At 40.8% G+C, this 62217-nt stretch overlaps 4 protein-coding genes across 15 annotated transcripts in view; 3 read left to right on the plus strand and 1 right to left on the minus strand.

The window, feature by feature from the left end:
• The window catches only part of LOC131239339 (DUF724 domain-containing protein 3-like), an 18326-nt gene extending 17769 nt beyond the window's left edge, over positions 1 to 557 (plus strand). For all 8 annotated transcript variants that reach the window (XM_058236996.1, XM_058236994.1, XM_058236999.1 and 5 more), the window contains one exon: positions 1 to 557. This exon is cut by the window's left edge and continues 574 nt beyond it. In XM_058236996.1, the coding sequence (XP_058092979.1) occupies positions 1 to 302 (302 nt within the window). In that variant the 3' untranslated portion in view covers positions 303 to 557.
• A 3340-nt stretch (positions 558 to 3897) lies between these two features.
• LOC131239341 (novel plant SNARE 11-like) lies at positions 3898 to 30258 on the plus strand. The gene is made up of 11 exons (XM_058237003.1): positions 3898 to 4270; positions 4357 to 4479; positions 15144 to 15236; positions 15456 to 15549; positions 15688 to 15725; positions 17091 to 17185; positions 28201 to 28280; positions 28815 to 28871; positions 28973 to 29065; positions 29179 to 29253; positions 29788 to 30258. The coding sequence occupies exons 2-11, from the start codon at positions 4403 to 4405 to the stop codon at positions 29875 to 29877; spliced, it is 792 nt and encodes a 263-aa protein (XP_058092986.1). The 5' UTR covers positions 3898 to 4270; positions 4357 to 4402; the 3' UTR covers positions 29878 to 30258.
• A 7478-nt stretch (positions 30259 to 37736) lies between these two features.
• LOC131239342 (chaperone protein ClpC1, chloroplastic-like) lies at positions 37737 to 46173 on the plus strand. 5 transcript variants are annotated; one of them, XM_058237008.1, is made up of 10 exons: positions 37737 to 37850; positions 40333 to 40938; positions 41462 to 41577; positions 41668 to 41790; positions 41873 to 42058; positions 42353 to 42568; positions 42813 to 43030; positions 43262 to 43337; positions 43593 to 43682; positions 44726 to 46173. In XM_058237008.1, exons 2-10 carry the CDS (start codon positions 40374 to 40376, stop codon positions 45908 to 45910), a joined length of 2775 nt encoding a protein of 924 aa, XP_058092991.1. In that variant the 5' UTR covers positions 37737 to 37850; positions 40333 to 40373; the 3' UTR covers positions 45911 to 46173. The 5 variants fall into 5 exon arrangements, with proteins under 5 accessions (XP_058092991.1, XP_058092988.1, XP_058092987.1 ...); XM_058237005.1 differs by having other exon boundaries at positions 37793 to 37998; positions 40330 to 40938; XM_058237004.1 differs by having other exon boundaries at positions 37794 to 37998.
• Positions 46174 to 48196: 2023 nt separating this feature from the next.
• Positions 48197 to 54647, minus strand: LOC131239343 (serine carboxypeptidase-like 45). The gene is made up of 10 exons (XM_058237009.1): positions 54367 to 54647; positions 53289 to 53390; positions 53113 to 53208; positions 52425 to 52517; positions 52248 to 52327; positions 51391 to 51669; positions 50543 to 50667; positions 49821 to 49913; positions 49581 to 49698; positions 48197 to 48601 (listed from the first exon to the last, which is right to left on the minus strand). Exons 1-10 carry the CDS (start codon positions 54611 to 54613, stop codon positions 48452 to 48454), a joined length of 1383 nt encoding a protein of 460 aa, XP_058092992.1. The 5' UTR covers positions 54614 to 54647; the 3' UTR covers positions 48197 to 48451.
• Positions 54648 to 62217: the final 7570 nt, after the last annotated feature.

Below are 62217 nucleotides of genomic sequence, written 5' to 3' on the forward strand. Positions count from 1 at the left end.
TTCGAGGAATTGCCGAACGCAATCGAGCCTCTCGAGATGCAGTTGCAAGGTTGGAAGCTGACGCTAGAGATCGAGAGGCCAAACTGCACTCCGCTGAAGGTAATGTTTCCATGTTGGCTTCGTGTGTTGCCGTGCTAGAAGCAGAAATCAAGAGGTCCAAGGCGGAGATTGAATCTGAACGGGCCATCATAACCAATCGGCAATCTGAAATCATCAACCTTCGATCAGAGGCTGAAACACTGAGGAAACATCTTTGCAATGTAGAATCCGAGTTTGCGTCTGCCGCCCAATCACTTTTGTAATGAAGCTTATGCCAAGGTGGGTCCTTCAGATTTATCTACATGTTTTCTTTTAGAACTGAACAAATGAGCTTTACTTTTTTGGAAGGATAATCTGGTGCAAAATGCCTATAGCGACATTTCACTGTTGATGAACCTTGTACCGTTTGATCAAGACTGAGCAGTAATGAGAAGTAAGCCAGTTTGATTGATCATGGTCAGACAAGTGATAAGATTCACTCATGGTTGATCATGGTCAGATCTGTTTGCATGTATAAATACTGCTCTCAGTTTTTATCTTCTTACGGCTTATCTGATTACTATGATTTCAAGAGAAAAAGAAAACATTCTCTCTTGATTTGATTGTTCTCCAATATGATTTGCAAGGAAACTTGCAGATTCTACAAAGTTACCTACATTTGCTTTTCTCTGGCACAAGATGCAAGGAGAGTGGTGTCTAATAAATATTGGATTTCATACTGAGTTTTCCTTGCAAATCAAACACGACCTGATTTTTGGAATCTGCTCTTTTACCATGGCGGTAGAAATTATCTTTGAGAGTTCAACAATAGGTGCTTCTGCCATCACATCTCCGTTGGTTTCTTGGGTTTTGCCTCTCAATCCATTTGTGAATTGTTCTTTCAAGTCTTTCGACCCTCCTTAGACGAGCTCTGTATAAATTTTTTTTGGCTTTGATCTCTCATCTTTGCCTTGTTCTCTTCTCTTAACAGAACTTTTGTGGTTTCTCAAGAAACATTGATGAGCTTTCTATGGAAGAGATTTCTGTATTAGACAGTTCGTGCAAGTGAACTATTGCATCCAAACATGGGTACTTTGATTTCCACCAAACCAAGTTCCAATTCCTCGCATCCAAACAATTGCTAAGATCTGATTAGAGCTGTGATTAGTGTTGAAATCCATGTTGATTGTTGCTTGGAGCTTAACCCATTATTCTTAAAGGTGTATCTTAATGCTCTGGGTTTTCAGTTTATATGTAGTTTTAAAACTCGGTGTCTGGACTGAAACTCGCCAAATCAAGTCGGGTCAGCCGAGTCTCTTGGAAACTTGCTGATCTGAATGACTCAGTCAGGACTCAGCAATACTCGTCGAGTTGACTAAAAACTTGGCCAACCCGCCATGATGGGTCCATGACTAGAGCTGGGCACGGGATGACTTGACTTGGCAAACTCGACTCGTCCGACTCGATTCAAACCGAGTGGGTGAGTCGATCCGAATTGAGTTGACTTTGTACAATCCGAACTCAAACCGAGTCGAGTTCGAGTCACCCACTTAACTCGACTAGACTCGACCCAAAATCCAACTCGGTATTGACTTGACTCGATTCGAAACTTGACTTGTACATATATATTAAAAAAGCTCATATATGACGTTTCGGATTTGAGACACTGAGTAGCTGATGGAGAAGCTGCAATTCAGGCAAGTGAATTTAGGTTTTGAGTTGTGATTTCAGCCTGTGGATACCCGTTGTACTTGACCCGACTCGGTGCTGACTTGACATGACTCAGTGCTGACTCGACTCGACTCGGTATTTGTGACTGGGTCAGACTCGGACTCAGATCGGATTAGGCATGCTGGACTTGGCACCAGGTTGGGTCGATTTCAGGTCAAGGCTATTTCAAAACCAGATCGAGTTGGGTCAACCCTAACTCGGACCGGCTCAACTCGATGCCCAGCTCTAAACATGACACGCATATAAGCTCAGTGAGGGATATTTTATTTACTTTTAAATTTAAATATTTTAAATTTAACTAGCAAGACATCGAGTTGAATCATCGTTCGAGTCTCTGAGTTGACCCAGCTTGGCTAGATATCGACTTGAGTCGAATTTTTTAACTGTGATTGTCTTGCAACCTCATTTTTGAGCCCATACCTTAACATGATCTTAGAAAAGAGATGGACGGCATGGATAAACAGATACATTAAGGTGAGGCCCACACAGGTCCGACCAGGGGTGGACGCAATCGGCGTCCATATAAACTTCGTTTTCCCGCTCATTTTAGCGCATGAGCCCGGACAGGAGCGACCACACCGCCAGTTGTGTGTTGGTGTGTCGGGGGCTGTGGGGCCTAACGTAATGTATGTGCTTTATATCCACGCCGTCCATCCCCTTTCCCCCCTCATTTTCGTGCATAAATCCAGAAAATGAAGTAGATCCGAAGCATAAGTGGACCACACCACAGGAAACAGTGGTGATTAACGCCTACCATTAAAAACTTATTGGGGGCCACAAAAGTTTTGGTTCAGGCCTATATTTGTGTTTTCCCTTCGTCCAGGTCTGAGTGACCTTATCAACAGTTTGGATGAGAAATAAAAATTACGGTGGGCCCTAGAAAGGTTTCAGCGTGGGTGTCATTATCCCTACTCTTTTACATGGTGTGGTCCCCTTGAGCTTCGAATCTGTTTCATTTTTTAGTTCATGCCCTAAAATAAGCTGAAAAAGCAGATGGACGGCATGGATATAAAACATATACATCACGTTGGGCCCCACATCACCCAACACATTAACACACCACTGCTTGGGTGGTGTTGGCAACACCACCCAATCCCCCTCCAGGAGGGAGATTCAAAACTTAAGTGGGCGGAAACAGTAGGATGGAGACGATTGAAACCTTCCTGGGCCCACCGTGATGTTTACATGCCATCCGTTCATAAGGTGGTCCCACCTGGATGAAGGGTAAAAAAAAAATAATATAATCCTGATACAAAGATTCAGTGATCCCAATAAGGTAACGGTGGGGGTTCTATCCTCACTCGTGTGGCTCACTTGAGTTTTGTATCTCTCTCATGCTTGGGCTCATGTCTTAAAATGAGCTGACGTACGGAATAGACGGAGTAGATATAATATGCAAACATCATAGTGGGCCCCACAGGCAAGTCGCGTCCCAAGGTCGTACCCATCCCCATTTTGGCATCACTTCAGTAGCGTTTTGGCTACTGAAGCGTTCAGTATCCAATCCGCTCCCCCCTCTCGGGAGGAAACGGATTGGCTACTGACCCCGCCACTAGCTAATGGCTAGTATTTGGTGTTCTGTGGGCCCCACCATGATGTATGTGTTTCATCCATGCCGTCCACGCATTCTTCCATATCGTTTTAACGTATGATCTCAAAAATGAGGTTGATCCAGATATCAAGTGGACGACACAGTTTCGACTGAACACTCACCGTTAAAAACTTCTTGGGGCCACAAAAGTTTTGGATCAAGCTGATATATATATATATATTTCCTTTCATCCAGTTATGTATAACCTAATCAACAGGTTAGATGTCAAATAACCATTACAGTGGACCCTACGAGGTTTTTAATGGTGGACATTCAATCACTACTGTTTTCCAATGATGTGGTCCGCCTGATATTTAGATCTACCTCATTTTTGGGATTAGGCCTAAAATTATCTTTCAAAATGGATGGACGGCGTGGATAAAACACATACAACGCGGTGGGGTCTACATAGCACCGACCACTAGCCACCTGGCTGATGGCAGCGTCAGTAGCCAAACCGCGTCCGAGAAAATGACGGACGGATCACGGTGGGCCCCACAGTCGTTGCTCGGGCGACATACATCAACGGTTGCAGGAATTCGCGTCCGGGAAGGGGGGGTGAGAGAGAGAGAGAGGCATCTTGTCCTGAAGTTCACCACGCCAGAGGGCCGAGAGAAAGAAGCAGAGACGGCGGAGAAAGTGCTCGTCCTCCTCGGCGGACAAAGTGCTCTGTACATCTCTCGAGAATGTCCCTTTCTCTCTCAATCGATCGACCGCCATCTCCATATCTAAGAAATCCGATAAAAATCTTAACATTCAGGTTTCCCAATCCCGACCATTTTCTCTGATCCGATTCGGCTCAGCTCCGAAACAGCATTTCCAAGTCGGAGCGATTTCAGAAACAAGATTTTCGAGTCTTTCCGAATCGCTATTTTAATAACATTTGCGTTTCTGCTTAAGATGCAGCCGTATCGTTCATAACCGAAATCGGTTCGTGTCGGACCAAATGCGTTTCGATGATCTCAGCATTGTTTTTTGGGCTGGTTTGGAGGATCTGACCCTTGATTTCGTTGCAGATAGAAGAAGAAGAAAATCGTGATTGGAGAGATTTCATTCGTGGCAATGGATTCGTTGTCTGCGATCAGTGAGGAGCTGGCCAACATTGATGGAGAGATCAATGACATCTTTCGAGCGTTATCGTAAGGATTTATTTTATTTTTAAAATTCTTCTCTGTATATATATATATTACGTCCGTGTTTCGTTGTGGTAGAAGTTCATTTTGTATGTGAATTTGGCATTTTATTGTCTAAACATGTCTTCTGAAATTTTTTAGAAGTATCATATTTTATAATTACCTGTATATAGGTTGTAATCTCGGTGCATGAGTATGGAATGTCATGTTATTTGGATTCATGTTAGAAGGTATGGCATAGGTTTGATGCAGGCTGCCAACCTGGTGCAACCGTCCTTCATTGTCCGGGTTCGGAACTGACAATGAGAGCATAAAACTCCCACAGGCATAATGTGATATACTATTACATGGGTTGATTACAATCAAGCGCTGTCTAATAGTCTATTACATATCCGTATAACTAAAGTTATTTCACTTTTTAAATTTGAGTTAAATGATTTGATATATATATATATATATATATATATTGAAAGATGAGAAATATTATTAAAAGAAAAAGGAACTACAGGAGAAAAGCAAAAACAAAACGAAGAGAAAACACTAACAAAACCTAAAAACAGAGAGAAGGAAGGGAGAGAACACAAGCTACAAAACCTCGGCAACCGACCCAATTACGACGCCCAATCCCTAAAAAGGAGCAAGACTTTGGAGAAAACCGTTTGAGAGGAGAGACTTTGATTCCTGAAAACCCTGTTGTTCCTCTTCGCCCAAATCAGCCAACACACGACAAGTAACATGCACCGCCACTTTCTCTTGCCTATCGCACCCCCATCCTCCGCATGCCAATAACAAAACAGATTATCTAGAGTAAGGGGCATGATCCACAACACTCCACCCAAATGCAAGTGCACCACCAAATCTCGGATGTGAAGGGATAGTGGATGAGGAGATGATTCACAGACCACAGTCTCCTCATTACTGAGGCAGAGAAGGCAGACATTAGGAAGAATAACCCCTCTCTGCGCAGGTTATCGATGGGAAGAATTATGTTTCTCCCTGCAAGCCAACCAAACGCCGCCACCTTGGAGGGATACCATAGGACCAGATTGCTCTTGCATGACAATGGGTAGAGGAATTGACGGAGGACATCGGATGGCTGTAGAAGGAGTTGACCAAGAAGACACCAGAGCTGGACCTCTTCCAAACGACCAAATCTTCCTTTTGGAGATTTGGACGATAATCTTGCAATATGGAGAGCAAAGAGATTAGGTCCTCTATCTCATCGTCATTGAAATTCCTTCCAAAGGAGGGGATCCAAACTCCTCCCATCCCATTATGAAAGAAGCAATCTTTCATAGGGATATTTTGATTTCGGCATAGAGAGAAAAGAGAAGGAAAATCTTTCATCAACATGTTGGATTGTAATGCCCCGGATTTTATAACTCAAGTTTCGTACTCGTTTTCTAAAATTCCGAGTGTTAACCTTTAAAGATAGCCCACTTTTCACATATAATTCCATTAAAAAAAATTTGTGAGCAACACAACGAAAGAAAAACAAACCACATATAAAGGCAATGTCTAAAATATACATCTCAAAATATACAAATAGCTGCCCATAGGGCTTATACCAACCAATGTCTCAAGACTAAATAAATTATAGAAATAAAACAGCTTAACACAAAAAGGAAAATAAAATGCAGGTAGACTTGAGCTGCAAGATTATCTAAGTCCTCATGCTCCATGTGTGCACTAACTTGCACATCATCTATGTCTCCTGTATCAATTGAATATTGAATATGTTTTGATAGTGTCAATGGCTATCCCAGTGAGGTATACCCCCAAGATTACCAAGGCATCACAATAGTTAAAGAGTAATATTCAAATAACACTCAGGAAAATGCAATATTCAATCTACAATATACAAATAAAATACAAAAAAGAGAGTACAATATCTAAACTACAATCCACGCATAACACACAAGAAGATACAAACCACACTCCACAAGTATAACATGAACAACTACACATCCAAACTACAATTCAAAATATATCACAAGGAGATACAATCCACTCAGAACAAGTATAATAAAAACAACCACAATATTCAATCACCAATTTAATCTTGATTAATGCATGGATGTATGAATGCAATCAACCTGGGGATGCACATCCAGCTGAACAAATGAATAAGTATTTCAAGCAGTCGGCCTATTCATGTAAAAGAATGAGTCTTTCAAACAGTCGACCCATTCCAAATGAAATAAGGATCATTCGAACAATACATCGGTCTTTCAAACAGTCAACCGGGCATCTGATAACACCCATGCCCCGTGTATGTATGATTAACCTATTCTTATTAGTTCAATTTACAAATAGCACATCGGAGAAGCTCAATGGTCACTATGGGGGGTCGTCACCCAGCATAGGCCGACAGCTCGAGTACAGTGGCCCATATCACCATGCTTGAGTCATGATACTTTAACAATTAAGATTCTAACACACTTAAATGATTATAGGTAGTGATTGTAAAACAAAGAATCCAAGGAGCTCGCAGCTCAGAATCCTCCCCCCCCCCCTCGTCTTTTCTCAAGAGGATTTAGCTGACAAAGGACCTTGCAGCAAAGCTCAAAGAGGAAGAAGTTTCTTGGCGTCAAAAATCCAGATGTAAGTGGATCCGTGAGGGTGATAAAAACACTAAGTTTTTTCATCGCATGGCCAGCGAAAGAGGTCGGACGAATGCTATAAGTAGCCTAACAATTGAGGGCACTTACACTGACGACCAGGATCTCATATCGGAAGAAATTGTCCGGTTTTACAAGGATCTATTGAAGAAAGAAGAATGGATAAGACCTTCCCTCGATGATCTTCCTTTTGCCAAGCTATCTGAAGATCAAGCCGCCTCTCTAGAAGCCCCCTTCTCTCCCACAGAAGTAAAGCAGGCCATCAATGATATGGAAGGGGACAGGGCCCTTGGCTCGGATGGGTTTCCGATAGCGTTTTTTCAATTTTTCTAGGAGGTACTCAAAGATGATATTATGGGAATTTTTTTTTTCTGAATTTCATTCGAGAGGCATTCTGTCCAGAGGAATCAGGGCCTCATTCATTGCCCTCATCCCAAAATGTCAGGGTGCCCATACGCTATCTGAGTATAGGCCAATTAGCCTCATCGGGGGCCCCTACAAGCTCTTAGCGAAAGTCCTCGCTTCTCGCTTGATCGGAGTCATTGGATCGGTTATTTCCCATCATCAAAGCACCTTTATTCCCGGTCGCCAGATAATGGACCGTGCCCTTATTGCGAATGAAGCTATTCACTCCAGATTCATATCCAAACGCAAGGGCCTTCTATGCAACCTCGATATTCAGAAGGCTTATGACCACGTCGATTGGGATTTCCTCCCTTATTTGCTTCAAAGGATGGGTTTCGGTAGGAGGTGGTGGAATTGGATTAGAGAGTGTGTCGGATCGCCATCCTTCTCCGTCCTCATCAATGGCTTTCCCAAAGGCTTCTTCCAAAGCTCCAGGGGCTTGTGGCAAGGCGATCCGCTCTCCCCTTTTCTCTTCTTGGTGGTGGGCGAGGCCTTGTCTCGCATGCTTATCAGAGGCCAGGAAGCAGGCCTTACCAGCGGGTTTATCGTGCAGGGGATGTCCGCTCCAATCTCCCACATTCAATTCGCCGATGATATTCTCCTCTTCAGTGACGTCAACCAAACCAAAGTCAGCAACTTACGTACGATCATTCGCTGTTTTGAAGCAGTTTCAGGTCTACGTGTCAGTCTGTCCAAGTCTACAATGCTGGGGGTGAACATGGAGGAGACTTAACTCAAGGATTACGCTGATTTCTTCTATTGTGCTTCCGATTCCCTTCCCACCACCTTCGTCGGTCTTCCTTTATGCATTGGGAAGCCCCCAAAGAAGTCTTGGGAAAAGATCATAGTCAGGGTGCGGTCCTATCTGACCAATTGGAAGAGTAGATATCTATCCTTAGGAGGCCGGCTAACTCTGATTAACTCAGCTCTGTCCAATCTTCTGATCTACCAGATGTCGTTGTTCAAGTGCCCAGTCTATATCGTGAAGATATTGGATAAGCTCAAAAGAGACTTTCTCTGGAACGGAAAATCTGATAAGGATAAATTTAACCTTATCAACTGGAAGGCTGTTTGTTGCCCGAAGCAAGAGGGAGGTGCTGGCATCAAGGATCTAAAGCTTATGAACCACGCTCTCCTGGGGAAATGGTTGTGGAGACTCGGAAATGAAGATGGGGCCTTATGGAATGATTTGATAAAGGGCAAATACGGCAGATCAGATGGGGGATGGTGGACAAACAACAGATGCAACCGTAAGATGTCTGCCATATGGAGGGACATTCTCTCCACCAAGCCGGATTTTCTCAAAGGCATTTCCATGATTACAGGCAATGGCACCCGGACTCGATTTTGGCTGGATCCCTGGGCAGGAGTAGCTACGCTTAGCTCCTCTTTCCCTAAGATTTTCTGCATTGCAAAGTTCCCCCAATGCAGGGTTGCAGATTGTCTATCTTCTGAAGGCGGGAAACCCGTATGGAACATTGATTGCAGAAGGAACCTCACGAAAAGGGAGATCGACGAATACGCTGCCCTTCTTAAATGCATCTACAGCTTCACCCTAAATCACAACACGCCTGACAGATTGTCTTGGCATCTGGACAAACAGGGTAGATTCTCAGTTAAGTCTTTTTATGGTTTCCTGTCTGTTAATCTCTCCCCTCCTGCTCTCCAGCGGTACTATGGATGGTCCTACTCGGTCCCTCCCAAAATTGCGGTTTTCGGTTGGTTAGTTGCTAACCAAAGGATCCTTATTGTTGATAATTTGCGGAAACGGGGCATGCTTATTACTAATATATGCGTCTGCTGCATGGCTAACGAAGAAACGGTTAATTACCTTTTCATTCACTGTCCCTTTATTCTCAAGATATGGTCGGTCTTCCTTCTCCGGTTCAACATGTTTTGCTGCTTTCCAAGTTCGACTGATAGCCTCCTCTCTCTCTGGCACGAGATCAAATGTGGGAAACACCGGACCCCTCTCTGGCGTATGCCCCTCTTTGCGGTTTGGTGGGCTGTGTGGACCGAAAGGAATGATCGGTGTTTTAACAACAAAGCCAATCCTGCGGACCTCGACGCTCTTAGGGCCATCCATCTCCTGGTGGAATGGGCTACCTACTCGCCTAAGCCTAATGACTGTAATTTTGATTTCTTAGCTGCTTAGCAGTTCTGCTATCTCAGCAGATCTGTGCTCCTCCTCTCTTTTTTGTTTTCTTTTTCTTTCCCGTTTAATATAATTTTTTGCGTTATCTCTAAAAAAAAAACAAAGAATCCAAGGCATTCCATATATATAAACTTCTAAAGCTAGTGGCCACTCATGACTCAAACACAAAATTACCATCACAAGTCCAGATATAGTTCCAACAAAAAGGATCCTCCCAACAAGCCACATTGGCACCAAGTCCATTCAAGGACACCACCAAAAAATACAATTCACAAGCCGTAAGGGTACAAATAATCCACGCGATGGTAAGTCCACACCCAAGCAACATTTAATCTACTCATAAACAGCCACTAGTTTGAGGAATCTCCAATAATACCATCCAATCTCCAAGCGGCAAAACAAATCGTAATTCTCCAAACACATAAATCACTGCAACTAGATTAAAGTAAATAATTCCACATCTAATTAGATCATAACATTGTAGACTCTAAACATTAATATCTATAAATCCAGAAACATACTCATGTGACTTTTAAACATAAGGGCTTGTTTGGATTCGCGTATAGTATTGTATTGTGATGTAATACTGTACAACGCGTATACTCTGGTCATTGTACACTATATTCATGAGTATTATCATTGATCAGTAGAATGTTTGGTATGGAGTGACCTTCGATATGTAATCAGCGGATATACCGAATTCAATGTTTGTTCAAGGAACGGACTCCCTAGTGCGAAAAGTCCATAACACAGACCACATCTATAGTTGCTATGGATCATCAGATCTTGCTGAAGCCAGCTTTTTTTGACTGTCAGATCCCTTATACAATGGCTCAGATCTGAGAGGAAAACCACTTTAACGGTTGAGATCTAATATTCCGAAGATCCCTGCCTTAGATCGCTTGATTCTATTGCATTTCTACCCATAAATCGTGGTCGTCGAACTTATGCGCATCGCTGGATTGAATCGCTGCTTCCTGAACCCTACTGAGGAGAAAACCCTAGCTCGAATGGCAAAAGACGGACCTGCCCCCCTCGACATTGAAGAGGGAGAGATCTCCGAAGGCTCGGTCGAGGAGATCTCCGCTGAGGATTTTAAGCAAGAATCTACGATCGTCCAAGAAATCTCCAAAGAGGATTTTAAACAAGAATCTAGGGTTTTGAAACTGAGGGCAGATTCTAGGGCTTGGTATAATTATCTAAGTAATTATCCTCAATCGGGCCTTTACAATCTTGCTTGCATGAGCGCTGTGCAGAACAAGGCTTTGAATGAGATCCTGTCGAGGGGCTTTGGACCTGGTGACGTGAGATCGATGAGATCGGCACCGTCAAATTTGGTACCAAATTCAGAGGAGCCCTTTAGCGTGGTGATTGATGTCACTGGCGATGATGAGGACATGGGAGAGAAGGAGGAAGGGGAACTGGAGGAGGGAGAGATTGATTTGAATTGGATGTTGAGGTTAAGAAATTGGAAGAAGGAAATCCACCTCATAATTCTAATATAAGTAATAATTCTGAGAAGGAATTGATAGAGATGGAATTCTTGAAGCGTATTAGAGACGTAAGAATAGAGACGCCTGCCCATCTATTTCTGGTTCGGAGACGTACATGGGCGGCGAGTGTATATCGGATTTCAAATCCGATTCAAACATAAGTTAATGTATTATTTTAAAATAAAACAATACAGTACGTTCTGGGCCTGCGATCCAAACACGCCCTAAGAGAAAGCGTATATATAAGTATGAATCAACTTAAAGCTAAGATTAACAATTTATAACTCAACTAACTATTTAATCATACACATAAACTAGTCATAAACATTGAATAAAAGAAAACTAAACTAATTATTATAATGAAGGAAAGCTTGAAGTGTAATCTTCACCTTCTAAGGGTTGAATTGCCTTCAAGATTAATTAGATTCGTGTTCTTGCACCATAGGTTGAAAACCCTCTTGATAATGCTGATTGGATTTGGCTTCAATTGGATTGGGTTCAACGAACTTACGAGTCGACTCAACGGCACGTTGGAAAATCCGATTCAACTCCACAAACTCTAATACTTGAGTCGATTTGACTTGAGTTTCATCTCGGCCTTGGCCTCTCGACATAATGAAGATACACCACGCAATAGCTACCTCGAAGTGGTTGGCTGCACTCGACTCAACCCCACGGTCAGACTCAACTCAGACTTGGTGGATCCTAGAGAGTTAAATCGACAATGACTCGATGTAAGGCGACGACGAATCGGATTGACACAACACAAACCAGGTTTCTTGGAAGTTGATTGAGATTGCAACAATTTCTGGACCAGGATCAATCTAAAACATAGCTGACTGGATCAGGATCTCACTAAAACCAGCCTAGTTCGAATTTGAAGTGGCGAGGGCTCAGTTGACTCAGTTGAAAACTCGGTAAACCTCTAACTGCACTTCTCTTCTTCCCTTTTCTTTCTTCTCTTTCCCTCCTCTTCTATCTTCTCCAGACTCAAGACACATCCAACAATAGATCTGGACTCACACCAGGCCCAAGAACCAACCTAGTTCTCTTACTGAGTCAAATAGCGAGTCACAGACTCGTCTTCTAAATCCACCTCTCTTCTCTCGATTCCCTCATCTTATTTCTTTCTCTTGCACTATGTGGAAGTTATCTGGATAGAATAAGACTCCATATTTGATTTGAACAACCTGCTTCAACAACTCAGTGTGGCACTGTTAGTATAGCTAACTCCTGCACCTCTTCATTGAGCTTATGGATACAACGACTGGCGTGCTTCTATGTATGATTTATAGTGATTGGATGATGTTTTCATGGCCTACCCAATGAATGAAACATATATGAAATTGGTTCTATAACAAGAACGAACAACTGCCACTAGAACAAGGAAGACAATCTGGCCATTAATGGCAAATCACAATCTATCGCTTCTTTCTCCAAAGCGACACTTGGGGATGGTCCTGATGGCTACATAGGAGCTTGTAGAAGTTTCAAATCGAAGCTCCATGTCTATTTAGATGGTGGTTTCAAACCTTGAAGGAAACGTCGCATTTTTAGGGTTTTCGAAAAAGACAGAAGGAAACCCTTTGCTGCTCGATTTTATTTCTCTCTTATAGCATAACCTAATTTCTCACAACCGTCAGAAGAGAGATAAATGGTCTAGTGCACTCAACCTCACTCGTCTAACAATCTTAACGGAAGAAGCTTCCGCATGTGGAGGAAGTTGCAAGCCACCACAACGATCCGCGAGAGGTTAAAATGGAGGGCTGACATGTGAGGAGATAGAGGGATTAGGATTGGGAGAGGAGATCATGTGCGGATTGCCAGCTTGGTAACGAAACAATTTCCATTTTCGTGAATGTGCCGCATGCACACCTGTTTGTGTCAGAAATCGTGTGCATGTATATGTGTTTCAACATGCAAATTGAGTAAGGTCTTGGTTGAAATCAATTGTTCTACTAGATGGACGGTTTGGATTATCTAAATGAAAGCAAATGGTGGGCCACGACCAACACAACAAACGTGATCCGTTTAAACGCCCGCCGGGTGGGAAAAAAACGAAAGAGAGATAGGAAACCCCTCTCTTTCGGAAACTATCGGGTCAACGCCCATTTGATCGACTCATGGGTCTTGTGCGCTGCAGGAGTGCACACACACTGTGAGTGTGGAGTACACAGTGATGCTTAATGAAATCCACACCGACCATTAGGTTTCTCGCCTTAATTTGGATCCCTAGACTAGAGGTGAGGCAGGCCCATAGCTCAAGTGGGCCATTCTCAATAAATTTTAAGTTCTATTGTTGATTCATATCAATCTAACGGCCATATCAATTCTAAATCTTATCATTAGTGACTCTTAGGCTCCTTAGCCTAGTTTAGAGGAATCTAAATAATTTCTTTCATAATCAAGTGGTCAATTTGCTTGATTAAGGGACGGATTGCTAATTTGGAAGCGATGTGGCCCAATGAATGATGGATTTGGTGATCCAGGTCTCAAATTTTATTTCACACGGCTCATTCCATCCGTCAATGCGTCATGTGAGACTTTACTACAAATTGAATTCTAAAATTAGATTTCCACATGTACATTCGAATTATTAAGTGTAAGTTAAACGTAATCCACACACACCTAAACTACATTAGATTTTCATGGTAACACTCAAGTATGGAAAAGTATGGGGTGGTACATGGATCCACACCATTAATCCAACCAAAAGCTTATCCTGTTACCATCACTTAGAGGGAAGCTAACATTTCCATGAATGGACCTAGCCGGCTTGGCTATATTTTTCCACAAGAAAGACAATCTATACATGGAAGACTCCCTCATTCACCAACCAGAAGAGGAGATTCCATATTTCGCAGCTATAAGTTGCCTCCACAAACTATTGGGCTCGGGACACAAAACATCATATCCATTTGCTGAGGAGAACTGTATTGACAACTTCCAGATTTTTAATATTAGCTCCCCCTTCAGCGTACGGGGTACACACATCTTTCCACCTGAGCAGATGGAACTTGAAGGAATCACTGCTTCGTTGCCAGAGAAACCTCCTGCGAATTCTATCAATTTTAAGAATCACTGATTTGGGGCAATGAAATAGCGATAAAAAAGTAAATGGGCATACTAGAGAGAGAGAGGCTTTGATTAAGTTGATTCTTCCCCCAAGAGACAACTCATTCAACATCCAGCAGGATAGTTTTCTTTCCATTCTTTCAAAGAATCCTATTAAGAAGTATCAGGTGATATGATTACTTGAATTTAGGTATTTAAATAGATGGATTCGGCCAGGAGAAGAATCCTGGTATCTCACATATCCGTGTCACTGTCGGATGCTTTTGAAATGTGATTCTTCTCCTACTTATGAAAAACCATGTAAAGGCAACTACTGAGTGCAGGACAACCATAGCAAAAGTTTAGTTTTGGGTGAATCTTACCACCACTAGATCATTCTTGGACAGTGGGCCCTACTTGATCCCACAGCTTCCTCCTAAAATGTCAAAGCAATTGGGGGCCACTCTTTTCCACTGCTTGAAAATGTCAAACAAGTGAAGCCTCCCATGGCCTCCTAAAAATTGAAGCATGCAGGGCCCCTTCCAAAAAAAAAAAAAAAAAAGAAAGAAAGAAAGAAAAGAAAAGAAAGTTGTACAGTGCGGCGACTTCTGGTCAGACAGGGTTCAGATTCTCCCAAATTTAAAGCTCATTATGGGTGTTACACAATGGATCATTTCCCTTGTTCATGTTAGGTTACGAGTCTTGTTTTGAGGGAAGCTCTATCTGTTTAGCCGTTGATGTGCATTTGGTGCCTGGAAGTGTTTACTTCTTAAGACATGAGGTTGCTCTGTCGAGCTGTTGATGTGCATTTGGTGCCTGGAAGTGTTTACTTCTTAAGACACGGGGTTGCTTTGCATCGGCATGGGCTGGGGCATTCAAGGTTAATGGGGTTTCATCATGTTGTATAAGGGTATCTGAAATTTGCAATATGTTTTCTTGCAGAAATGGATTCCAGAAACTGGAGAAGATTAAAGACTCAAATAGGCAGAGCCGGCAGTTGGAAGAACTTACAGGGAAGATGCGGGATTGCAAGAGGTTGGTGCTCTCTCTCTCTCTCTCTCTCACACACACACACACACACACACACACACACATACAGACATCATTTTCATGCATGATACTAGTTTATTAGATGAACTAGATGTGGAAAATTCCATCCCCTAGATGAAAGAACCTTTCCATATGTATCTTCCAACAAAAAAAAAAAAAAAAAAAACACCTTTCCATACTTGTCATTGGGTTATTGTTTCTCAGGCTTATCAAAGATTTTGACCGAGAAGTTAAGGAAGAGGAAAGTAGAAATACTCCAGACACCAACAAAATGCTCAGTGAGAAAAAACAATCAATGGTGCTGTTCACTCCTTGAACATCTATACTCTTTATAAGCAATTACTACTTCTCAGTGTTTGTTTGAAACTCTAATAAGCTTTTTGTCCATATTCACTGTTATGTATTGAACTTGAGAATTCTTTCTCATTTTTTGCAGATTAAAGAATTGAATTCTTATGTCGCTCTCAAAAAGCAGTGAGTTATCAACATTTCTTACAAATTACCAAAGTTGGCTTTATGTGGAACCCTTTCATTTACAAAAGCATCTATTTGTTTATTTCGAAACATCAAATTTTTTAGACCATCTACTTTGCCTTTTGCTATATTTTCTTTAGATTTGTTTATTTAGAAAATGGAAAATGCCCTTTTCCATCTTCCTATTCTAAAACCAGTCTGTGTTGTTAGATATCCAAGCCTCTATTGCTAAATAATTGCAAAGGGCTCTGGGACCCATGTGATTGTGGACGAATTTTAGAATAGGGAAGATGGCAGCGTCCAGGTCCTATTGCTGGAAGTATACAGAAATATGAATCAACTTAAATTTCAGCTCACATAGTGGAAGTCAAGGTGTTAAAGGCAATTCCAGACATAGACATTGAATGATGAACCAATCATAGATTGGTTAAGAGAAAAAGGTTAGATGACTACAACTTTAGATAGCACAAGGAATCAAATTAGCTTAGGAAAGGAGCTATTTCTAGGAAGATTATCATTGAATCACAATTTTCAGTGAAAAGGGTCCATTGCATGCATTAGTGTCACCTTCCATTGCACTTTATCCCCCCACAAAAAAAATAAAAAATAAAAATAAATAATAAAAAAAAAAAAAAAAGAAACCAGAGAAAGATGGTAACAGCCAACAGCAATGAGATCATGAGGAATCATCCCAAATATATTTTAACAGAAAGGATGTTAATGACTACATTGAGCCAACATAATGATTGGACCTGAACTCTTGGCAGCAAAGGAATCTTCAACGCCTTAGTCGAAGGAGCTGGGTACCCACCATTATCTGAGATTCCCAAAAGACGATTTGGAGGTTATTTGCCACGCCCTGCCCATTTCCAGACTTTTTTTTCCCCCAACAATGGATCAAGACAGACCTCCTGTGGTATGGTGAACTAGATTCAAAGGTTGATTGTGTGGATTCCACTGAGGCGGAGAGTGTATTGTAGTCTGGATTCCATAGTGCTCATACACCCTCGAGGGCACTTAATCTTTTTTTCTTTTTATAACTTTCTTTATTGTAGAAAAGATACAAAAATGATATATTGAAATTCCATTTTATAATATAATGCTCTAATAACCAGTTGCTTTCCTTTTGTCATTTGACGAATTGCTTTGTAGTTTGAAAATAATTGATTATTAGATACTTCACTCTAAATACTATTCGGTAAATATTTCTATCCACATTTATTTAAGTAAATCTAATTTCTCATCTTTACCATTTTGTGAAGTTATCTGTTCATGCCATAGGTTTGTTTGCTGAGTGTCTTTGTTTATTTATTTATATATGGTTTATTTTTTATTTTTTTTAAAACCTTGTGCACGGGAACACAGGTATGCAAGCAGTCTTGACAACAAGCGAGCTGATCTCTTTGATGGGCCTGGTGGTGGAGGGGGTTTTGGTGAAGAGAATGTTCTGCTAGCTTCGTGTATGCACATAACCTACTTCTTTATGGTTGGAGTGTTTACATAATTTCTGTTTTGGACGATTTCTTTTCCACCATTATTTCCAGCTATTGCGATTTCCTTTCTTTTGGTAGGTTACATAAATTGTGTTAAAGGCCAACCTGTTGCAAATACATGCATACAGACATTGCTTCCGTCAGAAGTTTGATTGAACAATAGAAGAGAGAGAAATAGCACAACCAAGAGTGGATTCAACTTCCGAACAGGAAAGTGTGAATTGACAGTGGATGTACTAACAAGCTAACAAAAAAAAAAAAAAAAAACTTCCGAACAGGAGCATTGGAAGCAACAGTGTGGTGAAGATCCAGGTGTAGAAGAAACAAAACAGGATCTGTCATGACAATAATGCTCCACCTATGTAGGCTCAAACAATCAACAAGTTGCATTCGTCATAAAAGAAGAAATCGACACTGTTGATTAAAAGAACACAAGGGGCTTTCACTCCCATTTTGGAAGATGATCAACAAAAGCAACATCTGCAATTGATCAGTGCATCTTTGGCATTGGTGACGAGGGAGATGGGCCCAAAGGTCATCAAGGATGAAATCACCAAACATGACTTTTTTAAGAGGGTGATTGAAGCAACCTTGAGGACAAACTTGTTTCCTGGGTGGTGGAATGTTATGATCCCCAAATTATTTATATTTTTTTAGATTATTTTTAAATTTACTTCTTTAGGAAGATAAGGCATGAGATATATCATATGTAGGGAGATCTTGTTGATTTGGAAGGGATGAATTAATTAGGTTAAAGATAGATATTAAGATTATTTATTAGATCTATCTAATATTTTTAGCATTTCAAATTCTTATAACTAAGAGATTGGGGAAAAGACAAGAGAAAGGGTGTGTTTGGTAAATTAAATAAAAAAAAAGTTTGAAATTAATTTAAGTATTGGATTTATTGTGTATTGAATTTTAAGTATTGATAAGTGTTGGAATGCTTGTTTGGTAAATTGTCTGAAAAAATTCCTGAACACAAAAATTTAGTATTGAATCCAAAAATTTCTGTTTGGTAAAAATGGTCTTAACCTAATTTGGGCCCATACCCTAACATGATCTGAAAAAACGGATGGACGGGGTGGATTTCTCACAAACATCACGGTGGGCCCAACCTAGTTGGCTTCCTTCCAAAGTTGGAGTGGATTAGGTGTCACCGGGGTAATGCTGGACTGTGGGGCCCACCTTGATGTATGTGTTGTATATCCACATGGTCCATCCATTTTTTTGGATCATTTTAGGATATGGTCACAAAAATGAAGAAGATCCTGATCTCAAGTATACCACACCACAGGGAATTGAATTCCCACCATTAAAAACTTTTTGGGGCAACAAAAGTTTTGGATCAAGCTAATATGTGTCTGTTCCCTTCATCCAGGTCTATGTGACCTTATAAACAGGTTGGATGGCAAATAAGTATTATGGTGGCCCCTAGGACGTTTTTAATGGTGGTTGTTCAATGACTACTATTTCCTATTGTGTGGTGCACTTGAGATTTGGATCTACTCCATTTTTGGGCCCATGGCCTAAAACGAGCTAAAAAAACTGATGGACGACGTGGATATAAAATTTATTTATTAAAGTTGGCCCCACGGACACAACAACACTCACTATCGTGCAACCCAGGTAACACCTAATCCGTTCCCGCTTAAAGCGGAAGGACATAGATATCCTAGGAAAGCCTCTCATAGGAAGTTCATGTGACGGGAGAGTGGGGCCCAATATGATGTTTGTGACAAATCCACCTGATGTAGGATACATGTATGGATGTCATGTTTCACAGGAGATTATTCAAAGGACAATTCAAAGCATATAGATCCCAGGACCTGTGGGTTACGGGCCAAGCCCACTAAACAATAATTTCAGCAGGATAGTTCACCAAACAGTAATTTTAGCAAGCAAAAATTCATGTTATTTCATTAGAAATCATCTCCACATGCACACAATCATATAAAGATTAAATCGCAGGATGTCAAGGTTGTTAGAACAACCCCTTAGCACAGAATATCAACAAAATACTCATGGGCAGATTCATACACACATATAATTTACCATACTCATTCACCACATAAACTATGTTTAGAGGAGATGAAGATCACGTGGGATATGAGGTGGGATAAATATGTAATTTGGGAATTGAGGGTTGTGGGAGGAAATTGGGAGAGGGTTTAGGGTAGGTTTTATGTCGGAGGCAGGGACATAAGGGGTCGAGATTTTGGGCACAATGGCTTGAAGGATTTAGGCTAGATAGGATCAAAGAGTTTATTTATTTATTTATTTATTTATTTATTTTTTTTTATTTTTTTAAAGGAGTAGAAGGAGATGGAAAGAGCATACCTTGCAGAAGATACACACATGAGCGAGTCGCACGCCCATAAAAAGATGGAATGTCACCACCTTGCTCAAAGTCTCATGGAGGGTTCTTCCAAGTCACATGGAAGAAAGAAAGGCTTCTCTTTAGAAAACAAACGTGTACTCTTCATCCACTAGGGTTGGACATTTCCCCCCCTTAAATAGAGTTTTTACATTAAAAGTAAAATGACCAACATGCCCCTTTTAAAATCTAGCAAATTAGGGGCCCACTAAGAAATCCAAACCAACCAAAATGTGTAGAAAAATAACAAAACATAAATGGACACTAAAAACTAAAAAAAGGACTTGATCACATGGTGGGCCACCATATGATCAGATGCGATCCAACGGTTGGATCTCAACCAAAACTCTAAAAAACTATCTTGGCACTCCAAATAATGCAGCCCATGTGCATCCTCCCAGTTTGAGGCCTTCATGATGCACATCTTCTGCACATGGGGTCTTCAAAGTGGCCCACGGGCTAGGCCCAAGTAGTGATCACCCAAATAAAGTGTGGGCTGGGTTGGGCCAAGGCCTGGGGCTCTCCTACAGCGACGCTGGTACACTTTGATGTCCGCATCAACTCTCCCCGGCTAAGAAAGTCTCGCCGCTGGTGAGACAAAACTCCTGTAACGCTTTATAGCTTTGCCTCTATAATCCACGTGCAGTTTGATGTAGGTCGATCCTTCCACTTGACGAGAAACTTCTGGAATCCACCGTGGCCGGTAGACACTATCTGCTTATCCAGAATGTCCTCGATCTGCTCTCTCATGTGTACAGATGGTATGCGGGGTGCAGGCTGAGAGGAAGGCTCAGGTATAGGCCATGGGTCAGGGGACTGATCAGTGGGAGGCTCAAGGTGTGGATCATCAGGTGGGCCTCTAAATGGCACGAGATCTTCCACGTTGAATGTAGAGCTGATATTCAATGTAGGTGGAAGCTCGAGAACATACGCATTGGGACCCATACGGTTTAAAATTTTATATGGTCCTGCGCTGCGGGCATGCAATTTCTTAGTGGCACTAGGTGGTATCCGCTTTGGCCTAATACGGACCATGACCTCATCACCCACTTGAAATTCCTTGAATCGACGGTGCATGTCTGCTTGAAATTTATAATTTATATTACTTGAATTAATCCTTTGTCTAATCTCCCTGTGTAAATCATGCATGTAATGTGCAAAGGACTCAGTAGACTCAGAAGGACGACGTGACACAGACATGAGAATCAAATCTATAGGTCTCCTAAGCTTATAACCAAGAATAATCTCAAACGGACTCTTACCCGTACACCTATTTACTAAACTATTATATGCGAACTCTGCAGTTGGCAAGACTGCGTCCCAAGTCCTAACATGATCACCAATCAGACATCTCAACAAGTCGCCTAGGCTCCTATTCACCACCTTAGTCTGGCCATCAGTCTGAGGATGGTATGCTGAAGAAAATTGCAGACGAGTTCCCATAATATGCCACAATGTCTTCCAAAAATAGCTTACAAACTTGACATCCCGGTCAGACACTATGGTTTTTAGCAAACCATGCAATCGAACAACCTCATTAAAGAAGATCCGAGCAATGTGTGAGGCGTCCGACATCTTGGAGCATGCAATGAAGTGGGTCATTTTGGAAAAACGGTCCACCACGACAAATATGAAATCGTGCTTCTTGATAGTCTTGGGAAGCCCCAACACGAAATCCATACTAAGATCGTCCCAAGGGGCATATGGCATAGGCAAAGGAGTATGCAATTCTGTGTTCTTTTTCTTTTGCTTTGCCAGCTGACATGTACGACATTGCCCTACAATTCTAGCCACATTGTGGCCAGTAAAATCTGTCCTCAACAAGGGTTATCGTTTTATTCCTTCCAAAATGGCCAGCTACACCACCTACATGTAGCTCCCATATCAGGAAATCCCGTAGGGACGTGCGAGGAATGTAGAGTCGATCTCCACGAAACAGGTAATAATCATGAATGACAAACTCACTGTCTGTCCACGTGGGATCCTCTAGAAGTGACATATATTTCTCTCCAAAGTCCGGACACTCAGGATATTCGTCTTTTAACCGCTCAAAACCCGTAACCTCTACTCTCAGAGAATGGAGAGTCACAACCCTACGACAATGGCATCTGCGGGTTTGTTCTTGACTCCGGCCTTGTGCTTGAGAACAAACGAGTACTCTTGAAGAAATTCGACCCATTTGGCATGCCTAGGGTTCAACTTCTTCTGAGAGCCTAAATATCGCAAGGCCTCGTGGTCAGAGAACAAGACGAACTCATGCGGGAGTAAATAGTGGCGCCAATGCCTCAATGACTGCACCACCCCATAAAATTCCTTGTCATAGGTGGAGTATTTCTGTTTTGCTTTATTCAGTTTCTAATTGAAATAGGCAACTGGGTGTCCCTCTTGACTTGGTACTCTCCCTATTTCCACACCTGAGGCGTCACATGCCACTTCAAAGACTTTAGAAAAATCTAAAAGTCGCATGATAGGGGCCTCAACCATCTTGCCCTTTATGTCTTTAAAGGCCTTAGAGGCTGCACTGGTCCACTGGAACTCCCCTTTTTTGATACAATCGGTTATGGGAGCCATAATGGAACTAAACCCTCTAATGAACCGACGATAAAAGGTAGCTAAGCCGTGGAAGCTACGCACCTCATGAATGTTCCGTGGTTCTGGCCAACTCACTATGGCCTGGACCTTTTCAGGATTTGCACGCATACCCTCGGACGACACTATGAACCTTAAGAAGATAACTCGATCTGACATAAAAGCGCACTTCTTCATGTTCGCATATAATTGCTCTGTCCTAAGGATCTCAGAGACCTGCCTCAAATGGTGGAGATGTTGTTCCTTAATGGTACTATAAATGAGAATATCGTCAAAATAAACCACCAGGAACTTGCCCATGAAGGGCCTCAACACCTGGGTCATCACTCGCATAAAAGTACTTGAGGCATTAGTCAACCCAAAGGGCATGACCAACCATTCGTACAACTCATCCTTCATCTTGAAGGCTGTCTTCCATTCATCGCCTAGGCGAATGCGAATTTGGTGATACCCACTCTTGAGGTCAATCTTCGAGAAAATCGTGGCACCGGCCATCATGTGGAGCATATCATCAAGCCTCGGTATAGGAAATCGATACTTGACTGTGATCTTGTTAATTGCTTGGCTATCCACGCACATGCGCCACGTGCCATCCTTCTTGGGCATGAGGAGTGCAGGCACAACACATGGACTCAAACTCTCTTGAATGAACCCTTTTCTTAATAACTCATCGACTTGTCTCTTCAACTCGGCATGCTCGGTAGTGAGGAAGGTTCGGGAGAGTAGACCCAGGGACTAAGTCAATGACATGCTGGATGTTCCTCATGGGTAGAAGTTCATCTAGTAAGTCCTCAGGAAATACATCACTAAACTCCTCTAAAACTGGACTCACCCTAGACGGGATCTCTGCCCTAACCTCTGGTGTAACCTCTCTTGCCACTAGGGCATACACCTTTAAACTTTCTGTAGCCTTTCTCAAATTCTTTCGCATTAATAATGTGAAGAGACTTAGTTTGGGATTTCCTCACTTCTTTTCATCACCCTTCTTGATGTTTCCCCTTTTAGCCTAGGTGTTCTTGGGAGGCAGAGGCTTCAGAATAATCTTTCTGCCTTCATGTAAGAATGTACACGCATTTGAACGACCATATATTGTGACATCCTTATCAAAGAGCAAAGGTTGACCCAAGATGATGTGTCCCACATCCATGGGTAAAACATCACAACACAGTGTGTCTTTATAGGATCCAAACTCCAAAGGCACCAGACAACACTGGGACACTGGCATGGAAGAGTCGTTAACCCAAGAGACTTTATAGGGTTGAGGGTGGGGAGTGGGCTTTAGGCCCAAACGATCTAAGGTGCTAGCGGAGACCACATTTGCACAACTTCGACTGTCGACAATGACTTTGCAATTATTTTCCCCGCTTTTGGCGTAAGTATGGAAAATAGTAGAACGACGTCAGTCATCCTGGTCCTTAGCCTGAGTTAGGATACGTCCGACTATAGCAAGTGGGATAGTCTCCTCATCGTCTTCATCACTAGCACCAACATCAGGGCGATACTCTTCTTCTTCATAGTCGCCCTGGTCATTATGATCTTCCCTTTGATCTTCAATTAGGAGGGCCTTTCCTCGCACCTTTTGGGGACACTCACGTGCGAAATGACCCGTTTTGCCGCACTGGTAGCATTCTGTAGGCTCACCTCCTCTTGAGCTAGATCCTTCAGTGGCCTTACCCTTGAAATCTCTAGGGTTGGATCGCCTAGAGGAGGATGGTTTGGACTGAGTCCCATAATTAGGTCTCATACCCTGAGATGGAGCCCTAGAACTGGGATCTCGATAGTCCATACGTTGAGAAAGCTAGAGTGCTACATACCCCTCTAACTCAGGCACCAATTGGTAGGCATGATCCAAGGTGCCAACATTGCGAGTGAGCAGCTCGTGCTGAAGATCAGGTTGGAGCCCCATCCTAAATCTGGAGAGTGTTGCAATGGGGTCCTCCTGGATGTCACACTGCAACATATGCTCATCAAATTTAGCAATATAATCTATGATTGACATGTTCCCCTGGCGAAGGGACTGCCCCTAATCCATGAGCTTCTATTGGTATGACAAGGGAAGATACTTCTCCCTCAGGGCCTCTTTCATCTCGACCTATAGTGTGATGGGAGGTTGCCTAGACCTCTCAAGTCGGTGCTCATAGTTCAGCCAAAAAGACTTAGCCTGACTAACAAGCTTCATCTTGACGAACCGCACTCGACGGTCGTCAGGTATGTCATGCCACTCAAAAAAGTGGTCCATGTCTGCCAACCAGTCGACAAAGACTTTGGGGTCCAGCTGACCATCAAAGCTCAGCGCATCGACTTTCACACCTCTCATGACACGGTCTTCAACATCATGTCGGTCATGGTACTCAAACAGGGGTGGTTGAGGACGCACCCCTGTACGACCAACTACTGGGCCATGCCCCCTCGCATAATCCCTAACAGGCTCTCTTTGAGGGGTAAGATGTGCTATTGGAGCTCTAGCTGGCTCTACTGGGGGTGTGGGATCCTTCCTAGTACCACGCTCCAATACCTCAGCCTGAGGCTCATGCTCGTCACCAGGATCCTTAAGGTCAGCAAGGCGCCGCTTATTAGATTCTGTCATTGTGCATTGCTCCTTAATAACTGTTTCAAGATGATCTAGCCTAAACGTGATGGCTTGTAGTTGTGTTGGGATCTGTTGAGATAACGGGTCGGGATCACGACTATTACTTGCGGTTGCCATACCGTGACACACCTAAGACAACTTTAATGTAAGGAAGAAACTAATTCTAGTTTTGACACGAAAACTGATTCGATGGGGCACGGGTTGTAACCCTAGACTCTAGTTCAGATTTACTATCCTAATGGTGTGGCCTAAACGCTATATGAGATGCAATCTCAACCTATATGCATGCACGCAAAAGACCCTAACTTTATATGAGACTCACAAATACTCTATGCTAAACTTGGCTTTGATACCAAAAATGATGTACAATACATGTATGGATGTCATGTTTCACAGGAGATTATTCAAAGGACAATTCAAAGCATACAGATCCTAGGACTTGTGGGTTATGGGCCAAGCCCACTAAACAATAATTTCAGCAGAACAGTTCACCAAACAGTAATTTCAGTAAACAAAAATTCATGTCATTTCATTAGAAATCATCCCCACATGCACAGAATCATATAAAGATTAAATCGCAGGATGTCAAGGTTGTTAGAACAACCCCGTAGCATAGAATATCAACAAAATACTCATGGGCAGATTCATACACACATAAAATTTACCATACTCATTCACCACAAAAACTATGTTTAGAGGAGATGAAGATCACGTGGGATATGGAGTGGGATAAATCTGTAATTTGGGAATTGAAGGTTGTGGGAGGAAATTGGGAGAGGGTCTAGGGTAGGTTTTATGTGGGAGGCAGGGATGCAGGGTGTCGAGGTTTTGGGCGCAATGGATTGAAGGATTTAGGCTAAATAGGATTAAAGATGTTTTTATTTTTATTTTATTTTTATTTTAAGGAGTAGAAGGAGTAGAAGGAGATGGAAAGACCATACCTTGCAGAAGATAAACGCGTGAGCGAGTCGCATGCCCACAAAAAGATGGAATCTCACCACCTTGCTCAAAGTCTCATGGAGGGTTCTTCCAACTCACATGAAAGAAAGAAAGGCTTCTCTTTAGAAAACAAACGTGTACCCTTCATCCCCTAGGGTTGGACGTTCCCCCTGCCTTAAATAGAGTTTTTACATAAGTAAAATGACCAACATGCCCCTTTTAAAATCTAGCAAATTAGGGGCCCACTAAGAAATCCAAACCAACCAAAATGTGTAGAAAAATAACAAAACATAAATGGACACTAAAAACTGAAAAAGGACTTGATCACATGGTGGGCCACTATGTGATCGGATGCGATCCAACGGTCGGATCTCAACCAAAACTCTAAAAAACTATCTTGACACTCCAAATAATGCAGTCCATGTGCATCCTCCCAGTTTGGGGCCTTCGTGATGCACATCCTATGCACACGGGGTCTTCAAAGTGGCTCACAGGCCAGGCCCAAGTAGTGATCACCCAAATAAAGTGTGGGCTGGGTTGGGCCAGGGCCTGGGACTCTCCTACGGTGACGCTGGTACACTCTGATGTCCGCATCACCACCCTATCCATATGCTTTTCCAGATCATTTTAGGACATGAGACCAAAAATGAGGCATATCCAAAACTCAAGTGGGTTTCACGATAGGAAACAACGAGGATTGAACGTACACTGTTGAAACATTTGTAGGGCCACAGGTTTTGGATTAGGCTAATATTTTTATGTTTCTACTAGTTCATCCTGGTAGGAATGACCTTATGAACGGTATGGATGGCATATAAACATTGTGGTAGACCCCAGGGAGGTTTCAACTGTAGGCATTTCCCGACCCACTATTTCCTGTCGTGCGGCCCATTTGAGTTTTGGATATGCCTCATTTTTTGTCTCATGTCCTAAAATGATTTGGCAAAATGGCTGGACGGGGTGGATTTCTCACAAGCATCACGATAGGCCCCACCTAGCTTCCCATCTCAGGAACTTATTACAAAAGCTTTTGAAAGAAATCCATGTGCAAAGCAGAATCAGACTGCCTAACCATAACACTACACCTATGTGCGTACCATGTTGATGTAACAAAGTTTTGTGGGCCCCACCATGATGTATGTGTTAGATCCATACCGTTTATATATTTTGTCATATTATTTTAGGTCATTCCCAAAAATGTGGTAGACCCAAAGCTAAAGTGGACCACACCATAGAAACCAGTGGAGATTGAACACCTACAATTGAAAACTTCTTGGGGGCCACAAAAGTTTTGGATCAAGCTGATATTTGTGTTTTCCCTTCATCCAAATCTGTGTGACCTTATGAACAGGCTGGATGACAAGAAAACATCATGGTGGGCTGTAGGAAGGTTTCAATGGTGGGCGGCATTGTTCCCACAACTTTCTGTGGTGTGGTCCACTTGAGCTTTGGGTCTGCCTCATTTTTTTGGCTCATGCCCTAAAATGATGTGGCAAAATGGATAGACATGGTGGATATAACACATACATCATGACGGGCCAAAATAACATTGTTCCCATGTCCACACGACAACAACTACGCAATTAGCCCTAAAGGGTTTCACCAGAAGTCACTTCAAAAGGGACTGAGTTATTATTATTTTTTTAAAATGTTTTAACTTAAAATCACTTACCGCTTTTGGCGCATACACCACCCTTGAATTAATTCCGTGATTAATTTCCATTAATGACTTTTTTAAGTGTGTTAAACAAACACCCAAAATAGCATATTAAGTGGCTGAATTCTGATATTAAGATTTCGGTGACATATTTAGTGGTAAACAAATAGCCCCAAAGAGAAGAAACTTATTTCAGTCTTATATGGAGTTTTTTTTTTTTATTCTTCTTTTCCCAAATAATTGGGAGAAGGCTTAGATGATGATAGGATGATCTGGAGGTTTTTTTCCGCTTGAAGTGGCAAGTTATCAATAAATATTTCATTTTTATGTCAATTATTTTAGCTCAATATCACAATTGAGGTTCAAAATCATGGAGAATTTAATCAATTAGGAAAGGCGAAATTACAGGATATTTCCTTATACTCATTTGTTGCTGATAAATACTAATCAGTAGATTTCTTATACTCATCAGGCTAATACTCAACTTGTATTTTAAAATTACTTAAAGAAGTGTCAATTCTTATATACATGACTTTAGATATTAATACATTGCTACTGTAGTATGTGTGTGTGTCAGTGCTATGTCCACATTGGATTTCTGAACTGTCCTTTTGTCATATATGTGCCACTAAATTTTGGGCATTCCTGATATTAATTTTCCAAATTTTCTTTAAACTGTTATGTATCAAAACACCATTAAAAAAGAAGTAGAAGAAGCCCAGGACAAACTCCTGCCAATTAACCGAATAATACATGAAACTTCTAAGATTTTAACACCATGTTGGCTTGTTCATTTCCGAATTACTGAAGCAGAATCTGTACTTTTGCAGCTATGACAAATCAGCAGTTAATTGATGGTGGAAATAGAATGATGGATGAGACAGATCAAGCAATTGAGCGGTCGAAAAAGGTTAACTTCCCTCCCAAAGATTAGTATGGCACTGAACAAAAGGGTGTGTTAATTATCATTATTTGGGGCTTGATGATTATTCAATTTCCAGATCTTTTTGAACTCATTCATTTCAAAATTTGCATGGTCTTGAATCCTTATTGATGGAATTGTTGATGGGGTTTCTTCCAGCACTCTTTGTTTGTTCCAACTGCCATTAGTGTATCTAAATATTTGAACTGACTTTTCTTAGAGCTGATTATGGTTTAGAAGCTCCAAATCGGTGTTCATTGTCACGGAAATATAGTCGGTTTTAAAAGCCCTTTAGGTCATTATTGATCTCAACAGATCTGAATTGTCCAAAATTACCCTTAAGAAAACTTGAAAGAAGGATTAAAAGTCAAAATTATCCACAATGATTAAAACCTACTTGAGTTTAAATTTTGAAAAGTTTCTGAACTGTTTGGTTTCCCCTTCTTTGTTGCCAATAAATCTTCAAGGTTCAAATTCTTGAGTTTACATGCCAATCTGTTTCTGCAATCACTGTGGTTACAGGTTGTTGAGGAAACCATCAATGTTGGGGCTGAGACGGCAGCTGCTCTAAAAGCACAGGTCTCTGATAGAACAAGATATGAGAACCCTGATTTCTGGGTTTGTCTCTTTTTATTATATGCCACCAGTATTAAAACTACCTGTCAATTTGTTCTCTTCAGACTGAACAAATGAGTAGGATCGTTAATGAGCTGGACTCGATCCATTTCTCAATAAAAAAGGCCTCCAAACTGGTTAAGGAACTTGGTAGGCAGGTGAGTCTTCTCAAACATCACTCAATTGTTTTCTGACTGTTCTTTACTCTGTTTATCTCTCTGTTACCTGGAATTTATTTATTTATTTTTTAATTCATTCACTTTTTCTTTAGGTTGCAACTGACCGATGTATTATGACCATGCTCTTCTTAATTGTCATCGGAGTGATAGCAATCATCATTGTAAAGGTTGGATTTCTTTTTCTTGCATTTATGTTACATTTTCATTGTTGGTTCTCCCTTTTATTTATTATGTGGGGAATTATATAATCCTCGACTCTAGGATTTTATATCAGATCTTCTTTTTTTTGTTGATCCAGACCATTTTTATATGGTGTAGCCCCACTGTGGATCAATATTGCCACACCTGGTTAAGAAGCTTTTCTATCTTTGACCCATTTTTATTTTTTTTAATTGAATAGGGACCATTGTTTGCACCTTCTGCCATCAGCAGACCACCGATTGAAGGGTTATGATTGTTCCATTAGGGAAGTTTTCCTGGCAGTGGTCTCAGTGGGGCTCATCAGTGTGATTTTCTGGATCACCGAACCATAGTCCCACTTGTGCAAAACCAAGTGGCAGTGATACAGTAAATATCCTCTGGATGAGGATCATATAATTCCCTTTCATTTTAACTATTTTTCATGCTCATGGTGGTGTTCGGTAGCATTTTACATGTTATATGAGTTTAACTTACTTCTATGATGGATTTTGTGTGTTCAGCTTGTAAACCCAAATAACAAGGATATACGGGATATTCCTGGATTAGCCCCACCGGCGCTTACCCGGAAGCTTCTGTGGGATACAAACTAGAGGCTGAGAATAAGAGTTCATTCTTTCATGCCAAAGAGAAATGCCGGGATTGGGTCTTATCGGTTAAGCTGCCGAGTTTTGTTTGGTTGATGTTTTAAGCATCTCAAGACCAATGAGGTGATTCAGATTCAACTACATGCCGATTGTCAAGTGGTATTCTATGATGATTCTATAAGCTGTTTTTTCTATCTTATATTTCTGGTCTCTTAATTTTCTTTCTTTCTTTTTTAGTCTAAAATTCAATAGCAGTTTTTCCCCCCATTATGTCAATGTTATTCTAGACACTGACCATTAATGAATTGGTGAGATGTATAATAAATTAATAATCCCTCTCTTTCTTCATTATGAAGTCCTTTATTCATGGAGGAATGAAATGGTCAACCCACCTTTCTGAAAACTAAATATTCCATGTTGGCACTATATGATGGGGCCCATCCATACCCAACCCATCAGCTAAAATCACATCCATGGGCACCACTGCGTCGGTTCAGTCAACATGACATCATACATTCATACATAGATATTATAGCAGTTTGATCTCACTGACATGTATGCATATATGCATGCATATACATACATATGCTATTTGCATGTGTTGTAACTGTGTTTGGGCATAGAGGTGTACATTGGAACTGGCCTGCCAGAAAATATATGCTGAGATTACTGGTATTTGGAGGCTAGAAAGTGGTTAGCCTTGTTGTAATTTGCAGAGAAGTTGTTTGAGAAAAACACAATGACTTCTTTCTTTCCTCTATTTGGGAGCTTGGAAAGTATTTGGGTGGAAAATATTTTCCAAGAAAATGTCATTTTCCCCTGATTGTGAGTCTTTTTGGTGGAAAACATTTTTCACGAATATGTTTTCTCCCTTCTTCTTTTTTCCTCCATTCTCTCCATTGTTTTGTAAAATAGCTTTGAAACAAAATATCCACTCCTTTTTTCCAAGTTCCTGAGCAGGTCATAGTGGATCTTAGGGGTTCTTTGGCAGCGTGAATTATGTTCTATTTGTGGGGATTTCAAATTTTTGAGACTTTTTTTTAGCAAGGATTTTAGTACGGTGTGGATTTTGATTCCTTCAAAATCCATCTGAAGAGCCCTTTTTTGCATTCCCAGCTCAAAGCTGATTTGCAAAATCTTCTCGATTCTGCAGGTTCAAAATCCACAGGGGTCCCCAAGGATTTTAAATCCATGTTGCCAAAGTGCCCTAGTGAGGTAAGTGCATGAAAGCCTTCCTATGCACGGTTGATGTCTGAAAATCACTTGCCCAAATTATGTTCCAAGCACTAATGACACGGGAGGATGATTTTGGTCCTGTTCTTGGTGGCAAAATGATTTCCAAATAAGGTGATATCAGTTCCATTGAAAGGCTTGGCAAGTGATCTCTCCAACGAGCTTGAGATTGTTTCGATCCGATCGGTAACAAAGAAATTATGGTTTTTTTTTCATATCCAAAAACTCTTAATTGAGATCACATAACCTGCCTAGCTGTTCAGTGTAGGCTTGGGTATATTTAGCTATTCAGCACAGGCACATGAGCATTTCGATTTGCCACGTTTGTTCGGTTCAAGCTTTTAGAGTAAATGGTTAGTTGTCCTGCATTAAAATGGTATCGGAGTAGGTGGTCTTGTGTTTGAGACTCCTCACATGCATGAGCATTTTCACACCACGGGATGTAGGGCCTGGGCTATGAGATAAAGGGATTGATTTGCCACGTTCTATCAGTTCGAGCTTTTAGAGCAAATGGTTAGTTGTCCTGTATCACATTTATAGCTGTTTGGCATAGGTGTGGGTGTATTTAGTCAGGTGCTGCTACTTTAAACGTAAGTGCAGATGTTCTTGGCAACAACATGAATCACATGAAGATTGAAGAACCTACACTGTTGGTCCAGGCACCCAGTCTTTTGACTTAAAGCATCAGTCGTGCCTGTGATGTGTAAGAGAATTCAATTTGACGATTGTACATAAGCTTAGCCGCAGCCCACACCGACCACTTAATTGCAAGATGGCTCCACATTGGTTATCCTGCCTTAGGCATGGCATGTACTTAGCCTTGTATTTCCCTTGTATTTCCTAGAAGCTTGCACCTACATCGAATCAAGCTTTAAAGCTCATGTCTGCAGTTAGATATATTCAAGGGCTATTCATGTGGTCTATGTTCTCCATTCAACATGAGCATAAACAATGGTTGCACTCTCACGTCCAGATGGGATTATTTTCGGGAGGCACAGAGGCTTAGTCAACTGCATTATTCTTTCTTGATACTTCCCTACATTATACAATTGATGATCCACTTGTTTGGAGATGATGTTAATCATATGATTTGGATTCTATATTCATTCATTTGAAAATCAGAGTGACTGATACAAACAACTTAATGCTCAATTGATTTGGATTCTATATTCATTCATTTGAAAGTCAGAGTGACTGATTCAAACAACGTAATGCTCAATTGATTTGGATTCTATATTCATTCCTATAATGTAGCAATGTGCATTCTATCATAAACACAACTAAATGCTCAATTGTTTTGGAAATGCATAATGTTTTGATATATCTTGCATCAGTAATATTATGGATTTTATATTGGAGAAACCCTTGTAAAGACAATGTATTTACATTCATAGTCGTTTCACTACGTGAGGGGGCATGCGGATGCGGTCCAGATCAATTGATCATGGATGTCTTAAGAATCGCTTTAAGCCTCACTTTGAATGTTATGCTCAACATGCATCATTTACATCTTTCATGTCGTTCACATATACTTGTGATTTCTTTATTTTATTTTATATTATATTTCTCTTGTATTTTACCTTAAAATCAAGGGTTATTATACCTAAATGAAATTAAGATTTCATGTCAGATTATTCCTTTGAATGCAATAAGAATTCATACTAATAAAATTGGTAATGGAAGCTTTTCAAATATGTCTACTATCCTTTCCTTCTATGTATATCTTGGCAATGTTGATTGATATATATATATATATATGAAAATTAATATTAATGACAAATCCACACAGACACTAACATGGGTGCATTTGGACCTTTTTCGAATTCACACCACCAATCTTAACTGTCTATCAGGTCTGGGTCTCTCTTCTTCTGCCATGAGGCAAAGATCACATCAATCATATGGCTCTAAACATATGTGATTGGGCCTATCTTCTAGGAACAATCTTATACATTGATTTTGCAGGCTACCAGCTGGCACATGATCAGTATGATTTTTCAAGGCAGCCTGAGGAGTGCACTGGACCTAATTGGGAAGTATACTTAAGTAAACTCTGTGGGGCTCACCATGGATTTATGTCTTATCCATGCGGTACATCTGTTTTTCCAGATCATTTCATGGCATGTTTAGAAAATTGAATCATATCCAGAGCTCAAGTAGACCACACCACAGGAAAAATGGGAATAATGATGTCCACCGTTGAAACCTTCCTAGGGTCCACACCAATATTTATTTCTCATCTAGCCTGTTTATAAGGTCACTGAGACATGAATGAAGGGAAAACACAAATATCGTCTTGATCCAAAACTTCTGTGGCCCCCATGAAGTTTTCAAAACCGTAGACATTCAATTCACACTGTTTCCTGTGTAACATGTGCTTCAATTTTGGGATCATGCACTGAAATGAGCTGACAAAACGGATAGACGGTGTGGATAAAAGATATAAATCGCAGTAGGCCCCAACGAATTTACTCAGTACGCAATCTGCTTCCACCTAATGGACGGTAGTGATACGGATGTGCATGCCACCAATTCCAACTGAAACGGAAAGGTTTCCATGCAAATAGCTGACTAGATTAACGGTCAAAGATCAAGCCTGTCTTTTGTTTTCAATCATCATTGATTTAAACACGTTTTCCCTTTTTAAAAGCGAGCAAAATCCCGATTTGATCTAGGGAATTTTATAATCATCTGCACCCAAACGCTACCTGATCAGTTTGGTGGGTCAATCAGTTTGGCGGCTGGGATCGCCCGAACACTAATGGAGAAAATCTCCTCAATGAGATGATCATAACCTCTTGATCCGTGGCCCACAAATGGACGGTTAAAATTTGAAATACAACACTATTCCGCATTTAACTGAAAAGGTCCTGAGATTGGTGATCTTCTTATCTGGGAAATTTTCAAGGCACTGATCTATTGTCTATGTTGTGGAACTGTGGGCCCCACTTGTTAGAATTTTAAAAGCGTGTATAGCCGTCCAAAGATGCTGACCAAGTATCAAATACCCTATCTACCGACAGGGTATTGGTCTTGGCCTTTTATTTATTTGTACGGATGTGGCCCACCTGATGATTATATCCAGCTTGGTATTTTAAACATGGTTTCTTGGGCACACGTACGCCTTGTTTCCACATGTGAAGCGAGTGCATTTTTTCCTCGTGTTTCACGCTTTCGGGCAGAAGCGGATTGGCTGGTGTACCACGCACCACTTACCCAGCTGGTGTAGCACGTGTCGTGCGAATTCTAGCGCTGAAGGAGATCAAAGTTACATGGCCCTCACAATGATGTATTTATCATATCCATACCGTTCATCCATTTTGTGAGATCATTTTTGAGCATTATCCCAAAAATGATTCATGTCAAAAACTCAAGTGGACCACATCAAAACTAACCGTGGGAAAATGATTCTCACCATTAAAACATTCTTAAAGCCCACCATAGCGTTTATTTTCCATAAAATCTGTTTATAAGGTCACACAGACCTGAGATGGATAGGTAAAACAAATATCGTACCGATTCAAAACTTCCGTGGCCGTAAAAAGATTTTAATGGTAGATGTTCAATCCCCGCTGCTTTTTGAAGTATGGTCCACTTGTTTATTGGATCTGTCTTATTTTTCGTGTAAAGGCTTAGGATGAGCCCACCAAATGCATGAATGATTAGGATATAACAAGTATCTCGTGATGGAACTCACAGAGCTTGGCTACTTGAACACACCATGGAAGTCAGTGGTGTGTGGTACACCAGCCAATCCGCTTCCGGGGACAACAGAAAACCAAACTCCGGTGTGCGTGGCCACATGACCATGGTTAACCCGGTGACTCGACAGGCATGTCCGGCCGCGAGTGGAATCGCGAGACACATGAGTCGGGGGTGAATCGGCCTGACTCGACCGAGTCAGTGGTGATCCGTAGCATTGAACTTGACTCGACGAATCCGAGTTGACTCGGACGAGTGTTAAAACCATGCATCGTACGAAACTGTCACAACTCTAATAAAGATAACGATTGTCATAAACAGACCAATCGAAACCAGCAAAAACACAGCCGTTAGAAATCACACTAATCAGGTAATCCTACCTGTCCAAATGGTGGCCACCCATTGTTGCAAAGAAAAATGTCAATGGTTTAAATTCAATTGCAGAAATAAATGGTCAAGATTGCCTGATATCTTTGATTTTTGGCCTATGCTCCATCTATAATGGGCCCCGCAGTTTCAATGGTACGGATCTGTGTGCATGTATCCGACGGTGCACCATGGATGGGATTCTACACTTCAGCACGCTGTGCCATATATGCACACGGCGGAGAAGTCGAGCCAAACAACACTGAGCGGATTAGGTGAGACCCCGAGTCACCCAAGACGGCACGTCCCTGACCGTTGAACCCACCTTGATGTATATATTCTGTATCCACACCGTTCATCCGTATTTTCAGACTATATTAGGATATTAATACAAAAATGAAGCAGATCCAATTATCAGGTGGACCCTACTGTAGGAAACAGTAGTGATTGAACCCTAATGTAAAAATCTTGTTAGGGCGCACCTTAATGTTCTTGTACTGTTTATTTTCCATCCAATCTGTTGATAAAGTAACATGAGCCTGAATTAAGGTATAAAACAAATATGAGCTTGATCCATTACTTTTGTGGCTCAATAATAGTCAATCTCTACTGTTTCCCTATGGTATGGTCTACCTGATAACTAGATCTGTTTCATTTTTGGATAATTGTATTATGGGATGATGGCCTAAAATGATATGGATAAAATGGATGGACGGCATGAATAGATAATACATACATCAAGGCAGGATCCATGGAATGTGCGCAACGTCTTGGGTGAGCCCGGCTCTCACGGAGCCTCCGGATCGACCACTTACAGTGGGGCTCACAGTGATTTATGTGTCTTAAATCCACACTGTCCAAACATTTTGAAATCTCATTTTAGGGCATGATCCAAAAATTGAAGCTGGTTCAAACCGTTTGTGGACCACACCATCGGAAACAATCGTGATTGAATCCCTACTATTGACTACTTCATGGATTCTGCCGAATGTTCACTAGTCATCTAACCTATTGATAAGGTCACAAACAAGTAGATGAAGAGACCACACAAATATCATCTTGATTTAAATTTTTTATGGTCCATCTAGAATTTGGAATTCCTTCATGTTTTGGATCATGCCATAAAATAAATTTCCAATAGGGATGGATAGCGTGGATGTAGTCACATACATCACAGTGGGCCCCACAGCTAGGGGTCCCACCCACCTCGATGGATTTGAGGTCTCACCTAATCCGCTCCTAGCTAAGCCTACTCGTAGCACACTTTCTATCATGTTACACGTGTAACCGAATTCCTTGTTGGTTAGATGGGACCAACTCATGTTTGTTGTCTGGAGACAATTCGATACACTCATCAAGAAAGCTTCATGTGTGCAACAAATGGACGGTTGGTGAAATTGACCAACGATTGACAATCAATCTATTATCGTGGCCCAAGATACTATGGAAGACCAGATATATATCAAACATAAATATCATTATTTGAGACTAAGCATGATGAACGGTTCGAATCTACCATAAGAGTGATATTCTGGTAGGTGTCCATGTGAGTAGAAGCGTGCACAAATTGAACCGAGTCTAGCTTGGCATAGCTTGACTCGGCTTGGCTTGGTCCTCGAGCCTAATTGGCCAGCCCAGCTTGGTTTGGTCAACAGCTTGGGCCAGTTCAAGTTGAGTTTGAGCCAAAATCGAGCATGTGCAGCATTTTCACAAACACATGCAGTGCACTTCTAATTATTTTTTACTATATGTAAAACAACAACTATTCACATGTATTTCATCAAACACTTTGCAGGCAACATAAAAAAATAAAAAAAAAGTATTTGTTTCATATACATGCCTTCCATGTCACCACCTGACACTCGTTGAGTCATTTCATCAAATACTTGGTGAGTAACATTAATAACAAAGTAACCAAGTCACCGAATTGGTTTGATCTGAGTCAAGTTGAACTGGGCCGGTTTGAACTCATTTGTGAGCTAAAAAAAATCAACTCAACTCGGCTCAAACTCAGCTTCAAATCGAGTCGAATTGAGCGAGCTAACCGAGCTAACTCGGTTCGTGTACAGCCCTACACGCGAGTAGGACTCCAGCCCCGCCCGCGAGCATCTTTATCAACCTGTACGGACGAGAAAACCTTTGATACTCTGGGTGTATATGATGGATGATACTCAGGCACTTAAGAATAACTTACAAATTGCTTACTTGGAGTACTATTAATTCTAACGAAACCATCCAAATTATTATTCTCTGTTTAGCTGTATCATGAAACAGAAATTAAGATTATTTGAATATTGACTACTGTATTTGTGGACGTTTATTGGACGGCTAATAACCAAAAAATCCAATGGTCCTTTTCAAACAAACAACTGTCGACGAATCAGAAGTTAGGATTATTCAATCAATCTGATTTTGTAATTCTGAGTTACAAATAATGATTTGCACAGTTTAGTCGGTTCAATTTGAGATGTTTCTTACCACGTGCACTATTACTAAGTGCCTGCGTATCAATTATCAGAAGCTGCCAGAGTATAAAAGAACTCTCCGGACCAGATATCTTGGTGTAAGAGACAAACACGGGCCGATCGTCGTCCACACCCTTCTTACACGAGCCGCCCGTACACACTATATAAGGTGTCCCACACCCTCAGCGGCTCATCTTTCTCTGTGAAGAAAGGGTGCGCATTACACACCCCCAACCTTCCTTCTTCTCTATATTCCCCTTTTCTCCATTTCTTCTCCTTTTCTCCTTTTTCCTTTCTTTATCACATTTATAGCCTGAGAGTTGGGCTTTTCGTAATATCAGCTCCAAAGTCGTTTATTTTGGTAAAGATTTCCCCTCTCTGCCTATATATATTTACATACAGATATCTATTTCTAGGGATTTTTGTATTATTTTATTTATATGCTTGGATTGGAGATTAGAGTTTTGCTTTTCTTTTATATACTCAAGGGATTGGAATTAGGGTTTTCTTTTCTGGAAGGTGATCTTCTTGCCAAGAATCGATCAGATCAGGTTTTGTTTGTTTGATTTCACATCTGCAATTATGTGATTTTAGCTGTTGTGGGTTGGATTTTATTTTATTTTACTCTGCTTGAAATGCTATCCATGGCTAGGCAATGATTGATTGAACTCTTCTGAATTTATTTAGAGAGATTTTCTTGTGTAATCGGTTTGTTGGAGTGGAAAAACCGCAGATAGAAATCCTGCCTGTTGTTGATTCTTCTGAAAGTGTCCACTAAGGCCTTGAAGGACACGTGGAATGCCTGATCATCAATCGGGACAGTTCGTTCAATGATACATTGGGGGCTAACCATGGTGCAAGAATCACCCGAATTTCTTATGGCTGTCCATTTTTATGACCCATAGATCACATGGTTAGAATTATCCGACCAAAATGCTACCTTGTAATCATTAGTGATATAGAGTGGGATCCATGAAATAGACGTTTCAAGGTGATGATTGGACTTATTTTGCTTTTCCATGCAATCTTGATTCTCTGTTTTCTGTGCTATTGATCGGATGTTTTTGGATCATCCTATTGGCATGATTTTTGCACCATGGCTTGCCTCTTATCGTGTCAACGAATGCATGGTTCAAGTTGTTGTCCCATGTGCAATGTAAGAGCTTCACAGATATTAATAACCTCTCCTTGAAGGTGGGTGTAGATACATATGAAATATTAGAATTGTTCTTGAAGATATTTATAGAAATGCTATGGTTTTTCAAGCCTTCCATCTCGTTCATTTCTGTTTGGGTTTTTCATGTATTATTATGAGGCTATGACATGATTCAGTATCCTCGTGGATGCTTCTAATTGGGACAGATTTTTTATGATTATTTTCCAGTTCTTTATGATACGGCCTCTCTCTCTCTCTCTCTCTCTCTCTCTCAACAGAAACTATTTCTTTTTACCTAATTATTGTGGTGTGTTTACATTTTCCAATTGATGCTAATTTCATCTTTTAATTTGCTTTGATATTTCATTACTTAATATTCTGCCTAAGTTCAATGATAAGATGTATGGTGTACGTTTTCCCCCCCATTGTTTGACACAAATGTGGAGACTACTTGCGAGCTCACATACCAATGCAGCACATTTTTGTAAGATCCATGCCATTGATGAGGTCCGCTCCACCTTGTATGTTTTATGGTTGGAGGATATGGCTAGTACAATCAGCAGGTGGGCATTCATCTGCAGGAAAAAAAATGGTTTTCAAGGAAGATTTGGCCAAAGGACTGTATATGGCATGCTTTTTGTGGCTCCTCTGATAAGAGAATGGCCTGATTCTTGTGCTGTGGCACATACTAGGTGGACCCATTTGATGAATGGCCCAATCTTGCCTGCATCCCATGTTGGCATGCATGGGAAGCATAGCATTTTAAATCTTGTGATCGCCTTAGAAGGTTCCCGTGAAATGTATCTAGGTGTGAGATTTTGATTTTGTTCTTGCTGAACTCTTGCGTTTGTATTTATCACAAAAGAGAAATGGTGGTAGAAAAGCCTTGATGACCTATGGTCTAACTGAAGTTATGGCCCTTGATAGAGTGGAATGGCGATAGAAGGATTCATGTAGCCAACCCCAATTTGTTGGGATAAGTCCTAGTGATGATGATGCTGATATCTTTCCTTCTTTTTACTAAAACTGATAGCTAAATTATAATTCTTGTTTACACTTTATATTTCCCCACGAGGTTGGTTTGGTGTTATAAATTCTTGGAGTACCCTACAAGCAGTACATTAGCTCCTCCATGGCTGTTCGTGGACACTATTGACTGCTATTTTTGATTTTGGGCTGATTTCCAGTGAGCATTGATTGATAGTCAATTGGGTTGTTCGTAGTTTAGATACTGATGCTGTTGGTTAATTACATGTTGTTTCTCCAAATGTCATGTCCTTTTTTATTTTTTATTTTTATTTTAATTATTTCTTTTACAATCTCTAGTAAACATGAATAAGCATCCAAGTAACAAACCCCCCTATAGTTTTTGGTTCTGAAGGTATTAATTCTTTCAGTTTAATCTAATGTTGCTATGTGAACGAAGTCTTGATTTTTCTGACTTTGAAGGTATTACTTTGACAAATTCATGTATGCCTATTTCATACACTTTCAGGTATAAGCTTCATCACTAATCCTGTATATATGCACTGTCAGCAGGCTGTTTAGTCACTTAGAGTTGCTTCTTGTTGGTGGGAATCATGACTGGGGCTCTAATTCAGGCAGCAATCCCCCCTGTTGTTGTCGTGAGTGAGAATCATGGACGACTTCGAGGCTCTGGAAGAACCGGAAAGACTGCCAGAATGATGTGCAATGTGAGAGTACGCACCCCAAGTGTGAGAGGTTTCAGTGGACTGAGGGGATCAAATGCTTTGGATATGATGCAAAGATCAGGCCGAGATTTTAATACTGCAGTTGCAGCTGCTATCTCTGTCCCACGGGGAAAGGCTAGCCGAGGAGTAGCTGTGGCTATGTTTGAGCGCTTCACAGAGAAGGCCATAAAAGTTATTATGCTTGCACAAGAAGAGGCCAGACGGCTAGGGCACAATTTTGTTGGCACAGAACAGATCCTGTTAGGCCTTATAGGTGAAGGGACTGGTATTGCTGCTAAAGTTCTGAAATCCATGGGAATTAATCTCAAGGATGCCCGGGTGGAAGTGGAGAAGATTATTGGTAGGGGCAGTGGATTTGTTGCTGTGGAGATACCATTTACACCTCGTGCAAAGCGTGTTTTGGAACTTTCTCTAGAAGAAGCCCGTCAACTTGGTAATTTCTTTCACAAGTTCTTTTAGAAGCAAGCTATTGATAAATGTGTCATCAATTCATTGCTCAATGTTACATTGAAATACTTATTTGAATGCAGCCATTGGTATCATGGTTTGCAAATCGATTTCTGTGTACCTTATCAATTACCTGTTATAGGGCCCCTTTTAGTCCCCCTGTATCAGGCTGCTTTGGGCTGATATGTACAGCTATATTGTTCATGGGCGAAACTGGTACGGATTGGGCAATATGTACCGGTTTTGGATAATACAACTAACCATGGTTCGCAAGCCTTGTGATTTTAGCTCTCCCACTGGACACATTTTCCTTTAGTCTCTTCTTGTTGCTTCTTGTTTGTTTTTTGTCTTGATTCTTTTTGTTTTCTTTTTCTTTATACATATTTTTCGCTGGCAAAAAACTCTATCAACTGAATAAATATCTCCTTAACATTTATTTACTCGCACTAAAGAAATATGTTATTTTCTTTGACAGACGAACTCACTAATTCCACTGTTGAATTTTTCAGGTCATAATTATATAGGATCTGAGCACTTGCTCCTTGGCCTGCTTCGTGAAGGTGAAGGTGTAGCGGCCAGAGTCCTAGATAACCTTGGAGCTGACCCTGCTAACATTCGTACACAGGCAAGTTTGCAATATATGTTCAGATCCTGTGTGTGCATATAACACATTCCATGTTCTCATTTCATTACTAAACATTGTTGGTGTAAGCAGGTCATTCGCATGGTGGGTGAAAGTACAGAAGCTGTCGGTGCTGGGGTTGGTGGTGGAAGCAGCGGCAATAAGATGCCGACGCTTGAGGAGTACGGCACCAATCTGACAAAGCTGGCGGAGGAGGTATTTGTGCTATGATATGATGCTTATAATTATATTATTGTATTTGGTGAAATGTCTTTTCTAAGCATGTTTCTCTTTTCAGGGTAAATTAGATCCTGTTGTTGGAAGGCAACAACAAATAGAGCGGGTGACCCAAATTTTGGGCAGGCGGACAAAGAACAACCCTTGCCTTATTGGAGAGCCTGGTGTCGGGAAGACAGCTATTGCAGAAGGGCTAGCTCAACGCATTGCTAATGGGGATGTACCAGAGACTATTGAAGGAAAGAAGGTGAGGGATAAAGATCATTTGACAAATCAACTCGATCATAAATCAATACTTCCAGAATAAACTGAGCCTGCAGTATTTTCTTTTGCTTCATAATTTCATATGTTCATGAAATTATTTCACGGGATGTACCCATGGTCTGCTGAATTGCTTTATTCTTTCAAAGGATACCCTGGTTTAAAGTTTTTATTTCCTCTTCATGGTCTTTTTACTTTGAAAACTTGCATTACTCTTCATATAGATACAATGCTATACGTTTTGCAGACTTCTCTTCATTTTTATTTCTTTGTAATGCAGGTGATTACCCTGGATATGGGGCTTCTTGTTGCTGGTACAAAATATCGCGGAGAGTTTGAGGAGAGATTAAAGAAGCTGATGGAGGAAATCAAACAAAGTGATGAGATAATACTATTTATTGATGAGGTACATACTCTGATTGGAGCAGGAGCAGCTGAGGGTGCAATTGATGCTGCAAACATCTTGAAACCAGCTCTCGCAAGAGGTGAACTGCAGGTAATTTAGACTCAATACATCCATGTGGGATTGCCAGGTCCCTTTGACACTTCTTGCCTTTTCTTCCTAATGATATATTGCCCAGCAAGTTTGATCTTATATCTGGAACCGAACTGCAACCTACAGTTCCTGCTTATATTTGGGACTCTGATTCAACCTCAGCCCTCACCTTTGATCTTAAACATGTATTGACTTTTAAGGATCCATTTGTATTTTGCCAAGATCCTGATTTAATGTGGTGCAGTGTATCGGTGCAACGACACTTGATGAATACCGGAAGCACATTGAGAAAGATCCAGCTCTGGAACGGCGATTCCAGCCAGTAAAAGTGCCTGAACCATCTGTGGATGAGACAATACAGATTCTGAAGGGGCTACGAGAAAGATATGAACTTCACCACAAACTCCGTTACACAGATGAGGCTCTAGTTGCTGCTGCACAGTTGTCATATCAATACATAAGGTTTGTGGTATTGAAGATTCATGCCCACCACATTCAATCCCACCATATCTTTACTTTAAAATATGTATCAAAGGGATCTTAATAAGGAGACTAACGAAACAAATCCTTTGCAGATCCCGCTGTTATCCTGGTTGTGTGCTTTTTTAATTCCTAAATGTCTTATTTCAGCTCGTCTGTTAGTGTGCATTCAATGTCTCTTTTACTTCTAATAAATGTTTCTATGTGCTTCAGTGACCGCTTCCTCCCCGATAAAGCAATTGACTTGGTTGATGAGGCTGGTTCTCGTGTTCGGCTTCGTCATGCACAGGTATTGGTTCAATTTCTTCACCAAAATGCGTTTACGCCATTGCTAACATTTTTATTTTTTTTTGAAGGATGACAACTTTATTAAAGAAGGGCAAAGCCCAAAAAACAGAAAAGCAACAGAACAGAGCAAAAAGTGCAAACAAGAAAACAAAAGAAACAAAAGAAAATTACATGGGCTACGCCCCACCCCATTCAGCTATATAAGCCACCCCATTCAGCTACCATATATTTAAGCTATTTACTTTCTTTGTGGCAGCTCCCTGAGGATGCTAGAGAGCTTGACAAAGAGCTCAGACAGATTACCAAGGAGAAAAATGAAGCTGTCCGCAGTCAAGACTTTGAAAAGGTACACTGCATTTTGTTGCTTTTGCATCTGCAATTTACTTGATCTAAATTTATAGAAGTGTCAGGTTGTATAATCTGGAACAGTTTCATGATCCTTTCTGGTAAGATCCCTGCTATAGCTGCTAACAAGAGTAGGATCCCCAGTTCTATTCCCCACATGTGCCAATATGAAATGTGCGTGGGATCCTGGCTGTTCATCAGATGCCCCTACCACGTGCCTGAAAAAATCAGGTCGGTCCAGGGGGGATGCATCAACATGGATACATTATATGGATGCCACAGGTGGGATCCTGGCTGTTCATTAGACTATGGTTCAATTGTCTGAGTCTGGTTTTTGGGTAATTGCACACAGCCACACACACACTGCCGCACATTTGATGGATGCCACATCTTATATATGGGGCACTATGTACTGTGACCTGTGGGGGATGGTAAGATTCATAGTCCCACTATCATGTGTAGCCATCTCATTTCTCCTGAAGCAGAAAAACCACAATTACCATGCAGAACTATGGCAAGAAAACCATATTTATAATAACATCTCTCTCAGAGAACAGCAGATGTACCTAACCCTAGAGACTGGAGGAAGTGTTCTGTGTTGGGGCCCAGTACATTAGCTAGAGATGGGAGCTTTAGCCTAGTGCTTTCAGCTCAGTACTATTAACTATTGCAGCTTTTGTTCAGGCTCAAGCCTGGGTCCTATTCCTATCATTTCAGAAATTGGGCATTAAAAGCCACAGGCAGACCTACTACCGCAGGAACAAGTTGTTGGAGGAAAGCAGGTTGGCCCTGGCCAGCCCAGTCTGATTTCACCTCCTACCAAAGATCCCCATCTCTGAAGGGCATCTGTGCGGCATCACTCTTTTCCCCTTGTTGCATATGCAGACATGTGCCGCCGGAGAGATGTGTCCAGTGACATTGTGATGTGTGTGCCTTTGTGGTTCTGTGAAGTTGTTGTGGCAGATTGTGTACTTGTTTATGGCTAGATTGTCTGCCATCCTCTTGCATATCCATTATATGCTTACACTGGAGAATTCTTGGCAGGCTGGGGAACTGCGGGACCGGGAAATGGAACTGAAGGCCCAGATCTCAGCCTTAATTGACAAAGGCAAAGAGAAGAGTAAAGCAGAGAGTGAGGCAGGTGATGCAAGCCCAATTGTGACAGAAGTGGATATCCAGCATATTGTCTCTTCTTGGACTGGAATCCCCGTCGAGAAAGTCTCAAGCGATGAGTCGGACCGCCTCCTCAAAATGGAAGAGACTCTCCACAAGCGAATCATCGGCCAGGACGAAGCTGTCAAAGCCATCAGCCGTGCCATCCGCCGCGCCCGTGTTGGCCTCAAGAACCCCAACCGCCCAATTGCCAGCTTTATCTTTTCTGGCCCGACTGGTGTTGGAAAATCGGAATTGGCAAAGGCGCTGGCTGCTTATTATTTTGGCTCTGAGGAAGCTATGATCCGTCTCGACATGAGTGAGTTCATGGAGAGGCACACAGTCTCGAAGCTCATTGGTTCACCACCTGGCTATGTTGGGTACACAGAAGGTGGACAGCTGACTGAGGCTGTTCGCCGCCGTCCCTACACTGTTGTGCTCTTTGATGAGATCGAGAAGGCCCACCCTGATGTTTTCAACATGATGCTCCAGATTTTGGAAGATGGGAGGCTGACGGACAGCAAGGGCCGCACTGTGGATTTTAAGAACACCCTCTTGATCATGACATCCAACGTCGGAAGCAGTGTGATAGAAAAGGGTGGCCGTCGGATTGGATTCGACCTTGACTATGATGAGAAGGACAGCAGTTATAACCGGATAAAGAGCCTGGTAACTGAGGAGCTGAAGCAGTACTTCCGACCAGAGTTCCTGAACAGGCTGGACGAGATGATCGTCTTCCGGCAGCTGACGAAGCTTGAGGTGAAGGAGATTGCAGATATCATGCTAAAGGAGGTGTTTGTGAGGCTGAAGGCAAAGGATATCGAGCTTCAGGTGACGGAGAGATTCAGGGACCGGGTTGTCGATGAAGGTTACAGCCCGAGTTATGGGGCGCGTCCGCTTAGGAGGGCAATCATGAGGCTTCTGGAGGACAGCTTGGCAGAGAAGATGCTCGCAGGGGAGATCAAAGAGGGGGATTCTGCGATTGTGGACGTTGATGCGGATGGGAATGTGACTGTGCTCAATGGCAGCAGCGGCATCCCAGAGCCAGAGCCATTGCCACCAGCCATCCCTGTCTAATCTCTTGAGTGTGTTGTATGTAATCGAATGTTGGGATAGATTGCAGTTGTAGTCTTTGTTGCAGTATGACGATAATGTGGTAGTTAGGAAACAGTGAAAAGGTAAGAATGTTGGCAGATTAGTCCCTTCCGTTTAATTCATTTTCTTAAACGTGTCTACTGAGGAAAGATTATTCATCCTCTTTTTTGGGAATAACAGACTCCAAGTAGATGGACTTCCACTGTATAATTGAAAATGACAGAAAGTGAAGAGCATCATCATCATGGCTTCTTTTATCTTAAGTCATGTTTGCAATCTAATGAATGGTTCGAGTTCTGCTTTGAAATGCACCTATGATCATCTCGGTGTTGGAATTTTGAGCAGTCTTCAGGTGGCCGGCCAGTGATCACCATCCGGAATGAGGCCCAACAGTCAAATTAATGTATTTGGTGCGTTGGAGAAGTAGATGACCTTTTCAAGTTCGGTGATTAGGTACTGTGGGTCGCATTGTGGATGTGGCCACTTACCAGAAGTCCCCCAGATTGGAAAATTCTTACCTTTTCCTTTCTTTTCTTTTCGTTTCTCCTTTTTTGGAAGGCAAACCGTTGAATAGGTGGTCAGCAAATTGACTAATAAAACACAGCAATGGTTCAAATTCAATCAACAAAATATGAACTAATCAGCTAGGATCTTCCCACTGTGGTTTTTCAGTGCTGAGGTCATTCACCTCATCATTTCAACAGTTTAGATTACTGAATCATGGGTCCCACTTACACAAACAGGAAGCTCAGAGGGATACTGAAATCACTTTTTTATTTCCCTCAAAACTGATCTCAGAATATAAGCTTCAACCTATTCTTTCAGATCAATGCAGACCATTCTCTACTTCTGTCTTAAGAATATAATCTTACATCTCTTCATAGAATTGATGGCAAACCACAACAACCCATCATTTCGTCAGTGATTCCTGTTGGGTTTTTTCTTTCTTAAATCTATACTTGTAAATCCGTAATCTAAAGAAAACTTCAGTTTCTTGGAGGAATGATCCAGCACAAATTCTTATCATGGTGCAGTCCTATGTTGAGCCCAAGTGGGTCCACTGAGAATCATGTTCGACAGTTGTAAATGAGGAGTCAAGCCATGGATTGCTACCGAAATTCTCCATGATCGATGATTATGGACCTTCAAATAGGTCCTGTAACATGTTCTGTGGGATCATTTTTTACTCTTCTATTCATTTTACAATGCCTTATTGAATGGTTTTGATCCTCCAAGAAGGCAATTTTTGTGAATGTAGGTCCCACATAGAAATATGCATTGCAGTTAGTAACACTGTTTCAGAGTATTCCCGATATTATTGAAATATCCCCGACATTGTCTCTTATCTCCAGCTTGGTGATGCTGATAACATTGGTAGTCTCAGAAATTTCATGTTTCGGTGATGTATTGCCAATATTTTCATTGTGTCACCAATGTATTGATATTGCCAATATTTTCGACTGTGCGAGTTCTAGGTGCCACTTGTATCACCAGTGTGTCAGTGATATTTTGATAATATTGCCAATGCATCAATATGGCCAAAAATCCACTTGTTAAAAAAAAAAAAAAATCATTTCAGATTTTTGGGAACACATGTGGGACCGCATAGAAATATGCATTGCAGTTAGTGAAAGAATTCATAATGGATTATGATCATGCAATTTGCCTTCAGAAAGCACTATCACAACCCTTCCACTTTTGGCAATTCGATAGTGTACTCGCTCTATTGTATCACCCCAACTAGACGAAACCGGCTTTGTAAATCAGGCGCCTGGAATATCGATTCCCTGGTGGAAATCCTACAACTGCCTCTTAACTGACAAGACCAAACCAGCTATTTCCGGCTGACTAATGAATTTTTTACTTGTTCTCTCTTGGCTTTGCTGGCTATGTTGAAAATTCCTAATTTGCCAATTTCATACGTCTATTACTGCCTGTCTAATGCACAATCAAATTGAGTTGCAGCATTGGTCTCCTAAATTGGGAAAGATCATATTGTGAGTTCATTCTGCTGCATTCATATTTACAATCCAGGTTCTGATTTGCAAGGATTTTATTTTATTTTATTTTTGATGACGACATGGTGTCCCCGCTTCCGCAGATGCACGCAATAACCTGCAATTGGGTAAATTGTGAGGGGAATTGAACTTGCATCTGTGGGGCGCAAACCCACAACAATAGCCATTTGCTCAAACCCCAGGCAGGTTTGCAAGGATGTTAACTACAAGTTTGACTCAAAAGGATTAAAGGGACAACACCTGAAAAAAAAAAAAAAAAAAGAATTTTCACAATTTGATTGATTTGTGCACCCAAACACAGCCTAGAAGTCTGGGATGGAATTAAAAATGGAAAAAGAAATACATTCTTTTCCATCTTTTACAAAATTCTCCAACTCAGAGAGTTTTCACCACATTGGCAAACTAGTGAACAAATGCAAATTTCAAATGATTTCCAACTCTTTCCTAATATCATTGCAAACATTACTTACATTTTCATTGAATTTCTACAAGCTCTGAAGTGGCATCAGAATGTTTCTGGCAATGGTCTGCCTTCAAGAAATGCCTTGAACAGCACGAGCGATCTCTCTGGCTGAGAGAACGGAGTTTCATGAGAAGCTCCTCTAACAGTGGCAAAGGAAAGGATGTTTCCATACACTTGAGTCCATCCACCAACCTAGAAAAAAAGGGTCCATAAAAGATATTGAAAAAGAAAAAAGAAAAAAAAAAAACAAACCAAATGAATGAAACACAATTGTGGAAATCCAAAATCACGAAAATGGAGGCTGGATCCAGTGTCCTTCTGTTTGTGTAAACCCTTTTTAAGTGGAAAGATGGGCAAATGTGTCAATCAATCAGAACCAATCAACTAGTAGGCCACCTCACGGAGGGTGCCAATGGTCTGCTGCAGTTGCCTCTAACTATTCAATCTATAGACATTTTATCAACCGTTAATCAAGTTTTCTCAAACACCTGAAGATAGTTGATGGATAAGATAATTCTGATCTTTCAACTGGCCGAATTGTCATGCTATGGCTCATTGAAAAGGCAGACACCAGTTGGGTGGGCTGGATTGGTTGCACAAGTGCACCGAGCAATGGTTTGTTGGGTCGGGCATGTTTGCTGAAATCTGAAAGGTATCCTAGGAAAGGAAAACATTTTCCACAGATGTGATGTTTTCTGCTGATTTCGACAATAAAGTAACCTGTGGAAAACTGTTTTCCTTTCCATGGTTTTCTTCAGAAAAAAAGGGTGTTTTACTTCTCCAAAAAACTTGGATAATTCTCATTTCTACACTTTTCGAGAGACATATTTCACTTTTTAACCATTGACTATACCACATTTCTCTGGAAATTACGGAACCAAACAGAAAAACTTTTTAGGATTCTTTTCCATGGATTTCCTTATTCACAGTTTTCCTCAGATATCTATCATGTTTCCTTTCCTAATGTACTTTTTTGGATTCCACCAATCCAAACAGGCCCTAAATGATACTAACTCCAAGGTGAAAATATGTTTTTTTTTCATGAAAATATGGTGGCCTGCTGAAACATCGAGAAGTCGAAGAAAAAACCAGACCCTACTACAGAAATAAATAAAAAAAATGAAATCATGGAACTTCTAGAGATAAATGCAGTTCTTGTCAACAGATTTACCTGCTGCCCCTCGAACCAAACTCGATAAGGTACGGTGGTATTCAGTCCTAGCTCGTTCGCCAATCCATGGACCAGTTTTCGGCTCCCAGTCAGTGGGATCACGGAATCTTGATCTCCACTGAAATGAAAATCAAAACATAAACAGATGAAGAAGATTGCTTCATTTATTCTCTTGATTCTATCACATTTTTGCATGAGATAGGGTGCAAAAGGAAACCTTGTCACAGCTTAACCCTTTACCTGTATATCAAGGCGGGGATACCGGACTCAACGATGGAGCCCACAATGGAAATGGTCGGTATCTCCACGTTCAGCACGTCATAATCCAAGTTACTACGATCAACACAGTAGAAAATTCAAATAAATACATATTGCTGCCAGATATATCAATTAAAGTAAAGGAATGTGCAAAGGCTGACAGGGAACATAATGTCATGTGTTTGAGCTAAATCTGAGCCGTTGGGTGGAGCCCCGCCATGTATGTGCATTGGCCAAAAGTCAGGCTGGTCTGACTATCAGGTAGGCAGTGGACGATGCATACAAAAAGAAAAAGACAATTGGAAAAGAAAAGCAATGGTCCACATTTTACTTACAAATCTGGCCCACCTGGTGACCAGACTGTCCAGATCATCAGGTCATAGCATACATACAGCTGTCCTTTCCGATCTTCTTCTTCTTGCTCTTCTTTATTATTATTATTATTATTTTCAAAGATAAAATGTGTGAACCAATATTTATTATTATTATTATTCTTATGGAAAGTGGAAACTCATAAGAAAGAAGACTCTGAAGAGTTACTTGTAAATTGCTTCTGTTATACTGTAAGGAGCAGTGCATTGGGTGTTATCTTCGCTAAATGCGTCGATATTTTTGGCGATATCTTGAGAGAAATTAGAATGACTTGATTGAATTTTCCATAAGGGAGTGAAGATGGAAAATTTGAATTTAACAAAAGCTAATACCTGCTACAAGCTTCCCATTTGGCAACTCCCATAAGACGTGCATGGAGAGCATTTTGGACATCTTTTCGATTGAGATAATTCTTTGTTTCATCTTCCACACAGACATCTATTCGCTCCGTGACTTGCTGCATTATAACAAGCACATCCAAAGATTTACGAGAAGAAAGACAGTGAATGGAGGAGAAATGAACTTGCTACTCGCAGTGGGATGGTGCAAGATCCAGGTTGTCTATTGGGTGTGCCCCACCAGGGCTGTCAATGGCCAGGAATGGCCCATCAGGCTTTTGGCTTGGACCACTTTGGGCTGAGATACGAGGCCCAGAGCTAGACCTGGCCCTAACATTTAAGCCCGTTTATTAATCGGGCTGGCCCGTTTAAAGTTTCAAGGGCATTTTGTTCAATATCTTGCATGATTGAGCATGCCTGATGAACAGACTAGATCTTGCACAAAAGAGGGTGACCTGGCTCGGGCACCACCTGTTTGTTTTGGCCCATCAAGGGCCCAGGCAGAACTCAGGCCTGGGTTTTACTTTGCAGGCTGGGCTTGGACAGATCTTGGCCTAGTCCACTGACAACCCTAGCCCCACCTTTATGTGCCTTGGTGCAAACATCTGGCTGGTCCAGTCATCAGGGTGGCCACATACACATGAAAATACACAGTTACAGAAAATTGACTGGTATTCCACAATTGATGTACATGCCTGGCCCACCTAATGACTAGACGAGCCTATTTTTTTGGGGTGGGGTCCATGTGATGATAGACCTGCACTGCAGACATGTAGGGCTTACAAGTAGCCATAGAAAAACACATGATCAAGAGAGGAGAAGAAATCATGGCATAGAATCACCTGACTGAGAACCATGGATTGCGAGAGCACTGATGATATGCAGACGTCGAGTGTTACATCGTAGCTGTCAACAAATCTGCTAGTTTCTTTGTTCACTTGGCTCATCACTCTTGAACAAACAGGGGAAACAGAGCTTCTATAGTACTCGCTCACATACCGAGAATAGTTACAGCTGGAAGTGAAGATTTTATATGTTGAATCCGATATCAGCCCATGGGACCAGAAGAACTCAGCCCTTGAATTGAAATCAGTGGCGAATTCGAGAACCGGATTTCCCAGCTGAAATGTTAACAAACTTTTTTATTGAGTTTATGAACATCATGAAACTTCGGCTTATCTTTCAAGAAAACGGGAAATGGAAAGGAAAATAAGGGATGAAAAAAAATATTCAAAAAATATTTCAATTGATTGCTTGAAAATCCATTTTAGAAAAATATCCCAAAATCAATATGTGTTGTTTGATTCAGTTCTTTTAGAGGGAATGTATAATGCTGAATCAAACCAAATGGGGATTTCGTTGACAGCAACTGTACAGTCTGGCCCACTTTTCTGTGATCCAGGCCATTTGTTGTATACAAACCATAATAAATGGATCACAATTCACCTATATAACTGATGCTTTTCTCATTGACTGTGGAGGTTTGGCGAGACTATTGACTTGCAGGCCACCAACCAGACGGTTAATATCACCCAAGCAGCAGGGATTGCATGATCAGGCACAATGAGAACCACCAGATAACCCGTTTGGATCGTTGAGAGGCGGGTCCTACCTGTACAGTTGTTTGGGTGAACAAAATGATGCTTTGTTCATTTGAGCATTAGATAACACCTCAGTTCTTAATATCTGTGCTACTCACAGCAATTCCTTTGAGATTGAACAACTTTTCCTTCTTGTTGAATTCGATCATGAGCTGGGCCAGTTGTGGAACATAGTGACCTGATAACAACAAGAACTCTTTCAGATTCATCTCTCTTTAAATTGATTTTTTCTGTTTTCATCACAAGTGGACATTTTTCAGTGATGGGAGGAGTACCTGCATAGCTTTCTCCTGTTATAATCAGATCACGGCTCTTGTACTGTGGGAACTTGACGAACCAGCGCTGCAAGAACACTAAATTGTCCCTGGCTTAAGATATCAAAGACGATAGTAGTTTCAGAACCTAAAGGAGAAATGAGAGATGAAGATAACCCATGTTCCTAAAATCAAAAACCACCATCAAAGAATTCAAGGAGAAGAAAATAGTAAGAACTCATGGCCACAAGGACCCATTGATCTGCTAGCATCACCATGGATAGGGGTGGCCTGAAAGTCTCCCAAATCAGAACCTGCAACTACATGCATCGGAGTTGAACCCATGCCTGTAGGGAGCAAATCCACAGTGTTGGCCGCTTACCCAAACCCTGCATCTGAGTTGAACCCATGCCTATAGGGAGCAAACCCACGGTGTTGGCCACTCACCTAAACCCCGTCAGGTGCAAATTTAGGACTACTAACAGTTCAAATTCATGAAGAACTTGGAATTATCTCCATCTCATCCAATTACTATTCCTTAAAAGATTGGGTTTTTATTCAATCAATAGCCCACATTTGCCCAAAACTAAGAAATTCTCAGATTCCAACAATTACACGAAATAAAAAATGGTTTAGTAGAAGTCTAGATCTGTGCATGTCACAAAAACATAAAATAGAAAATCAAGAGTTGCAAGTGATAAAATCATGCCTGTTTTCTTGTCATCAACACCAACATAGTAAGAGGTATCAGTGGAATAGGAGAACCCAACTCCTGCTGGTGTCTCCAAATACAACATGTTTGCTTCTGAAAATTACAGGAAATAACAGTCAGTATATCAATTGAGTTTAACAACCCATCCCGCCGCCCCCCCCAAAATGAGGTACCTTTATTCCAGCTATGCTCATTTCTCACCAAAATCTCTCCACTTGGTCTAAAAGGCCCATTTTCAGAGAATGCTCCAACTCCAACAGAAGAACAACCAGGCCCTATTAAAAAGAAAAAGCAAATACTTACATTTATTTATTTATTTTTAAAAACAATAAAAGGGTATCTTTTATTGTTTCTTTGGTAGAAATCATTCACATTCAGAAAACCCAGAAAAGGTTTCTTTTTTTCTTCTTCTCCTTTGCTTTTCTTTTTACATTTCTATCTGAACTTTTCCAACTCCAATAGAAGAACAACCAGATTCTATAGAAGAATATCGGATACATACAAAAACCCAAAAAAGCTGTCCTTTTCTTTTTCTTTGGAGCAAATCATTCCCATTAAAAAACACCATGGAAAGATCTCATCTGTTTTTTTTTTCCTTCTCTTTTCCATTTCATATGAATTTTTCCAACTCCAGTAGAAGAATAATCACATCCTACAAAAGAAAATCAAACATATTCAAAAACCCAAAAAGAAAGAACATCAACTTCTCTGTCTTAAAATTCAAAAACCCAGAAAAGATTTCTGCTTCTTTACATTTCTTTCCCATCTCCATTTGTTGTTGGTTTTTTTTTTTTCCATTACACAAACCCTCCAAAAACAATATCAAAATATATTTTTAAAAAAGGACATTTTCCATCTTTTCTTGTAAAAATCATTAAAATCCAAAAAACCCATCAAAGATTTCTACTTTCTCCGTTCGCATCCATTTGCCATTTTCAATTGATTTTTTCACATTCAGAACAGCCAAGGAAAAAAAAAAAAAAATCTTTTCATATTTTCTGCTACAAATCATGGTAAAAAAATAAAAATAAAAATAAAAACAAAAACATCAAAGATTCTACTTAGTTCTTCTCCGTCTGCACTCATTCCCCACTTCCAACTGAAATTTTATGTACCCATGAGAAAATCAAGCACATTAAAAAAACCACCCAAAAAAAAAAAAGAACATGTTTTCCCATCAAAGATTTCTACTTTTGCATTCATTTCCAATTCCAAATTGAAAATTTTCAATACCCAAGAGAAGTTTCAGACCTCCATTCAACCAAAGAACAAGAGGCTTTATAAAAGGCTCCATCTCTGCCTCAGCAAAGTAGTAAAACAGAGCTCTCTGTTTCCTCTCATCCACTGTAATGTAGCCTGAAAACTGCTGGAAGCTGACCTGAGGCTGCCCTGGCAAGTTGCTGATTTTGTCAGGAAGATAGGATTCAACGTCCATAGAAATACAGAGATGAAGGAGAGCCGTAGCTATTGCTATGGCCTTCCATGAAAGAGAATGCATTGTTTCAGAGAGAGAGAGAGAGAGAGAGAGAGAGAGAGCTGCTGAGAGAGAGAAAGAGAGCTGCTGTTTGAATGGGGAAGTTGGGGACATTAAATAAAGGGATTGAAAATATCATTTACACCCTCCCTGACGATAATACATCCATTATTTATACTTTTGGTAATGCAATGCTACAACTTGTACTGTTGTATTACGAATGTGTGGGAGGATGGGTGCAACTAAAAAAGGTAATTTCATTTCTTTGCTGACAAATGCTTTTAACTGCACATGCTTCACACCTAGAAACGATGCACATGCGTGTCACATCAAAGCCGTCCATCAGGCCACACCATCTATGTAGATGCTTGATGATCTGATGATCAGGAAGTGAGCACTGACACGTTGAATTTGGACCTTTGTCAAATGCTCTTGACCGTTCATTTGTTTTCCCTAGGGTTGTAAACCTGCTGATCAAATCGTCCTATTTATTAGGGCCCGTTTGGCCGGCCGGATTGAAAGGGATTGGATGGTATTGGAAGTTAAATCCCAGTAATGGCCGGCGTGCCAAACAGACTGGGTGACCTGGGATATAGCAATCCCATAGATCTTAAGACAATCAACTGGCAACACTATCATTACCTTTAAATCCTATCCAACCCACCCTAATCCGTTCAAATTTACCTGGGACGTGTTTGGTCCGAGGGATTAGAAGGAATGGAAAGGTTTAATAGCGTGCCAAACAGACTCTCCAGGATATAGCAATCCAATTAGATCTTAAGACAATCCACTGATAGCACCATCGTTACCTTCAAATCCATGCCATCCCGTTTGGCCGGGTGGATTGGAAGGGATTGAATGGTACTAGGGTGGATGGCACGGACAATCCCATTAGATCTTAAGACAATCCACTGACAACACCATCATTACCTTCAAATCTATGCCATCCCGTTTGGCCGGGTGGATTGGAAGGGATTGAACGGTACTACGGTGGATGGCATGGATTTCTAGGTAATGATGGTGTTGCCAGTGGATTATCTTGAGATCCATGGGGATTGCCCTATACCTGAATTGTTATATCTAGTTTGTTTGGCACGCCGGACCAATCTTGGAATTAAACCTTCCCATCTCTTCCAATCCCTCGAAACCAAAAACGTCCTAGGTAAATTTGAACAGATTAGGGTAGATTGGATGGCATTTAAAGGTAACGATGGTGTTGTCAGTGGATTGTCTTAATACCCGTGGGATTGGGATCAGATCACCGACTTTGTTTGGCACGCTGGGCCAATCTCGGAATTTAACTTCCAATCCCTTTCAATACCATCCAATCCCTTCCAATCCGACCGGCCAAACGGGCCCTTAGGGACATGCCATATATACAGCGAAGGCGAACCTGATTAATGGCTCCAATTTCACACGTGTGTTGGTTGCATTTGTGAGGCTAGTGCACTCCAATGCATGCACTCGTCATTTCTCCCTTTAGGTCTCTTTTCTTTGATCCCCCGATCCGCCGGGGTCGGTGGATAAGTGACTGTGGGCCTAACTTAATGCATGTTCCTTAAGTGGACCACACCGCAAAAACAGTGATAATTTAATACCCACTGTAGAAAACTTCTCTCAGGACATTTGAATGTTTATTTGTAAATAAGGTTAGAAAGACATGAACGATGAGAAGGTATAAATGTTAGTGTAGCCTACAAGAATTTTTTATGATTAATCACTATTGGTTGTAATGTACTGTGCACCTGAGATTTGGATATGCGTAGAGGTGTACACTAGTCGAGCACTGGCCACTAGTTGACCCCAGCTCGAAGTCGGCTCAGTCCTCGAGCTTGACTGGTCAGCTCAACTCGGTTCGGTCTGCAGCTCGGAAGCATCTACTGCATTTTCACAAACATATGCAGTGCGCTTTCAATTTCTCATTGTATGTAAAATAATAATAGTTGTTTACAAGTATTTCATCAAACACCTTATAGGTAACATCAAAATCAAGGAAAAATGGTATTTTTAAAATATACATGCACTTATTGCCACTAGCCAACACTTCGTTGAGTCATTTCATCAAACACTTGGTGAGCAACATCAATATCAGAATAATCGAGTCACTGAACTAGTTCGATCTGAGTTTGATTCAAGTTAAGTTCGATCTAAGTCGAGTTGAGCTCAGGTGAGTTTGAATTCGGTTCGAAATTTTTTCGAGCTCAAAAAATTAGCTCAACTCCATTCAAACTCGGCTTTGAACTAAGTTGAATCGAGCTTTTTCGAATTGAGTCGAGCGAGCTAGCCGAGGTAACCCAGTTCATGTAAACCCCTAGATATGCTTCCCTCATTGTGCCGTAAAAATAGCTGTCAAAACAGTGGAGCATGGATGTAAGGGGAGGGGATTAAGTGAGACCCAGCCTTACCCAAGTTGGTGCAGCCTTACTATGGGACACACCTTGATATATCTATTATGTATCCATAATGTTCATTCATTTTTTTATATATTATTTTACGGCATGATCCAAAAAATAAAGGTCTAAATCTCAGGTGGATCATACTCTAGGAAATTGGTGATTGAACACTACCATTAAAAGCTTATTAAGGTGCACTTTAATATTTCCTAGGGCTTATTTGCCATCCAATCCGTTGGTAAGGTTACATAAGCTTGGATGAAGAAAAAAAAGAAAAAGAAAGCAAATATCAGCTTGATCCAAAACTTTTGTAGCCTATTAATGTTGATCACCACTGTTTTCTGTTGCATGGTTTACCCGATAATTAGATATGCTTCATTTTTGGGATCATGAATTAAAATGATCTGAAGAAAAATGATGGATGGTGCAGATACAAAACAGAGGTATCAATGTGGGCACAAATATAAGGGCTACACCATCTTGGGTGAGGCAGGGGTCTCACCTAATCGCCCCTCCCCATATGTAAGGCACATATATCATGGTGGCTCCATAGTCAGGTATCAAGCTAAGCTGTGACCTTTGAAATGTCTATGAGAAATCCACCCACCCTCCTAAAGAAATGTCTACATTTGAAACATTCTGAGGCTCCACCTTAATATTTATATGCCATCCAAACCGTTTATGAGGTCATTCTCATTGGTTTGAACTGAAAACACAAAAATCATAACTTCATACGAAACTTTTATAGCCTCGTGAATGTTTTAATGGTGATGGTATAATCCCCAATTTTTCTCTCATGTGGCCCACTTGAGTATTGGATTTGACATTTTTTGTCATATGTCTTAAAATGAGCTTGCAAAATGAATGATCCGAATGAATTTTGGGTCTCACCTAACTTACTAACACTGGAATAACGTGGAGAAGGCTTTTGCATGAAATCTGCGTCCCTTTTACTGTGCCTGTTTAAACAAACTGATTTCCGTGGACAACAGGTGAGGGCCATTTCCATAAATGGATGTCCATTGATAACACGGTCTCACCTTTTCTGTAGGTAAAGAAAACTTCAGATTTCATGAAATGATCGTTTATGTCTTTTACCGTTGTAATTTTCTCAACAGATATAAGACGACAATTGTCCAATAAATCAAAGAAAACAACAGTACAACTAAAAAACAGAGTTCATTTTCAGTAGAATAGATCGAATTAATCATTACAATTTATACATTTTTCAACTGTGGATTCCTTTCTTTTCCTCGGATTCCTTTCTTTTCCTGATAAGCTTGTTTTTATCTGGACCTGGTTATAAAAATCATCCCTAAAAATTAGGAGTGGATTAAGTGTTACCCCCGTGACACCTCACAGGATGTTACCCTTACTGTGGGGCCCACCTTGATGATGTGCTGTATATCCACACTGTGCATCTGTTTTTCCATCTCATTTTAAGAAGTTGTTGTAAAAAATTAAGCAAATCCAAATCTCAGGTGGACCACACTAGAGGAAATAGTGTTGTTTGAGAGCTCAATATTGAAAACTTCTTAGGACCCATCATAGGTAAATCCGTAATGTTTATTTGCCATCCAACCCATCGATAAGATCAAACAAACCTAGATGAAGGGAAAATACAAAGATGAGCTTGGTCCAAAATTTTTGTGGCTTACAGAAAGCTTTTAATGGTTATTCACCACTTTTTTGCAATGGTGTGGTCCACCAGAGAGATTTTATATCTTCCTAAGTATAGGGATGACCTCCTAAAAATGGATGGATGGCATGGATATACAATAAATTCATCAAGGTAGGCCCCCACATAGTAAGGATAACAACCACCGGAAGCACCAATTTGCTCACCTTAAATTAGAGGTGGGAGGATCCGACCCAACTCATTAGATCCGACTCGACTAAACTGGTCGGATCCGATCCAACTCGAATCGAAAGCCAGGGTTGGGTTAGATCGAGTAAACCCACTCGGATTCGATGCCAAACTAAATTGAGTTTGGGTTATGTAGCAACTCGATTTGATACGATCCAGATCAGAATCGGTTAGTACAAAGTTAGATTTTACTTGTTTTTTAAAAAACCTTTACCCTTCTTCTACCGAACCCTAACTCTATTCAAGCGATCGCCGTCAGATGAACCTTTATGATATGTAACAACTGCAACTATACTAGCCTTCCCATCTTGCTGGTTAAAGCACGACCAGCGAATAGGACCTGACCTAATTTTGAGGTCTTACCCGGTGTGAGAGGAGAGTTTGGATTGTTAACTCGGGTTCGGCAGAAGGCTTAGCGTGGTGCGGCACCGCAACCCAAGCCGACTTCCTATCCTTCCTTTATTTCTCTCCTCCTTTCTCTCCCTCTTTCTTTCCTAATTTCCCTCATCTCCTTCTCTCTCCTCATTTCTCTTCATCTTTCTCTCCCGATTTTCTTCCTGTTTCCTTTCTAGCACCAGAGTCTCCGGCTTGGCTTGACTCAGCCCAGTCTGAATCGACTGTACAGACTTAACTCGATCTGACTCGGTTTTCCTGACCGAGTCGGACTCGGTTCGGGTCAGGCCAGTAAGGAATTGGTTCGGATCAAGTCAGCCCTGCTGGACTCAGTCCTGAATCGGATTGAGTTTGAATCAGGTACTTGAAAAAACCGGATCGAGTCAAGTTGGACCTAATCCGGTCCTACTCAGCTCAATGCCGACCTCTACCTAAAATACTGAAAAAACATAAGTCATTGTATATCATTTGTTTTTCAAGATATTTTCGTGTAAACAAACCAAAGTAAGAGGACTCTTATACAATTATAGTTACACCGGTGAATTAGTTTTTTGAGAGAATTAAAAAATTACTTTTTCGATAACAAATGTAATTAACATTGTTAATTTTCACAACTATTTTTTATAATTCAATATGTCAATATATATATATATATATATATATATATATATATATATATATATATATATATATATATATATATATATATATATATGGAAACGCTCACCTGCGAACCAGTTCGTACCTGTTACATACGAACTTTTTTGAGAACCCATCATACATGATGTGGATCCAAAATCTGAACCGTTCATGTGAAGCAGCACCTCGTGAAACCCTCCAGGCCCAAGTTTTACTTTGATCTAGAACTTTGATGGGCCATAAAAAATTAAAACAATTTCCTCCATTTATTTGCATTTCTCTTTGCTATGGCCCACTAGAATCTTAGATTAGGGTGAAAATTTCTCACATGAGGTTTCATGGGATTCCGCATCACATGGACCGTTCAGATTAGACACCCATGACACGTGTGCAAAGGTGCGCACGTGCATAGGTGCGCAGGGGAGCATGACTCTCTCTCTCTCTCTATATATATATATATATATATATATATATATATATATATATATATATATATATATATATATATATAATGGTAACATGAGGTCGACCTCATGGGAATGTGTGGGCCCACCGTGATATGTATAAAAAATAAAAAAACCACGCTTTGCATTTGGTAGGTCCTTTCTACGTTATGGGATATTCCAAAAAATAGTCATATTTGAAATTAAGGTAGACCATACCATTTGAAATAGTGTGAAATCATGCCTAAAATATTTAAAATCTCTTGGTGGGCCCCACTTGAGTTTTGGATATGATTGAAACTTAGTGTGACCCATCATCCAATTGAGATACATACAATGGATAGCCTAGATGCGTGAACCATATCTTAGTGGGCTTTATAAATGATCATGAAGATTTTAGTGGGTGGGTATCCACTCTCAAGTATTGTCGATAATATTACCCACTTAAGTCATGGATTAGCCTGATTTTTATGCTTGTAGCTCACCAGGTACACATCACAGTGGGGGCCACACAACTTGACCTCATGAGAAGCTTATAGTACCATTTTCCCTATATATGTGGTGGAACTAACAATTATTGGGGACATCAAAATGTACTCTGGGAATAAGAATTCTTAAGGTAATTAAATTATTCCACGAACATTTCCAATTCTCATCCAGGTTATTCAGAAATCACAATACTCAACGGCATACATATTTAAGTAAGATGGGCATGTGAAAATTTATTTTACCACATCCAATGATGAAGAACAAGTGTCCTCCACACCACGGCCTAAAAACAACCTCATACTCACTACAAATACAATGGACGACCATCCTCTCAGTGTCTCTTATACTAACTGATGTGGCTTTTGAATCAGGTCCGTAGGGACAATGATCATCCTTTCTTATTCCCCAAATGTATATCATTCTCCGTTATAATTATTAGTTCCACCAGACAAGGCTCGTCTTGTCACTAGTCATTACAAATCATTAAAAATTAGGCTTGCTTGATAGGAGCAAAAGATTAATCATGCATGCAGCTTATGTGGGACTTCTTCCTATATTATCCATGTGATCACGTTGTCCTCCACTTAATAATTTATAAGTTAGTTTTCAAGCACTGGACTAAGGGTGGGTTATTAGGCGCATGTACATGTACATTAAAATTTTAGCACATGTGACATTTGAAAATCTGTGGCATATGTAGTACAAGGGTACTTGAAAATGTACAATGATACACACATATGCAACATTTGACAATATATGGTGGCACATGAGACAAGTGGGCCATGTGAAGGAACAAGAAGGTTGATTAATGTGATATACCAACCATGCTTGAAAATGGACGACTGAACAGTCTATATCATAGAAAAATAGTCTAGCATATGAGATAATAAGAATAAGCAATGTCTTAGGAATAATAAAAGCTTACAATAATAAGGAAACTTAAGGATTATAAATATTTTTAATTAATTAAATATTTCTTTTTAATTAAAAAAGGTATTAGACAAATCATGGATAAAAGACCATGGATGGGATGAAGAGACTAAGATGATGTGGAAGCAGTTTGGCTAGTGACATTGCGGTTTTCAGATCATTTTAGGGCTGGATCTAAAAAAATTAGGCAGATCTAAATCTCAGGTGGACCACACCACGGGAAAACAGTAGTGACTAAATGTCCATGGTTAAAATCCTCCTACGGCACACTGTAATGTTTGTTTGACATCCAACCTGTTGAATACATCATACAGACCTAGATGAAGGGAAAAACAAATATTAGCTAAATCCAAAGCTTTTGTGGCCCCCAAGAAAATTTTAATGGCTGGCATTCAATCAACACTTTCTAGCGTTGTTGTCCACTTGAGATTTGAATCTATTTCATTTTTGGACTCGCAATTTGGAAAAATGAAT

The sequence above is a fragment of the Magnolia sinica genome, chromosome 3 (assembly GCF_029962835.1).
Source record: "Magnolia sinica isolate HGM2019 chromosome 3, MsV1, whole genome shotgun sequence".
Lineage (NCBI taxonomy): Eukaryota > Viridiplantae > Streptophyta > Magnoliopsida > Magnoliales > Magnoliaceae > Magnolia > Magnolia sinica.

What these genes read in the sequence shown, in the direction of transcription:
- LOC131239343 (XM_058237009.1), bottom strand. Translation starts at nt 54,613, where the DNA reads ATGCATTCTCTTTCATGGAAGGCCATAGCAATAGCTACGGCTCTCCTT. An exon ending in TGAGCATAGCTGGAATAAAG is followed by an intron (nt 53,209 to 53,288) that starts GTACCTCATTTT and finishes TGTAATTTTCAG; the next exon opens with AAGCAAACATGTTGTATTTG. An exon ending in TGTTGATGACAAGAAAACAG is followed by an intron (nt 52,518 to 53,112) that starts GCATGATTTTAT and finishes TGATATCTTAAG; the next exon opens with CCAGGGACAATTTAGTGTTC.
- LOC131239341 (XM_058237003.1), top strand. Translation starts at nt 4,403, where the DNA reads ATGGATTCGTTGTCTGCGATCAGTGAGGAGCTGGCCAACATTGATGGA. An exon ending in TATGTCGCTCTCAAAAAGCA is followed by an intron (nt 15,726 to 17,090) that starts GTGAGTTATCAA and finishes ACGGGAACACAG; the next exon opens with GTATGCAAGCAGTCTTGACA. An exon ending in CAGCTGCTCTAAAAGCACAG is followed by an intron (nt 28,872 to 28,972) that starts GTCTCTGATAGA and finishes TGTTCTCTTCAG; the next exon opens with ACTGAACAAATGAGTAGGAT.
- LOC131239342 (XM_058237008.1), top strand. Translation starts at nt 40,374, where the DNA reads ATGACTGGGGCTCTAATTCAGGCAGCAATCCCCCCTGTTGTTGTCGTG. An exon ending in CTGCTAACATTCGTACACAG is followed by an intron (nt 41,578 to 41,667) that starts GCAAGTTTGCAA and finishes TGGTGTAAGCAG; the next exon opens with GTCATTCGCATGGTGGGTGA. An exon ending in TGACAAAGCTGGCGGAGGAG is followed by an intron (nt 41,791 to 41,872) that starts GTATTTGTGCTA and finishes TTCTCTTTTCAG; the next exon opens with GGTAAATTAGATCCTGTTGT.